This window comes from Podarcis melisellensis (genome assembly GCF_964234715.1).
Source record: "Podarcis melisellensis genome assembly, chromosome: W".
In the NCBI taxonomy this organism is placed as follows: Eukaryota; Metazoa; Chordata; class Lepidosauria; order Squamata; family Lacertidae; genus Podarcis; species Podarcis melisellensis.
In genome coordinates this window covers 15,794,502-15,866,590 of record NC_138535.1, presented here as the reverse complement: position 1 = coordinate 15,866,590, position 72,089 = coordinate 15,794,502, and the positions used below count along the sequence as shown (strand labels likewise).

Here is a 72,089-nt window from a genome sequence, read left to right as displayed (position 1 = left end):
CAAGAGTAAACATATAGCTATAAGATACGGAAATGTGAAAAATGCTTTGGAAAGAAATGTGTTAAAGGTACAGCACTGTAACACAAAATGTAATGTGGCAGATTTGTATACAAAATGTTTGGATGCTCCTAAATTTCGAGACTTAAGAGAATTATTAGGTCTCAAGCCTTTGACTTAAGGAGGAGTGTTGGGATTCACAGGATACTGGATAAGACTGCAGGCTTCAGCGGGATGATGCAATACTCTGCTGGGTCAGAGTGACTCAGCAGGAGTGTGATTACTGTGATTGGCTATCACCTGCTTTAAAAGGAAAGCCTGTTTAACACTGGGTGTGGTGGTTGTGCTGTAGAGCTGTGGTGGAGGAGAGTATTCGTTTGTAAGTACTCTGTATGGACTGTTTCTTTTGTATATGCCTGTATATAACTCACATTAAAAAAAGACTGCACTGGAAAAACCTGGAACTCTTAGCGTCTCTGCTGAAAGTGCCGCGTGTAATACGCGACAGAGTCCTCTACCGGACTACCCCTTCTCATTGGGGGAAGGTGATGGCGCTCCCTTCCCCCCTCCTTTTTCCTATAATTTGCCCCATGCCAATGCCTAACCGCCACACGAGCAAGGCTCGCCGCCAATACCTTCAGGCCCGTAACCAACCCCTAATCCCTGCTATGATGTCCCCCAACCAAATGTCATTTCCCGCATCTGAAAGATGCACGCCATCCCATCTGTAGAGGGCCTCATTGCTGTACTGGATGCCTGGGTGGCCAATGACGCACCCGCCCAGATCCGCCACTCTACGCGCCACGGCCCGCTCCAAGACCTTTCTTGCTTTATTGATTCCAGCCGGGCTCACACAATCTCTCCATGTCCTCCTCTCTAGCAACGAGGACCACAAGATAGTAACGCTTGGATAAGCCGCCATAAAATCTGTCAAATCATCGAAAATGCTCCATCTCAAGTCGATAGCTTTTCGGTACGCCAAATCATTTTCACCTAACTGGATTATCAATTCATCAGGCGGCCCCTCAATATCAGCTCTCGCCATCACGGCTGGTTTAAATTCATTCCAGCGCATGCCTCTACGCGCAATCCAAGCCAGCTCAACATTCGAAGGCAGATTCAAATTATGCCCCATTCCGGAACTCATAGCACGGTTTCTGGCCCAGTAAACAATGCTGTGGCCCACCAACCAGATGCGTACCTTCTTGGGTTCTGAAAGGGAAGTAGACGGAAATACGAAGGTCAGGGCAATTGCTGCGAATTATAGGTTTTTTCTAACATACGTTCTATATGCATTAGATTTCCACCTCCCAAGATCCTTAATCCTCTCTGTGGAGAGCCCAATATGCACTGCTGTGGTAGCGGCCCCGATGCGAAAGGAGTGGGCTGCAAATTCCGCCGCGGGAAAACCGCAAGCTGTTAGTGCAGCGCGCAGTACACGCGTGAACTGGTGTCTCGCCAAGGGCGACCCATCTTCGTGTATTAGCAATGGGCCCGGGGCGCTGGGCCTCAAATAAAGGAAACGCCGTGTATCTCTCACGGGACAGGGTCCGGTACCTTGCACTGCCGCTAACCGTAGGAGTGCGCCCTTACCAAGCTGGTCTGTCTTGGAGCTCCGCACCTGAATGATTAGCTCAGACTCGGACAGGGACAGATCACTTATCAGCAAACCCCTCTGGGGTAGAGCCGCTCCGCGCTCGTATACTACTTCCCCAATGCGTAGGGCGCCAAAGAATGAAATGGAATAGGCAGTCGAAAACAGGCGCGCCTCGTATTTTGACCAGCAAATTGCCTGTAATTTCTTGTGAATCTGGGTCAAAATGTCAATAGTTATGGGCCTCCTCTTATCCACACTAGGGGGTTGCTGCCGACGCCAACCCTCAAGGGTCTTACGGACGATAAAAGCTGCACATGGGTCTGTAGCAAAAAAGGCTTTGCAAAAATATGAAATCCCTGCGGACTGAATGTTGAGCGTTTTTGGAGCCCTGCCCAGTCTCCTCAGGTGAGCCAAGTAGCAGAGAACCTCCCTCGTTGAGGGAATGGAAAACGGCCCTGGGTTGGGCCTGCTACTGCGAAATTTTAAGAAATCGGCCCAGGCCTTCTTATATGATCTCATAGTAGAAGGGGCCACGGCACCAAATAATCCCTCCATCACTTCCTGCTCCCAAGATTCCAGAGATGCTCCGGGAACGGCATCGATGATTGCTCCGCGTCTGGCGCTAACGAGCGGAAGCGCTCCATCTGAAAGCAAGATAAAGCATCCGCGATATCATTGTTAATGCCAGGTACGAATTTGGCCGAAAAGCATATATTGTGCTCTAGACACAGGAGGACAAATGATCGCAGGAGATTACCGACTCTGGTGGAACGAGCAGATTGCCTAATTAGGACGGCTACCACGGCTTGATTATCCGTGTTGAAACAAACCCTATGATTACGGAACTGCTCTGACCAAAGATGAACCGCTACCACTATGGGAAAAAATTCCAAGAAAGTGAGATCCTGGGTGATGGGTTGGCCCTGCCACTCTGCAGGCCACCTTTGGGCACACCACTGTCCCCGGAAGTAAACCCCGAAGCCCAGGGTGTCAGCAGCGTCCGACTGCACCTGGAAGTCGGCCTTCAAAGACATAGAATCCTGCCATAAAGAAACGCCGTTATACCTGCTGAGGAATTGGAGCCACATGCCCATATCCGCCTTTACCTCTTTGGAAAGGCGAACTCTGTGTTGGGGCGCCCTAAGTGCCGCGGCTAATCTAGCTAAACGAATACAAAAGGGGCGACCCGGCGCGACAACTCTACAGGCAAAGTTAAGGTGGCCCAGCAGGGATTGAATTTGCCTAAGGGTGATCTTCTTAAGGGGCAGCAGCTGCTGGATAACTGCTCTAAGGGCGGATAGCTTCTCTTCGGGCAGACGAGATGTTTGCGCCACCGTGTCTAATTCAATGCCTAAATATACCAGGGAAGTGGAAGGGCCCTCCGTTTTTTCTGCAGCCAGGGGTACCCCCAGCTCCTCTGACAGGGCTGTGAAAGCCCCCAGGAGAGCGGAGCAGCCCTGCCTGCTATTGGCCACTAGGATGAAATCATCGAGGTAACGCTCAGCTGCTGGGGCGAGGGGAAAAGAGGGCGGTCCCTGGGCGTGCAGGCACGCCCAGGGATTCCCCAATTCTCACGGGGGCGAGGGAAGCCCCCGCGAATGTGGGAGGGTCCTGCCCGCAACACCCTCTCCTCTGCGAGCTCGGAAAGGGCTTTATTGGATAAAAGTTATTAATTTCACGATTTGGCAGTATAAGTAATTTTGCTGGAGGATAAGAGTTGATTTTGAAAGCTGAAGTGCAACCCCCCGGGACCCGGGACCCGGGAGTTTGACAGCTGTCAAACTAGCTGTCAAAGCTGAAAAAAAGAGAACTTTGTTTCTGTTGTCTTTGCTGGCTATATTTGTTACAACTTGGTTTTAAACTGTTGAAAACAAAGAAGAACTGAAACAAGTTAACTTGACTTTTGGATTGGAGCTGGAAGGAATACTAAGTAACCAGAATCCCTCTAGAGGGGGTTCAGGGACACTACAAGAATGGCTGCAGGTGGAAAAATACAGGCTGAACTGGACAGAATGTTTTTTCTCTTGGGAAAGTTACAAGGTCAAAGTGAAGTTTTGGCTACAAATGTTACAATTTTGAACTTAACAGTAAATAAACTCACTGAATTTGATAAGGACTTGACTCAAGAAGCCCATGCAGCTGAACAAGAAAAGAAATCTGAGATTTTTGAGAGAGTGGAGAAAGAGATACGTGTTGTTCCGGAGGAGAGGGAAGGAGGAGCTGGAATGCCACAGATGATAAAGGAGAGCCAGAGGCCTGCTAAGATGGATACAAAGGAAAACAAGATTTGAACGATGAGAATCTCGTTTGAATTGGAGAATGAAGAATGAAGAATGGAGAGATCTCCTCATGGAGAGATCTGAAGACCTATGGATTACAAATCTGATTAAGGTGGAAGCTGGAGCTTTTGGGACATTTGGGACATTTGGACTTAAAAGGAGTAAGAAACAAGATTTGGGCCCCACTTTTAAATATGGTGGTCTGGCTGGAAGAAACATGGACCCTATTGGGCCAGAGCTTCTCTGAGACTTGGTGTTCAATACAAAGGACTATCAAAAAAACCGGCAGAGAGGAATTGAGAGAGAATTAAGAGCCTCGGACGTGAGGTCTCCAGGCTGATAGTTGATAGACTGATGGACATTTGTTGGTGATCGAAACTGGGAAAAGGGGGGGGGGGATTTTGGGAATCCAAAGGGTGTACAATTACATTTTGTTTCTTTTTATTCTGTTTCGTTATCAGTATAAAAACTGGGAAATTCGTGGAAGGGAACTTGGGCCGACTTTAGAAAAGGGTTTAAAGAATGAGCATTGACGTACAAATTGAGGTTTATAAGTTAAAATTGGTTAATTAAAATGAATTAAATATAATAAGGCAAAATTTGGGGACAAGAACTTGCTAAGCTAACAATTGGAACTGGAATACAAGAAGGGGAGGTGTGGGGAAGTCAGGGAAAGATGTTATTGAAAATAAGGAATGTAAATGCTATGTGTTTTAAATTTTTCTTTTGTTTTTTTTCCTTGTTTTTTGAAAATTTCAATAAATATCTTTAAAAAAAAGAGAGAGATTTTGCTTACAATTATTGGAGGTTAAATTCCCCTGCAGTTTGTTCTTTTCTTTAGGCAACCATGTCCTATATTATTTATTCATATGGGTGGATGAAGAAAACAATGGGCTAAGAGAGATGGTCAAGAAGGACTAGGAGCGAAGACCATTGTTCCCTTCCACATTAAAATAACATTAAACATTATTAAAATGGAATCCGCAGCTGCACACAACGTTCATGAATGGTAACGTTGGCCAGCGGGTAGGTTGATAAAGAACATTTGCAAAATCTGTCATAAAATTATTTTCTGGGAAATTTTGGCTCAGCCCTACATTTTTAAAATTTCTGTTGGTGTGTCCTGTTGGTGTGTCTCTCCTGGGGAGCCGGGATCAAGTCACTTTGAGACAGCACCGAAGGTTGTTGGTTGAGGAGCATAGGAGCCATTTTGTTAATGATCACTGCACCAAGAGTACACTGTAGCAAAATGTACAGTGGTACCTCGGGTTACAGACGCTTCAGGTTACAGACTCCGCTAACCCAGAAATCGTACCTCGGGTTAAGAACTTTGCTTCAGGATGAGAACAAAAATCATGCGGCAGTGGGGGGGGCAGTGGGAGGCCCCTTTAGCTAAAGTGGTACCTCAGGTTAAGAACAGTTTCAGGTTAAGAACGGACCTCCGTAATCTTACATCCCTATCCATGGCATTCTCTATACTGGTACCCTCACTATGGAATGTCCTTTGGGCCAATTTAAAGTCCTTTGGGCTTTAACAAAGGGAGTGCAAATGTTCCTTGCCCCCACCCTCCAAGAAAAAAAAACAACCACAGACATTTGTAGCTTAGACAACTTGTGTGCTTTTTTTGTTGGTTTGTTTTCATTGAATTTTTTTTATGGATAACAATGGTTCAATTCAAAGAGTGCTTTCTACAGGTCAGTTACATTCAGTGTGAGGTGCTGCTGTCACAGACATTGTGAAGTTGGGCAGAGAGAGATGTGGGAGAAAGAAGGGGAAATAATGATCTTTAATTATTTTGCATAGTGTATGTGCAGAGTTTTGTGGCACTGACATGTGGATTGTTGGGTGTAGTGAAGGGTTAACCTTCTGTGCCTCGAGCCTGAGAGGAGGCGCTTACAAGGGAAGTAAGCCAGGACCTGAGGAAAGCAGCTTGGAATGCTGTGAGCTGAGTGGAAAGAGAAAGCAGCTTTGTTACGCAGCTGCAAACAGAGGGAGAAGATGCAGTTTAAATCGGATGGAAGTTCTTCTTTGTAAATATGCTACTTTTGAGCAAATAAAGTGATCTTAGGACAGAAGAAACGTGTGGGACTATTTTACTGCCCTTTACAACACACGACCGCTGTGCAACTTTGCTATCTGCTAATTGCTTTACGACCTGCAGAGACTGGCAGGGGAGCGTGGCTGGACGCCAAACAATAAAGCAATAAATCTACCTAACATGTTTTTTAAAACATATTTTTATTAAAGATTTCTTGCTTTACAAAAGTATGTGCAAGATCTCTTTTTTCAAGTTATATTTTCTACAGATCAGTTTCATTTGTTGAGACATTAGTGTTACATTAGGAAGAAAAGGGGGAAGAGGGAGAGGGGGAATGGTGGGTGGGGTGGGGTTGGGTGGCAATGCTTCTGTTCTACTTGGTGTATGTGTGGGGTTTTGTGTCAGCGTCGCTTGTGTGGGTTCTGTTTGCTATTCACTTGTATTCCTTTGGTGGTGAGAGAGGTTGGGGTTGGCCTAGGGTGTGGTTGTTTATTAGTGATTGGCTGTGGTGAACTTTGTTTCCATGTGTGAGTGGGGTGGGTGTTGTGAATCAGGTTAGCCAGATCAGGGGCGAAGGAAGGCTCTCCGGCATCCGGGGCGGGGTGTCGAGGGGCGAGGCGAACCACCCACAGGGGCGGGGCAAACTTCTCAGTGGTGCATGTGCAGTGTCGCAACGTACGGCACCAATATTTTGAGAGGCTTCAGGCACCATTATTTTTTTTCCCCCAACCCAGATATTTTACTCTTGGTGTGGTGGTACAACCATTGGCCCCACCCATGGCTATGTAGCTTTGGACTCCCAGAACAAAAATAGCTTGGCACCTGTGGCTTGGGTTGCAGTCAGTAAACTCGCTTGATGAATGAGCCAGCTCTGCTTCCTCCAAGTCTCCTCACCTGCTATTGTAGGGAGCTGAGAAATTGTGCTTTTATCATGTTGTCTGAAGGAAATGGGGAACATGTATCAAAGAAGCGGCTCTGTATTTTTCAGTTCTGCTTTCTATTCCTCCTTAGAAAAATCATGAGCAGAATGGCAAAAAGGCACATATTATTATTCTTTTCATCCGAACTGAACTGATGGAGTGAGAATTTTGAAGCTGGAAAGTTTAGCATTAAATACACTCTACCTAAAGGGGATATTTTAACAGCTTGGAAATGTTGGAAATTCAAGCCCTTCTCAGGAGAAGCTGGCAGCAGTCCCAGGCACCCGGCTTGATTCCCTGTTGACCTCCCTGGCTGCATTCCCCAGCAGACGCAGGCAAGGTCTCGATCGGCGATTCTTCTCAAACGTGAGAAGAACACACCCCTCTTTCCTGTCTCCACCAGGCAGGGGAAAGAGATAGACAGAAACGTATTTACATGCTTTTATTTCTGTGTTTGCAGCGTTACAAAAAACATGACTGCTCTCTCCATACTCCAGGAGTGTTGTGACTAAAACTTCCTGTACATCCTGTACAGCTCATATTACACTCTGAGGTAATTCCGGTGCTGCGCACTGTGAAATGACTGCCCCTCTGTTCCCACAGCAGTCCCAACATTCCCATCATGTTTACACTTCAAGCTAGGACTTTGCAGCAGCATTGCTTCATTATCGTAACATACTTCCCCCATAAGAATCAATGTGCGCTGCGAACATAGCTTGATCCAGAGAAGAAAACAAACAGTTGTTATACATATAACACTCCCTTGTCGTTTCAGTTCCACCCTTGGAACTACCCGCCACTGGTTTCCTCAGTGTACCTCTCTGGTTGTCTGCATTACCTTGGCTAGGGAATGTAGTGTTACGCTTAGCAACTCCCTGTTATGTCATTGTCTCTGACTTAGACACAGCTTCAACCTGTCTTGAGTTGTCAACAATAGTAACACATGCAGCAGCTGAGTTAGCAAACTCTTTTGAATACCTCTTGGGTGGTACACCCTTTGTAACTCTCTCAGACCTGCGTATGAGGTGCTGATCCTCTCTGCTCACTGGTGCAGTCTCAGGACTCTTTGGAGAACCAGTTCCAATAGTAAACAGCGGTTTGTCCTCCACCTGTGAAGGTCTAGCCATTGTGTGAGATTTCCTCTCAATGACTGTGTCAACTGAGCTCCTTGAGCTATCACTGTCACTCTCAGTACCACTGTAGTCAGTAAAATCATCATCATCATCTGAATTGTCCTCAGTGGGAAATGTGTGAACAATTTCTCTCTCCTGTTCAGGAGCACTCTCTAGAAATTTTGTGAGAATCACCTGACCAGATTCAGACAAAATTACTCTGTAGAGACCCTTTTCATAACCCACAAAAATGCCTTTGGCATTCTTTACTCCACCTGGAGCTTCAGTCCTGACTTGGGACCCAAAAACCTTAAAATGGGCTACAGAAGGTTTTCTGTGAAATAGCTTTTCAAAAGGAGAACATCCCAAACCTTTTGAAACCTTTCTCTTTTTTAAAAAAATAATATTTATTGAAATTTCCAGAAAAATACAAAATATAAAAGGAAAAAAAAGAAAAAAAAGAAAAGGAAAGGAAAAGGAAAAGAAAACATTTGCATTTAGGCCTTACTTTCATTAACATCTTCCCAGGACTTCCCCACCCCACTCCCTCTTGTATTCCATTTCCATCAGATTAATTCCACAAGTTCTTACCCCAAATTTTAAGCTTATTATCGTTATTATCATTGACCCAATGTTCAATTTAATTCATCTTATATAACCACTAGGACTTTGCAGCAGCATTGCTTCATTATCGTAACAGGAAATGAGTAAGGAGATTCAGGGGCTCAACTACCTTCCCTAAGAGGAAAGTCTGAAGTGTGAAGGGATTCTTCATTTGGGGCAGCGAAGAGATGAGACAGGCCATCTCAGAAACTGAAAAAACACAACTTAGGAACTACCGCCCCATCTCCCTTTTAAATGTGGATTACAAAATATTTGCTGATGTTTTAGCAGGCAGACTTAAAAGAGTTTTAAATGAAGTAATCCATAAAGACCAGGCCGGCTTTCTCCCAGGTAGACACATGTTTGCAAACACAAGGAACATTATTGACATTTTGGAACTTTTGCAAACAGATATAAACACTAAAGCAGTGCTGATTTTTATAGACGCGGAGAAGGCCTTTGACAACATCTCTTGGAAATTCATGAAGGGATTTTTTTTTTTTTTTAAATAAATATTTATTAAGATTTTTAAAGAAAAAAAAAGTACATTAATAATAAACAGTATTGTTTTGCTTTAACAAAGTTTCATGTCATCTTTGAACTTCCTCACGCCTCCCGCTCCCATTTACATCATTAATAAATTTTTGTCAAGCAAATTATCATCTTATTTCCAACTTGTGTACCAATAAAATACATTAAAATAATTCTCCTTCAACTTTGTTTCTCTTAATCTCTCTTATCATCATTTCCTGATCTATTTTAGTGATGGCCAATTATTTATAACCAAGCATCTTTTTTAACATTCCATTAAATCACAATATTTTTGTAAATAAGTCTTAAATTTCTTCCAGTCCTCTTCCATCCTTTCTTCTCCCAGGTCTCGGATTCTGCCAGTCATCTCCGCCAGTTGCATATAGTCCATCAGTTGCATCTGCCATTCTTCCAGTGTGGGTAGATCTTGAGTTTTCCAATTCTTGGCAAGCAGTATCCTTGCTGCTGTTGTCGCATACATGAAAAATGTTCTATCTTTCTTTAACACCTTCTGGTCGACAATGCCCAGGAGGAAGGCCTCTGGTTTCTTAGTGAAGGTATACTTAAATACCTTTTTCAACTCATTATATATCATTTCCCAGAAGGCCTTCACCTTAGGGCAGGTCCACCAGAGGTGGTAGAATGTTCCTTCATTTCATCTTAATAACAGCAATTCGGCCTAACAAAGAAAGCTTCAGCTTTGCCCAGCTTTCCAAGTCTCTCTTAATTTCAGACCAACATTTTTCATAATTATCTTTGAATAGACTCAGATTTTTGGCTGTTATATTAACCCCTAGGTATTTTACCCTTTTCACCAGTGATAATTCTGTTTCTCTCTGAAACCGTTCTGACTCTATTTCTGTCATATTTTTCCCTAGCACCTTCGTTTTTTGTTTATTTAGCTTAAATCCTGCAACCTGACCAAAGTCGTGTATCAGTTGTAAAACTCTTTTCGTACTAGATTCTGGCTCCTGCAATGTCAAAACTAGGTCATCTGCGAAAGCTTTCAGTTTATATTGTTTCGCTCCGACCTGAATCCCCTTCACCAACCGGTCACCTCTAATCATATTCAAGAGCACCTCCAGAACTGAGATAAATAACAGAGGGGAAATCGGGCAGCCTTGTCGTGTTCCTTTTTCAATTTTAAATTCTTCCGTTACCACATTGTTAACTATCAATTTAGCTTTTTGTTCTGAATATATCGCATCAATCCCATTTTCAAAACCCCGCCCCACTCCCATTTCTTTTAAGTTTCCCTTCATAAATTTCCAAGAGATGTTATCAAAGGCCTTCTCCGCGTCTATAAATATCAGCACTGCTTTAGTGTTTATGTCTGTTTGCAAAAGTTCCAAAATGTCAATAATGTTCCTTGTGTTTGCAAACATATGTCTACCTGGGAGAAAGCCAGCCTGGTCCTTGTGAATTACTTCATTCAGAACTTTTTTAAGTCTTCCTGCCAAAACATCAGCAAATATTTTATAATCCACATTTAAAAGGGAGATGGGGCGATAGTTCTTAAGTTGTGTCTTTTCAGTTTCTGATTTTGGTATCAACGTGATAAAAGCTTCCTTCCACGATTCCGGCGCCTTCTTTCCCTCCAAAATTTCATTGCTGACCTCCATTAAGGGTTGAATCAAATAGTCACTCATTGTCTTATAATACTTGGAGGTAAGACCATCTGGTCCTGGAGATTTGCCCAGCTTCATATTCTGAATGGCATGTTCAATTTCTTGTCGTGTTATTTGACTGTTCAGGAGTAGTCTATTTTCTTGTGTGAGTTTTTTAAGACTATTTTTTTCCAAAAATTGTTCAATCTCAGCCTCATTTTGCGGCCCTTGAGTGTATAATTTCTTGAAATATTTCTGAAAGGATTTCCTGATTTCCACAGGGTTCTGAATGTTTTTTCCTTCAATTTCTAAATTTGTTACTGTGTTCAGCTTTTGTCTCTTCTTCAACTGCCAGGCCAGCAGTTTCCCACATTTATTAGCCGATTCAAACGTTTTTTGTTTCATTGACTTAATCTTCCATTCTATTTCCTGATTAATCAGTCTAGAATATTGTGCCTGGTGGAGTTTAATTTCTCTCAGAGTCGGCTGCGACTTCGGGTTTCCTCTTAGCTTCTTTTCTAGCTCTTTTATTTTTTCCAAGATCTTATCTTTCTTTTCATTTTGTTTCCTTTTCTTAATAGCATTCTGTTGTATTAAGAACCCTCTCATCACGGCTTTACTCGCGTCCCAAATTGTTCTTTTTTCCACCGTTGTGTTCAAATTTATTTCGAAATAGTCCTTCAAAACTTTTTGGGCCTTCTTAATAATCTCCTGATCTCTAAATAAATTGTCATTCATCTTCCATCGAAAGGAGCCGGTTGGTAATAGTGTCAGATCCATTCTCAAAGCGTTATGGTCGGAGCAGGTCTTTGGGCAGATTTCCACTTTTCTGACCTTAGGTGCCAGACATCTAGTAATCCATATTTGGTCAATTCTTGTCCAGGTCAGATGGGCTTCAGAGAAGAATGTTCCTTCCTTTTCCAAGGGGTTCCTCGTTCTCCAGATGTCAATCCAGTCCATGTTGTCTGTCATTTCAAAAAAGGTCTTTGGTAGTCTGCCATCTTTGGTAACTTTTTGACTTTGCGACTTATCCATGTTGGTTGATACAATTCCGTTCATATCTCCCATCATAATGATGTTGTCAAAGTCCAGATATTCCAGCATGCTCTCATGCAACTTCTTGTAAAATTCCGATTTCCCTTCATTTGGTGCATAAATTCCTAATAACAAAATTTTTTCTCCTTGGTGCTGTATTTCAACTGCCAAAATTCTGCCTTGTTCATCTTTAAATAATAATTTGGGTGAAAGGCTCTCCTTTGCATATATCACTACCCCTCTCTTCTTTACTCTATCCGAAGATATAAATTCCTGGCCGAGTCTTTTATTTACAAGAATTTTTCTGTGGAGCCTAGTCACATGTGTTTCTTGCAAGCAAATAATGTCCAATTGTTCCTTTTTTAATATGTGGAAAATTTTCTTCCTTTTCTCGGGAATGTTGCAGCCATTTATGTTCCAGCTCAGAAGTTGCAGAGACATCCTGTATAAATCTGGTTATTTTTCAGGGGGTGGTACTTTGTCAACCAAGGGTGCCGGTTCCTTTGGTGCTCCAGGCTCCGGCAATGATCCAAGTCCTTTGTGAAGGTCTTCTCCGTATTGGTTCAGAAATTTATCTCTGTCTTCCAATGTTCTGATTTTGATCTTCCTTCCTCTAAAAGTAAATGATAGTCCTTGAGGGAAGTCCCACCTAAAGATGATTGAGTTGCTCCTCAGTAGTTTTGCTAGTTCCGAGTATTCAGATCTCAAGTCCAACAGCTGTCTAGGAATATCCTTATAAATTTCAATTCTTTTACCCAGAATGTCCAATGGGTTTTTGTAATGTAGGCCCAGAATCTTGTCCCTTTCCTCCTTTGATCTCAGTGTTATCAAGCAGTCTCTGGGTTTGTCTTTTCTTATCAATCTTCCCAGCCTGAAAGCTGATATAATTTTAAAGTCTTTTTCCTCAAGTTTCCACTGCACAGAAATTATTTTGGTCAGGAACTCAGCCAGTTTGTCTTCCTCTACTTCAGATACAGATCTTATCCTTAAATTAGTCTCCCTATTCTTCAATTCAATCATCGAAAGATAGGTCTGATGTTCACCCACTTGTTTGTTGAGTGGTCTTACTTCTTTTTCCAACTGTCCAAGTCTTTGGCTCGTGTCTTCAACCAATTTCCTGTTTTCCCCTGAAGCCTCCTCCAATTTTGCAATCAATTGAGTGTTCTGTGCCACCTGCCCAGTTATTCTATTTAGGCATTCTGTGTTCTGATCTATTTTCGCAGTTTGCTCATCGGCCTTCTTGTCCAAAGATTCCACTCTCTTGTCCAGAGATTCCAATTTTTCATAGATTTTTTCTAAAATAGAAGAAGCTGATCCTGAGGCCATATCCTCCAGTTGTAAATCCTCTGTCTCTCCTCCCCCTGCCTGTGGCAAGGAGGCAGCTTCTTCTTCAGAGAGTAAAATAGGCACAGACGATCTACGTTGCTGTAAAGTTGAGGCTAAAGTTGTTTGTCTCGTTCTTGGTCTTTGTTCTTTTTCCTTAGTCTCCTTAATCTCCTTTTTCTTTGCGCCACTCATTCCAAACTTATCTAATAGTCAAGGTCAAACTGACTGTTCCCATGAGAAAGAGACAACCCAGGTGCAGCACTCAGCCAGCAGGCCAAGAAATAGAAAGTAAAATAAAGTCACTGCCGTTCAGTCCAAAAACCTCTAGGGGGAGCCTAAAATGTCTTCTCAGAAGGATTACTCAAAAATAAAAGTTAAAGTCCAAAAACCTTCCAATTAAGTTTTTAGCAGAGTTGGTAATATATAATCACAATGTCTCAAAACAGTGCTTGCTGGTGCTTCAATTGATGTTAAAAAGTAGCAAAGTTCATACCTCTCAGATTTTCCCAGTTATTGTATCAAACTGCTTGGGTCTGCAAACTGATTGTTACTGTTATCAGGCAGTTCCAGCCCTGGTTTCTCTCTTTAAAATTATAACTTTAGCAGAAAGAGGTTTCAAAGTCCATGCTAGCATGTGAGTCCAGTGCTTAAGCTCCTTTTCTGTCTTTAAATACAGCTCAATGAATGCCCAGATCCAATCATAGAAAACAAGGTTACTCACAGCCTTCACTCCTCCAGCTCTTTGCGTTCAAGTTCAATGGCGGCGGAAGACGGACTTCCTTTTTCTTTTTCGTCCTCCGCTTTCAGCCAAATACAACTACTTTGGTCTCGAATTGGTCTCCAATCGATTAAAAGTCTCTTTTACTCACGGGTTGCTTAGTTTAAGAGCCAAATCCAGGAAGAAAGGTCGGCGCTCACCGGCAACGGCTTCGCGGCTTCTCTCCGCCGATCGCGGAACGACCCTCAGCACCGCTGCCTCCTTGACGGTCCGGAGCCCCTTACGGGGTTCCTTCCACGTTTCGGGGACAGCTTCTGGCGCCCGCCGGGTCCCGGGGCTGCAGGCTTCTGCCGCCTGCAGTTTTCCGGTGTGGGTCTCCGCTTCGCATGAAGGGAAATTTAAAAGAAATGGGAGCGGGGCGGGGTTTTGAAAATGGGATTGATGCAATATATTCAGAACAAAAAGCTAAATTGATAGTTAACAATGTGGTAACGGAAGAATTTAAAATCGAAAAAGGAACACGACAAGGCTGCCCGATTTCCCCTCTGTTATTTATTTCAGTTTTGGAGGTGCTCTTGAACTTGATCAGAGGTGACCGGTTGGTGCAGGGGATTCAGGTCGGAGCGAAACAATATAAACTTAAAGCTTTTGCAGATGACTTAGTTTTGACACTGCAGGAGCCAGAATCTAGTACGAAAAGAGTATTACAACTGATACATGATTTTGGTCAGGTGGCGGGATTTAAGCTAAATAAACAAAAAACGAAGGTGTTAGGGAAAAATATGACAGATACAGAGTCAGAACGGTTTCAGAGAGAAACAGAATTATCATTGGTGAAAAAGGTAAAGTACCTAGGGGTCAACATAACAGCCAAAAATCTGAGTCTATTTAAGGATAATTATGAAAAATGTTGGTCTGAAATTAAGAGAGACTTGGATAGTTGGGCAAAACTGAAGCTTTCTTTGTTAGGCCGAATTGCTGTTATTAAGATGAATGTATTGCCAAAGATGTTGTTTTTGTTTCAAACATTGCAAATTGTGGACAAAACGGAGTGTTTCCGGAGGTGGCAGAGAGATATTACCAAATTTGTCTGGCAGGGCAAAAAGCCCAGAATCAAGTTTAAGATATTAACAGATGCGAAGGAAAGAGGGGGCTTTGCCCTGCCAGACTTAAGGTTGTACTATGAAGCCGCAGCTTTCTGCTGGCTAAAAGATTGGCTACTTCTTGAGGACACTGATGTGTTAGACCTGGAAGGTTATAACAATGCTTTTGGTTGGCATGCATACTTGTGGTATGATAAGGTTAAGATCAATAAGGCCTTTAAGAACCATATTGTCAGAAAAGCAGTGTTTAATGTCTGGACAAAATATAAAGACTTACTGGAAAATAAAACTCCAAGGTGGCTCTCACCTTTGGAAGCCAAGGCCTGGAAAAGACCCAATATGGAAGCCTATTGGCCAAAATATTGGGAACTGTTAGAAAAAGACGGAGATAATTGGAAATTGCAGAGTATGGAGAAAATGAAGGATAAAGTGCGAGACTGGTTACACTACGCTCAGATTAAAGAAACTTTTAAAAGCGACAAGAAGTTAGGGTTCCAGGTGGAGAAATCGAAGTTGGAAACAGAATTGTTAGAACCTAAGACTAAGGTACTTTCAAGAATGTATAACTTGCTGTTGAAATGGAATACACAAGACGAAATGGTTAAGTCGGCTATGATAAAATGGGCACAGGACATTGGGCATAACATTATGTTTGAGGACTGGGAAAGGTTGTGGACCACTGGGCTGAACTTTACTGCATGTAATGCTTTGAAAGAAAATGTAATGAAAATGATATACAGATGGTACATGACCCCAGTTAAACTTGCCAAAATATACCATTTGTCTGATAACAAATGTTGGAAATGTAAAGAAAATGAAGGAACATTTTTCCACCTCTGGTGGACTTGCCCTAAAGTGAGGCCTTCTGGGAAATGATATATAATGAGTTGAAAAAGGTATTTAAGTATACCTTCACCAAGAAACCAGAGGCCTTTCTTCTGGGCATTGCCGACCAGAAGGTGTTAAAGAAAGACAGAACATTTTTTATGTATGCAACAACAGCAGCAAGGATACTACTTGCTAAGAACTGGAAAACTCAAGATCTACCCACACTGGAAGAATGGCAGATGCAACTGATGGACTATATGCAATTGGCGGAGATGATTGGCAGAATCCGAGACCTGGGAGAAGAAAGGATTGAAGAAGATTGGAAGAAATTCAAGATTTATCTACAGAAACATTGTGATCTAGTGGAATGTTAAGAAGGATGCTTGGTTATAAATAATTGGCCATCACTAAAATAGACCAGAATTTGATGATAAGAGAGATTAGGAGAAACAAAATTTGTAGGAGAATTATTTTATTGTATTTAAATAAGTGGTTATAAATTTGGAAATAAGATGATAATTTGCTTGACAAAAATTTATTAATGATGTAAGTGGGAGCGGGAGACGTGAGGAAGTCTAAGGATGTTATGAAATTTTGTAAAACAAAGCAACACTGTTTATTATTACTGTATTTCTTTTCTAAAAACTCCAATAAATATTTATTAAAAAAAAAAGAGAGATGAGACAGGCCATGGGAGGAACTGATGGGAATTTATAAAAAATATATCATGTTATGGAGAGGTAGAAAGTTATATATTGTTCTCTTCATACAGTACTAGAACTCAGGTTAACCTAAATGGGTTGGTCAATAGGAGACTCAAAACACACAAAATTTAATAATTTATAGTTATCTTACGGAATTCATTGCCACTGAAAGTTGTGATAGCCACTTACTGTTAAAGAAAGGAGGAGTATAGGCTGATCAACTGCTATTACCCACCACCATCACTGTCATCATCCTACTGTATACTGTCCTTCCTCCCACAGGAGGGAACTACTAAAACATGCTAAAATACAAGCATCAGTGCAGTAAGAAACTACATAAGTGAAAGAAATTTCACTTTACACATACAGACCTGTGCTACAACTGAACTGCTAAAACTTAATGGGAATAATTGTTGCTTTCACACTTGCTTGTGGACTTCCTGCAGCATCAGATTGCCCAGTATTGGTGAAAAGCCCTCTGAACTAAATAAACCCTTGGTACGATCCAGTAGGGCTCTCTGTATGTTTTTGTGAAAAGGAAATTACATGGTAACCATACCTCCATGTGTACAGTGAAAAAGAGGAGACTGAGAGGAGATATGATAGCTGTCTTCAAATATCTCAAGGGTTGTCACATGGAAGAGGAAACAAGTTTATTTTCTCCTGCTCTGGAGGGGAGGACTCAAACCAATGGCTTCAAATACAAGAAATGAGATTCCAGCTAATATTAGGGAAAACTGTCTGATGTTAGGAGCTGTTTGACAGTGGAATGATCCCCTATCGAAAATGAAATGCTCTCCTTCCTTGGAGGTTTTAAAGCAGAGGTCAGATGGCCATCTGTCATGGATGCTTTAGCTGAGGTTCCTGCATTGCAGGGGGTTGGACTAAATAACAACAACAACAACAATAAAATTATTTATATCCCACCCTCCCCAGCCAAAGCCGGGCTCAGAGCTACTAGCAACACTAAAAATAACACATAAAATCACAATCAATTAATTGAAATACATTCTAAAATCAATTCAGAGTCAAATTAATGGCAACCATTGGGCTAGAGTTCTATGGGTATTACAGAAGGAGGGGGTCAGACTGTGCCTTGGCCAAAGGCCTAGTGGAACCCCCAGGGTTCCCTTCCAACTCTACAATTCTATGATTCTATGTTGAGAAATCTAGTACATATAAGGTGCATGGACTCTAGCCAGGGACCCTGGTTCCTTACTTGCCAGAAGAGAGATACCAGTAGGCGCTCTGTTGCAACATCAAATTCTGTAGTTGTCAGGTGGCACAAGGGCGCCAGTAGGGCAAGGTTAGCGTAGGCAATACTGAACTGTACCTCCATTGGCCTCTTTGTGGTTTGTGTAAATAATTCCGTGGCAATATGGCTAACAGGGGTAACTCACAGGCCCCCTCCGGTGTTCAGGGCAGTTCTCAAGTACCTTCTATACCTTGCAATCCTCAGGCTTTTTTATATATATAAATATTTTTATTAGTTTTCCAACACAATTATACATTTTTCTCTATGTTTTAACAAATTAATCTTTTTTGACTTCCGCTTCTCTGGTAATCATATTTACTCTTCAATACGCATTCCCTTCATTGTATTGCCATTTGTCTTCCGTCCCCTTTCTATTTCTTTTTGACAATACATCTCAAACTTTCACAGTGCTTCTTGAAACCCCACTAGCGTTGTTTGCACATCACATACATTTTTCAGATAATCTACAAACTTTCCCCAATCTTCGATGAACTTTTGGTTTCAAACATATCTTATTTTCCCAGTAAATCTGTCCAGTTCCGCATAGTCCGTTAATTTCAGTCTCCATTCTTGTATCGTCGGTACTTCCTCTTGTTTCCATTTCTGGGCCAATAAAATTCTTGCTGCTGTAACTGCATACTGGAAAAGTTTACAGTCTTTCCTTCTTATTTCATTTCCTGTAATCCCTAAAAGAAAAGCTTCTGGTTTCTTAACAAAAGTATATTTTAACATCTTTTTCAATTCATTATATATTGCTTCCCAAAAGCTCCTCACTTTCTTACATTCCCACCACATATGGTAAAACATTCCCTCTTTTTCTTTACATTTCCAACACTTATTGCATGTTTTATACATTTTTGTAAGTTTTACCAGTGTGATGTGATGTACCATCTATAAAACATTTTCATAACATTTTCCTTCAGCGCCGTGCATGCAGTAAATTTTAAATTTTCTTTCCACAATTTTTCCCAGTCTTCAAATTGAATATTATAACCAAAATCTTTGGCCCATTGTATCATTACCGATTTGACGTCTTCATCTTTCGTGTACCATTCCAACAATATCTTATACATTTTTGACAAAATTTTATATTCATTATTTATTATGTCTGTTTGGAACTTAGAATCTTTTCCTTCATAACCACTTTCCTTTATATCTTTTTTAAACATTTCGTTTACCTGGAAATAATGCAACCAATCATATACATGATCTTTAATTTGTTCATATGCTTTTGATTTCCATTTTCCTCCTTCTTTAGTTACCATTTCCCCATACGTAGCCCATTTACCTCTCATATTAATTTTCTTTGCACACATGACCTCCAACGGGGATAACCAATGTGGGACTCTCGGTTCCAGAAGACTCTTATACCTGTCTCATACTTGTATTAGCGAATTCCTGAAAATGTGGTTCGCAAAGCCTTTATGAACTTTCTTCTTGTCACACCATAAGTAAGCGTGCCAACCAAATCTGTTATCGAACCCTTCAAGGTCTAGTAATTCCATATTTTCTAGTTTAATCCAATCCTTTAACCAACATAGGCATGCTGCTTCGTAATATAATTTCATATCTGGCAGGGCGAAGCCTCCTCTTTCTTTCACATCTGTTAATAATTTAAATTTTATTCTTGCAATCCTCGGGCTTTTGCTCAGTTCTTTTCTGCTTTTGAAACCTTCTATCTACAATGCAGGCCAACGGTCGCAGGTACCTCCGTGGCAATTTCATGCACGCAGGACTGCATTCCGGACACCCCACTTGTGAACAGGGCCGCCCAGGTTCATCAGCATCAGGTTCCGGTGTGGCACAGCCTAGTAGCAGCTCGGGCAACCACCCCCTCACACGTTCTCAGTCTTCATGCACCCAGAAATCTACCCCCAGTTCTGGGGGTGGCAGAGCAAAATCGGCTAGGTCTAATCGTTCTATTCCACAGCAGCAGGTTCTGGATGTCCCTAGCATATTTCAGGACACACCGTCTCAGCCCACACCCATGGAGGGCGGATCTGGTTCATCATCCAAGGAGGAGGCGCAGGCACAGGAGGAAATGCCTGCAACCACTGAGCCGGCCCTGGTCGTCAGCGAGACATGGGGGGGGGGGGAGAAAAGCAAAGAAGATGCACATTTTGAAGAAGAGTAAGAAAAGTAAGCCTTCTGACACTGAGGACGAGTCAGGTACGTCATCTTCAGACTCTGACAGTGACATCCCACTGGAAGAGTACTGGGGCCTGGGCGAGGATATGTCTGGGGTCCCTCTTCGGGTTCACGAGAGGAGGGCTAATTCACATCGTAAAACATTTAATGGGTCCTTGGAATGGAAGGGAGGTGCCTTGGTGGAGGATGTTAAGACGTCCACTAATGTTTCCACAGACTTCATTTTGGACAATCACCTGTCCAAGAGGAAAAGGACCGAGATTCTAAATGGGGATTATGTAGATATGTTCACCCTGCTTCCACCAACGAAAGTGTCAGGGAAGGGGGAAAAGAAGTACACGTACGGGAAACGAAGGTACCGGACGCCACGGGCAGAGCGCAATTTTGAGAATTGGCTGGACGGTTTTCATGGGAGTAATTTCTGCTTGTTACCCCAAACGCAGTATGCATCTGGCAGCCTACCTGGCCCACGTAAGAAGGGCCTATGCCCTGGCCGGGGAGGCGGCCGCTTTAACCTATGATGAAGATTTTCGCAGAAACGCTTCTTTGCTACCCACTACCCACTGGGACCTTAGAGACCAGAACTATTGGATGGAGCATGTGGGTCCTTGTGTCGAAAAGAAACCTCAGGACCCATTTAAGTCTGGGAAGGTCAAGCTAAAATGACGTAGGCAGTGTTGGGAGTATAACCGCGGAACTTGTGTGTGTCCAGGTTGTAAGTACTTGCATGAATGTGAAAAGTGCCTGGGCAATCATCCGGCCACATATTGCTTTAAAGGTTAGCAGCCCTTTCAGGGTGGCAGGGGGCACTTTCACCAGGGAAACCGAGGTGCCCCCGGTCCCTCCCAAAGGACAGCCAGAAACAGCTACTAATACATCCCTTTGTCTGGACTTCTCTCCAATTAAACTGCAACCTCTAAAAATTCTCCTAGATTTATACCCTAATAAACAAGCCACCAGGTTTCTATTGGAGGGGTTTTCCCTTGGCTTTAGAAACCCAGTATCATTCACACCTAACCCTGGGAACCCCCCTAATCAGAAATCGGTAAAAGACATGCCTGCTATCACTAAAAAGAAAATACAAAAAGAAATAAGGGCTGGGAGGGTAGCTGGCCCATTTGCAGTTCCTCCCATGGACGGCTTACACATCTCATCTTTGGGCATTGTTCCAAAGAAGGCCCCTGGGGAATACCGCATGATACACAATCTTTCTTACCCTAGAGGGGGCTCAGTTAATGATGCTATTCCGCAGGAACTGTGTTCAGTGAAGTACGCTTCCTTTGACCAAGCGGTAAAGCTCGTATGTAGATTCAGGAGAGTGACATTGAGTCTGCTTTTCGCCTCCTTCCGGTTCATCCAGACGACTACCGTTGGCTAGATTTTTAATTTGAAGGGGCGTATTTCATAGATAAAGCCATACCCATGGGTTGCTCAGTAGCATGCGCAGCTTTTGAGACCTTCAACACATTTTTGGACTGGGCTCTTTGCTTTAAAACCGGTTCTGAGGGGGTGGGACATTATTTGGATGACTTTATTCTCATGGCAAGTAATGTGCCAGACTGTTTAGCACTGCTACAAGCCTTTACATCCCTGGCAGAGGAGCTCGGTGTTCCTTTGGCAAATGACAAAAGTGAGGGCCCAGTCACTACCATGACTTATTTGGGCATAGAGCTGGACACAATCGCTCAGACTTCTCGCCTCCCTAAGGAAAAGTTAACTGCCCTTAAGGAGTTTATTTTATAGCTGCTGCCCCTCAAGAAGGTCACATTAAGGCAAATTCAATCGCTCCTGGGTCATCTCAACTTCGCCTGCCAGGTTGTGGCCCCAGGCCGCCCTTTTTGTGGGCGGTTGGCAAGGTTGTCAGCAGGTCTGCAGGCCCCCCAACACAGGGTGCGACTTCCAAAGGAGGTCAAGTCGGATTTAGAGGTTTGGCTCAAATTTTTGGAGGCGTACAACGGTATCTCACTATGGCAGGACAGCCTGTCGCTGCAGTCCGATTTTCAGGTGCAGTCCGATGCGGCGGGTTCCTTAGGGTTTGGAATCTATTTTAGAGGTCAGTGGTGTGCGCAGCCATGGCCCTCGAACTGGCAAGGTATGCCTATAACCCGGGACCTTACCTTCTTAGAATTCTTTCCTATTCTGGTTGCGGTACATTTGTGGGTGGAGCAGTTTAAAGATCACAGGGTATGCTTTTGGACTGACAAGCAGTCGGTTGTGTCAGTCCTGTCTAGGCAGTCTTCGCGTTCCCTGGGAGTTTCAGTCTTGCTGCGGTCCTTTGTCCTCTTATGCCTGAAGCTAAATATTTCTCGGATAAGTTTGTACCAGGTATTAATAACGACATTGCGAATGCTCTGTTTCGTTTCCAGGTGGATCGCTTCCACTCGTTGACACTGGATGCGCAGCAATTGCCACAACCGTTTCCGGAGCACCTTTGGAGCCTTGAGAGCGAGAAGTTCTAAAGGGAGTATTAGCATCTGTGGCACCATCAACTCTTAGATCATATAAGAAGGCGTGGTCTGACTTTTCAGCATTCCGGAGTAAAATGGGGAAGGATAGACTCAATACCCCCCCTGCAAGGGCAGAAGTTTTAAAATGCCTAGTGCATTTGTGGGGGTTGGGTCGTGCTGCAAAGACGCTTAACATACAGTCTGCAGCAATATCCTTCATTTGTAAGGCCATGTACTCGATTGACCCTTGTGCTGACTTCCTGGTGCGAAAGGCGCTTGAAGGCTGGCATAGGCTTCAACCCCCCAGCACCGATAGTAGAAGGCCCATAACATTTGATATCCTATGTCAAATTCATACAAAACTAAGGACAATTTGTTGCTGAAAGTATGGAGCACGCCTATTCTCGGCGGCTTACTCCTTCACCTTCTTTGGCACCCTGCGCATAGGCGAGGTCGTTTGCGATGACCAGCATGACCAGCCACACCCGGTCACGAGGGGGATCCTATTAAAGGACATAGTGTTATCTCCCTTAGATCTGGTTCTTCATATTCGGAGCTCTAAAACCAACCAATTAAGAAAAGGGGCTTTAATTCGGCTTTTAGCTATGCAAAAGAAGGGTCCATGCCCAGTAAAGAATGCGAGATGATACTTATATGTGAGACCTAACATCCCCGGCCCATTTTTCATACATTCAGATGGCTCCCACCTCACTAAATATCAATTTACACACGTGATGCGTAAGGCAATTGCGGCTTGCAGTCTCCCTCCAATGGAATTTGCTGCCCATTCATTTCGAATTGGGGCAGCCACTACTGCAGTGCACTTAGGCGTACCAGCAGAAAGGATAAAGAACATGGGTAGATGGAAATCCGATGCTTTTAAGGGTTACATTCGGAAGACTTTTTGACTGGTTTGCATCACCCCTGACCCCCCCCATCCTCTTTTCTTTTTAGGTGGCACGATTGTGCGTGTTTGGATCATAGGCCATAGTATCGTCCATTGGGCCAGAAACAGAGCTGTCAGACGTGGACGAGGGGGCGGTTTAGACCTACCAAAAAATGTTGAAATATCATGGATCACCCGCCATGGAATGCGTTGGGTGGAATTTCTGCCTGCAGTCAAAGCTAGAGCCGCCACAGAAGGCCCTCCGGAGGCACTGGTCATCCAGTTAAGTGAAAAAAATCTTGCTTACCGGAAGGGAGTGGACTTAATGTGGAATATTTTTTATGATTTGGAGGATTTGTGAATCTCTTTCCCGAATCTAATTGTAATTTAGTCATCACTGCTAGAAAGGTGCACTTGGAGAGATTGCCGATGTCCTGTAGCTGTAAACAAAGCCAGGAAGATCCTGGAGCGCTCGGTGGCTCGTAGAGTGGCAGCACTGGGGGGGGGGGGGGCGGGTCATAGACCACCCCGACATCCAGTTTAGCAAGGTGGCCCTCTACCATGAGGATGGCGTGCATCTTTCCAATGCGGGAAACGATGTTTGGCTTGCAGATATATTTGCTGGGATTAGGAACTGGTTGCAGGTTTGAGGGTATTGGCGGCAAGCTTTGCTCGAGTGGTGGTTAGGCATTGGTAGGGGTATTATTATGTAGATGTATTGGGGGGGAGCACCATGACCTCCCCCAAATATTGAAGGGTAGTCCAGTAAAGGATTCTGGGAGGCGCTGCCTCGTCCGAGGCCTATGGAGGTCAGGGCCTAAAGCACGCCCCCGAGCGGTGACCCCGGGGGAGTCCCTAGTTGATGTGCATCAGCAGGGTTCCCCCTGCTGGTGTTAACCCTTCCCGGTCTTCATGCAAGCAGGCTGAAGCCGGATAGTCTGATAGGACCAATGCCTAAGCCAATACCGCTCATCACCTGTAACCAATAAAGTTGTGGCCAATTTTAGCCCATTAACCTAAAATATGGTGTCATGTGTTGTTATTTCCACTGGTGGGAGGCAGGAACTCGCCACACAACGTTATGCCCTTCAGTTGTAGGGTACAAAAGGCTCTTTGTTGACTTTAGCAACAAAAACTGCATTAATAGACTATGCTTTACTGCTCGGGGGAAAGCGGAGGGGAATTGTTAGGTTTATGAGTCAGGCACCTTTATAATAATCATAATATAATTATACATATTCCTGATATTCCTCTTGGTCAAAGTCCCCTTTCCCTCCCCATCCCACCCCCACAAAAAAGCTTCAATATCTTCCATACTGAATGCTTTCATAAATGCATTACACTTTCTTTGACACAGCCCAATTAAATCTCTCCCCCCCCCCCAAGCTGGCTATCCTTTTTCCATAACTAGGGCTATCATGCCATTTCAGATATTTAAATATACCCCACATGGAACAACCACATGCTTATTAAGCGCAGGTGGCGCTGTGGTCTAAACCACTAAGCCTCTTGGGTTTGTCAATCAGAAGATTGGCGGTTCAAATCCCTGTGATGGGATGAGCTCCCATTGCTCTGTCCCAGCTCCTGCCAACCATTAATTCTAATAAGTTGCTCAATTTTAGCATTATTTTCTTTACCCTTTATGTACAGTTGTTTATAATATTTCTGAAAACATCTTCTTATGTCCACAGGTTTCTCCACAGACTTTCCTTGTGATACAATGCTTGTGATAGTGCTTTGTTTTTGCCTCTTTTGTATTTGCCAAGCCAGAAGTTTCCCACATTTGTTTGCAGATTCAAAGTTCCTTTGTCTCATCATCCTTAATTTCCATTCTATTTCTAGATTAATAATCTGTGAATATTGAGTCTGTAGAGCTTTTGTGTCTGCAAATTCTTTGGGTTTCCTCTGAGGATCTTCTCTTTATCTTTCAGTTGGTCCAAAAATTTATCCTTTTTCTCATTCTGTATCTTTCTCCTAATTGAATTTTGTTGAATGAGGAATCCTCTCATTACTGCTTTACTGGCGTCCCAAATAACCCTTGTTTCCAATCCCTGGTTCATATTATTTTCAAAATAGTCCTTTAGGCCTTTTTGGGCTTTATTTACAATTTGGTCACTCCTCAACAAATCATCATTCATTCTCCATCTGAAGGTTCCCTGTAGAAATATTTTCATTTCCATAAAAACTGTGTTATGGTCTGAGCAAGTTTTAGGACAAATTTCCGTTTTTGATACTTTAGGAACCAAGTCTCTGGATATCCATAGATAATCAATTCTCAAGAATGATTGATTTGCATCTGAATAGAATGTGAAGGCTTTTTCAGTTGGATTTCAAACTCTCCATATATCTGACAGATCAAATTTATCAGTTATTTCGAAAAAGTCTTAGGTAATCTGCAAGCATTCAATATTTTTTGTCTCTGAGTTCTATCCATTAACGTAGATGCCACTCCATTCAAATCTCCCATTAAAATTAATTTATAATCCAAATGTTCCAAAAGACTTGTTTCCAGATTCTAAAAAAAATTTCTGCTTTGCCATCATTAGGTGCGTAGATTCCCAATAACAAATATTTTTCGCTTTGTGCTGTAATTTCCACTGCAATGTATCTTCCCTCCTCATCTTTAAAGATCAATTTTGGATTCCATTTTTTTTAAACATAGAAAACCACACCTCTTTTTTTCACTTTGTCTGAAGAGATAAATTGACCAAGTTTCTTATTTGATAAAAATTTTCTATGTAATCTTGTAATATGTGTTTCCTGTAAACAAATTACATCCAAATTCTGCTTTGCCAAAACATAGTAAATCTGCCTCCTTTTCTGTGGAGAATTTAAGCCATTTACATTTCAAGAATAAATTCTCAAAGCTATGATGATAAATTAAGGGGTAGCTGCTCCCACCCCTGGCAACTGTGGGCTTTCCAATCCAAGTTCCACTGAGTACTTTTGCAGAAATCTGTCTTTCTCTCCAACAGTCTTGATTCTTTGCTTTCTTCCTCCATATTTAAAGGAGAGACCCTCTGGGAATTCCCACCTAAAGAAAATATTTTTCCTCCTCAAAATGTTTGCCAAATCTGTGAAGTTGGATCTCAGGCTCAGGAAGTGTCTAGGAATCTCTTTAAAAGGACGATGGCTTTGTCCTGAATTTTAGTAATGCAGTCCCAAAATGGTATCTCTTTGTTCTTTGGTCTTAAAGACAACTATACAATCATAGGTGATTTTTAAATCCTTTTTGGGGCCAAATCTATAGGCCTTTTCTATCCACAAGTCTACTTCTTCTTTTTTCAAGTCCCACCACGCCACAAATTGATCTGTCAACCACTCCTTGAGTCGCTCTTCTTCCTGTTGAGCGACACCTCTCAATCTTAGATGAGATTCCCGTTCCTTCATCTGAAGAAATGCAATCAAATTTGAATTTTCATATTGTAATCTTTCCAAATCAGTAACTCTGTCTCAAGCTGTGTCAGCCTTGTCTCATGTGTTGTAACCTCAGTCTTCACCTCTTTCAGTTCCGCACTCAAATCTTCAAGCTTTTTATTTAGTTTTTCTATACCCTCTGAGTCACGATTCGTATTGTCTTTAATTTCAGACAACAGTTGCATTACAGAGTCCTCAAAAGCTGCACTTTTAGAGCCTCGTCTTACAGGTCCCTTGTCTGTTTGATCAGCACTCATAGTTGCTCAGGCATTTCAAGGTCAGTCCCACAATAAACGGGAAAGAAGAGAAAAACAGATTCCCGCAATCCCACAGGAGTCAGTTTCAGGCAGCCAGCAGCCTCCCAGCTCCTTATTACTAAAAGGCAGGCTGTAAGAAAAAAAAATTCAATCCCTTTTTGTATTTAAGAGGCAATCCTGGAGGTAACAGATACTTTTTGCTACTTAAAAACAAGTCCAGACAGCAGCAGGATACAATATATCAGAGTCAATGGAAAGGAAAGTTGAATGTTTCCTCTTCCATTGTGACGTCACAATGGAGTCTAGCCTTTCCCTGCTGGCAGGTCCGCTTCAGAATGAAGGAGCTTCTTAGTCTTAATGCACAGTCTTGCATGGTTTATAAAGCTTAAAATAATTTCCCCCCTCTTCCAAGGAGGGGGGCTTTAAACTTAACTTGCAAACTTTCAAACAGTCTTCTCTCTCTTAGGGCTTCAGTCCTCGGTTACCGACTCTCCTTTAGTTCAGCAAAGGGATTGACCTCCGTTTTTAAATCCCTTTCTCTCCCAATATTGGTCAAATTTAAGTTTCGTCCTTTACTCACAGTTCCGAATTTTTATCCCTTTTTTTTTTTTTTTTAGGAATTGGCCGCTCATGATCGCCAGACTCAGAGCTTCACGCTGTGAAGGAAGCAATCATTTCCAGTGTGCTGCGTCTCCAACCCCACTCGCTCTCGGGGCTATTTACGAGCTTACCAGGGAGTGGGGAAGTCGCCAAAAGGAACCCACCGGATCACCAGGTCTTCAGAACGCTTGATCTAAGGTTTTTTCCCGGAGGACCACATCGCTCTTGCGGTCTCCCCTTGCTTCACTGAGCTGGGGCTCTTTCAGCCGAAAGAGCTCCCGTCTGCCATTACCGGGTGACCAACCGGAAGTGGATCCATGGGTTTGTGGTGTGGTGCAGGCTGTCTGTGTGATTTGACAGTGAGTTAGGGGTGCCCCATTGCAAGAACCCCGAGGATCCATGAGGATCCATACTTCAAAACCACGCTTTTGGACCCTGGTGTTGCCAGGAAGTCGTGGATCCATGTTTCTTTTGGCACAGGCTGTGTCCATAGAATTCACGTTTAAGTTGACATTAAGTTTGGGGTGATCCAATGCAAAAACCCTGAGGATCCCTGCTTCAAAACGTTTTTCCGCCACGGTGTTGCCAGGACGCTGTGGACCCGTGGTTTTTGTGTTGCAGGCTGTCCCCATGGACATGACGTATGATTTGACATTGATTTAGGGTTGGCCCAATGCAAAAACCCTGAGGAACCATGAGGATCCATGGTATGGAACCACGTTTTTCAGCCACGGTGTCGCCAGGAATCCGTGATTTTTGTGGTGCGAACTGTGCCCATGGACATGACATCTGATTTGGCGGTGTGTTAGGGGTTCACCAATGCAAAAACGCTGATGATCCATGATGATTCGTGCATCGGAACGTTTTGGGGCCCTGGTGTCACCAGGAAGCCGTGGACCTGAGATATTTGTGGTGCGAACAATGCCCATGTACATGACGTGTGATTTGACGGTGAGTTAGGGGTGCCCCATTGCAAGAACCCCAAGGATCCGTTCTTCAAGACCATGTTTTTGGGCAATGGTGTCAAGTTGTGGATCCGTGTTTCTTTTGGCATAGGCTGTGCCCAAAGATTTGACGTTTAACTTGACCGCAAGTTTGGGGTTATCCAATGCAAAAACCCTGAGGATACATGCTCCAAAACCATGTTTTTCAGCCACGGTGTTTCTAGGAAGCCGTGGATCCGTGTATTTTGTGGAGCACTCTGCGGCCATGGACATGTCGTGTGATTTGACAGTGAGTTTTTGGTGGACCAATGCACAAACCCTGAGAATGCATGAAGATCCGTTGTTTTTGGGCCATGGTGTCCCCAGGAATCCATGTTTTTTGGGTTGCAGGCTGTCTCCATGGACATGACGTATGATTTGACAGTGATTTAGGGGTGGTCCAATGCAAAAACCCTGAGGATCCATGATGTGTGATTTGAGGTTTGGGTGTTTCCGGAGGTGGGAAATTGCTGACTCCCACACGGCCGGACTCCAGCCATGCTGGAAATTCAGGGCTGATATGGGGGTAATTAGCCCTGGCAGCCTCCCCAGGGTGGGGGAGGACTGTCTTATAGACCCACGGATTGTCTGAGATTGCCAACTTGCATCAAGGTACAAGCGGCAGTACACTGGGTTGCAGAGTACGGGACGGCTGGCACTCTCCGATGCCATTCTCATAGCCAGGAACATTGTTTGAACAACAAACAAACGTTGTTTGGACAATAAACAGACATGGACTGAAGAAGCTTAAGAAAAAACCTGCAGACGTGTACAGTCACTGGGGGTTTAAGCTTGGACTTGGAAGCAGGAGCTATGTGCTGGCTGATTTTGCAACGATTTGAGATACCAACTTGGAACAATACACAGTGCAGCCATTTGCAGAAATTTTCATATTATGAGGGAGAGAGAAGGCCAAGGGTGTTTAGCAGCCCACCCCCAGGCCCAGAGGGTGGATAGTGCGGTCCCCAAAGTCTGATCGATTGCCAAATGACTGATATTTGTGGAATACAGTTTATCTACTTTGCAATATTGCAATCAGTTTTGCCTAACAATTTAACCTGGAAAGTACTGGTTCAATAAAGCTCAAAAGGAAGGTTTGGACAATTAATGATTGTGTGCTGGTCCCGTGGGTTACCCAAGAGGCGAGGTCAAAGTCCGGTCTGTGGTCAAAGGTGCAACATGGAGGCAGTCCGTAGTAGCCGATGCTGGGTGCAGGGTAGGAAGTCGGGTGAAGTCAGGAACAGGCTTGCAAGCAGGGAGCCAGGGCGGGTTAGGGTTCAGGCAGGAACTAGCAACCAACAATGTTGCTCCTGCAACTTGGGACTGCCCAGCTTTTATCTGCCCCAAGGCACAGAGGGACCCTGATCCTCTGGTGACTCGCCTCTCCTGGCCTGCAGGCAAGCACTCCTCCTGCGGGAACTTAGTTCCCTCCGCCTCTCTGCCCTGAGCCTCTGCAGCTCAGGAGAGATTGGAGTTACACTCTCTGACATGGCTGAGAGTCGAGCACCTGCAGGCAATGGGTCCTCCATCACCTCAGGAGCCAGAGCAGACTCAGTTGATGCCTGCACCTGCTTATGCCTCAGCCCCAGCTCAGCTGGTTCTAGAGGCGGGGAATCCTGTGCAGGCTGGGATCCCTCAGGTTCAGCATCTGAGTCTGAATCCCAGGCCATCACAGATTGGGAGTTGCTGCGCTATTAAACTTCAGATAACAGACTTGGACAACACCCCGGATTGGAATGGAGTCAGAGGAAGCTGCGCTGATAAAAAGGCAGTTGGAAAAATATATACTAATAAAGCTGTATTTGACGGTTTGACATGATTGAGAATGGCCTCAGGGACGCAGAATTATAAAGCGTTAAAATCGAGATGTGGAAGATATGGAAATGAGACGCAGGACTGAGATGTGGAAATAAGCTTCAGAGATCCAGATGGTGGGGAGCTCCAAAAAATTAATTATAATTTGGACTATAATTTGGTCTTTTTATTTTCGTTATTTTAATTGGAGTATTATGATTGGATATATTAATTGGATGTTTCTTATTGGAAAATCAATAAAAAATATTTTTAAAAAGTCTGGACGCTATACTCATAGTGATGCAGCCTAGAGCTGCATTAGGTTTTTTTTTGCTGCTGCATCACTCTCTTGACTCATGCGAGGCTTGTGGTCTATTAAAACCCACAGCTCCTTTTCACATGTACAACTTGCAAGCCCGGTGATCTGCTTCTTATATTTGTGCAACTGGTTCTTCCTGCCTAAGCAGTGCCAGATCATCAAATGGGCAGAATAGACACTCGTCGATGAGCCCCATGCCTTTTAGGAGCCCCGTAACAATGGATCAAAATAATATTGATTAGATCTTGAAAGAAAATTACAATCAAGCTTTCTTAGTTCAGTGTTATGCCAACAAGAGGGGGACCCCCGAGATTTCGACTGCCTAGGGGCCTCCACAGGATTTAATCCAACACCATACCTAAGTGTAGAACCTTACATTTGCCCCTACTGAAATCCTCAGAAGCCAATTTCCTCACATAGCAGGGTTCACCGCTGTGTCCAACCAGTGGGTCTTGGGGAGGGATCAGTTGCATTTGGGATCCCTCAGCCTAGAGGCAACAGAACTAAGAAAGCAGTCTCTGCCAGAGGCCCCCGAAAGCTACTAGTCGAGGAAATAATGTGACCAGTTATAAAGCAGATGCTTTTGTCTCAAATTCTCATATCTCCACCTTCCATGAAATCAATAGACAGAAATAGGCAAACCACTGTTCTCTCAGCTGCATTACTGCCCACCTCCTTTCTGCAATTTGGAGAAAGCAGCAGCAACAGCAGCAGCTTACTCTATAGGGCTATTGCAGTTTCATAACTGCTGTTATGAAAAGCATTTTTTTTTTAATGCCAAGACACCTTAGCCACTCTAGTGGCAGATTCTGACAGCAGCTTTAACCTAGTTGACAAAGCCTTGGCTGCTTCTATGTAGTCTGGGGCTTGTTGTCTTAGTGTAGCAGGCCTGTTGTCGCTCCCATACTAGCAGAGTAACACAACCACTGTACACCAGGACCATGCTTATTATCATCAAGTTTCTTTTCTTCTTGCAAATATTAAAGTTTGCTGGAAAGAACCAGGGGTTCAGATTTAAAGCAATGGCCACATCCTTGCAGCAGGGCATTGGAAAATACAGTGGCACCTCGGGTTAAGTACTTACTTTGTTCTGGAGGTCTGTTCTTAACCTGAAGCACCACTTTAAGCTAATGGGGCCTCCTGCTGCTGCCACACCGCCGGAGCACAATTTCTGTTCTCATCCTGACCTGAAGCAAAGGTACTATTTCTGAGGTACTACGGTATTTCTGGGTTAGCGGAGACTGTAACCTGAAGCATATGTAACCTGAGGTACCACTGTATATAGGATCACTTCCAAATGGTACCTCTCCTACAATGCCTGAAATAAAGGCTTTCGTCAGTGGGCAGGTGAACAACAACTTTCATGGTCTTACCTTTCCTACAGATCCTGGAAGAAGGCGGAGAAGCAATTTACACAGAACAACCCCATCTTTCAGAGATGTTTTCAAGAACTGCACAGGGTCACCAATAATCATTTTGGGAGAATTTTAAGCCCCCATAGAAATCAACCATGTTACGATTTGCTCTTCTGGATTCATGGTTGAAGATGTAATGTCTTCAGCTTTGCAGACCTTGCATGCAACGATGCCTAACCCACATCTGTGACTGTATCTTTCTGCTTCTTCTGGAGTGAGCAGAACAGCAGTGGAGGTTACTTACCGCCCTGCACTTAAAGCCACAAACGGGTTGATGGGGGGGGGGGGTTACCAGAAAGACTTTCCTCTGACTGGTGGAACAGGTTTGTATGCATTTGCATGATGGTTTCTGGTCTTCTGCGATCATTTCTGAAGAAGTAGGAAGGGGGAGAGCTTTTGTGGCGGATGTTTCGCTGTAAGTATAGAGATGCCCTTATCCTGCATCTCTCAAATGTTTACTTTGCACACCGCATAACATAAAACAGAGACCTTGACTACTCTTGCAGCAAAATGAGCCAGTAGAAGGGATCATGGGAGATGCCCTTTTTGAGTATTCCCCTGTGCAAAAATAATAATAAACTCACCAGCAAGCAAGTTAAGCCCAGGCTGAACCTTACTGCACTAGCTTTTTACATGCAGGACTCTTTCTTTAAATGCAGGAATCAATTAAAAATGTGGTCCCCCTCCTGCAGTCCTGAGGAGATAAAGGTAAGTCTACCTCAGTCCCTGGGGGACGCGGGTGGCGCTGTGGGTAAAAGCCTCAGCGCCTAGGGCTTGCCGATCGAAAGGTCGGCGGTTCGAATCCCCGCGGCGGGGTGCGCTCCCGTTGCCAACCTGCCTGCCAACCTAGCAGTTCGAAAGCACCCTCGGGTGCAAGTAGATAAATAGGGACCGCTTTCTAGCGGGAAGGTAAACGGCGTTTCCGTGTGCAGCTCTGGCTCACCAGAGCAGCGATGTCATGCTGGCCACGTGACCCGGAAGTGTCTTCAGACAGCGCTGGCCCCTGGCCTCTTGAGTGAGATGGGCGCACAACCCCAGAGTCTGGCAAGACTGGCTCGTACGGGCAGGGGTACCTTTACCTTTACCTTACCTCAGTCCCTGTCACTTCATTCTCACTTTGTTCTGCTCAGCAGCTAGACCTGCACAGGAAATGTTAAAGTGTTAGCTATAACTTTCAAGACAGCAGCCATCTTTTAAGAAACTATATTTAAGGCAGCTGTAATTTTAAGTTTGAAATAAATAATGTATGTTTTTAGGCATCAGCTCACAAAACACACAAAACTAAGATTCCTTACCCAGTGTGTAAAGAATGCATCCGCCAGTGTACATTCACACAATGCAAAAATATGTGTATCCAACCCCAATTTAAAGGGGAACTCAGACCCAGCCCAAATATGCTGGGCAAGGTTAAAAAATGAACAGATAATTGACATTTAGATCCACTCTGTTACCCTAAACCAGGGGCGGGAACCTCAGACTCAGGAACTGAGTGTTTACCTCTACGGATGTTGGTGATCTGACACTAAGTAAAAGCGAAACGAAAGAAGTGCCATGGTCAGATCACTTCCTGGTGCAACTGGACTTCTCCGCAACCCTTCCCCTCCGCAGGGAGGTGGGACCGATTCGGATGGTCCGCCCCCGCCACTTAATGGATCCAATTGGCTTCCAGAGAGTGGTAGGGGATGCTTTATCCCAAGTTGATGGCCTTTCAGCTGATTCCCTGGTGGCACGCTGGAATGCGGAGTTAACCAGGGCTATTGACTGTCTGGCTCCGAAGCGCCCTCTCCGATTGCATGGAGCCCGAACAGCCCCGTGGTTTTCCCCGGAGCTGAGGGTGATGAAACAATCGTTGAGACGGCTAGAGCGCCGGTGGCGGAAAACTCACTCTGAATCAGACCGGACACGGGTTAGAGCTCAACGTCGAGCCTACCAAGTGGCAATGGCGACGGCGAAGAGGGCCTTCTTCGCTGCCTCCATTGCATCTGCAGAAAACAGCAGCAGGAGACTTTTTCAGGTGGTTCGCAATCTATCGGAACCACCTGTACCACCGGGGCCTGGTAGGGACCCCAAGATCTCCTGCAATGCTTTTGCAAAAATTTTTGCAGATAAAATCGCTCAGATTCAGAAGGAGGTAGACTCCACCGTGAGAGCAGGGCCAGGGCGGGAGAGTGCTAGAGTTCTGTCTGGTCCTGTTACATGGGATCAATTCCAATCTGTTACCTCCGAGGATGTGGACAGGCTGCTTGGACGAGTGAAACCGACCACCTGTCTCCTTGATCCTTGCCCATCCTGGCTGATAAAAGCGAGCCGGGAAGGGCTGGGCGATGGGCTTCGTGGGGTGGTGAATGCTTCCCTCTGTGAGGGAGCCTTCCTAGACCCGCTGAAAGAGGCAGTCATTAAACCGCTTCTTAAAAAAACATCTTTAGACCCGGCCAATTTGGCCAACTATCGCCCAGTCTCAAATCTGCCATTCTTGGGCAAGGTGATTGAGCGGGTGGTTGCTGAACAACTCCAAGCACGCCTGGAGGAAACGGACCATTTGGATCCCTTCCAATCGGGATTCAGGCCTCACCATGGGACTGAAACTGGCTTGGTCGCGCTGGTTGATGATCTCCGGCGGGCTAGGGACAAAGGTGAGAGCTGCTTCCTAGTTCTGCTGGATCTCTCAGCAGCCTTTGACACCATCGACCATAACATCCCTCTGGACCGTCTAGAGGGGCTGGGAGCTGGGGGCACTGTCATACAGTGGTTCCGCTCCTTCCTCCTGGGCCGTGTCCAGAAAGTGGTGGTGGGGGGTGAGTGTTCAGACCCCTGGGCGCCTCAGCGCCTAGGGCTTGCCGATCGAAAGGTCGAAAGGGTTCTGTCCTCTCCCCCATGCTTTTTAATATCTATATGAAGCCGCTGGGAGAGATCATCAGGGGGTTTGGACTGGGTGTTCATCAGTATGCAGATGACACCCAGCTCTACCTCTCCTTTAAATCAGAAACAGTGAAGGCGGTGAAGGTCCTGTGTGAGTGCCTGGAGGCGGTTGGAGGTTGGATGGCGGCTAACAGACTGAGTTTGAATCCTGACAAGACAGAAGTACTGTTCTTTGGGGGACAGGAGGGGGGCAGGTGTGGAGGATTCCCTGGTCCTGAATGGGGTAACTGTGCCCCTGAAGGACCAGGTGTGCAGCCTGGGAGTCATTTTGGACTCACAGCTGTCCATGGAGGCGCAGGTTAACTCTGTGTCCAGGGCAGCTGTCTACCAGCTCCACCTGGTACGCAGGCTAAGACCCTACCTCCCCGCGGACTGTCTCGCCAGAGTGGTGCATGCTCTAGTTATCTCACGCTTGGACTACTGCAACGTGCTCTACGTGGGGCTACCTTTGAAGGTGACCCGGAAACTGCAATTAATCCAGAATGCGGCAGCTAGACTGCTGACTGGGAGTGGCCGCCGGGACCACATAACACCGGTTCTGAGAGATCTGCATTGGCTCCCAGTACGTTTCCGAGCACGATTCAAAGTGTTGGTGCTGACCTTTAAAGCCCTAAACGGCCTCGGTCCTGTATACCTGAAGGAGCGTCTCCACCCCCATCGTTCAGCCCGGACACTGAGATCCAGCGCCGAGGGCCTTCTGGCGGTTCCCTCATTGCGAGAAGTGAGGCTACAGGGAACCAGACAGAGGGCTTTCTCGGTAGTGGCGCCCGCCCTGTGGAACGCCCTCCCATCAGATGTCAAAGAGATAAAGAATTACCTGACGTCCAGAAGACGGGGTATAAATAATAAATTATTATTATTATTATTATTATGAATGCGGCCCTTCACCCTTCAGACCTATGAACCCCCTGAGACTCTCCCCAGGCCTGTTCTCCAGCGTTTTTACTAGAATGCATGGCTGAACAAAGCCGTGCCTCTTGTAGGCCTGGATGGAGATGTGTAGAAATGTCTAGACTTATGCATGACAGACCCTTTACAAGCTAGAATGTTACAAGCATTTAACTTGCAGGATTTGAGCCATTTTTACAAACTTTGTTTTTAAAATTTTCATTAAACAAAACATAACATACATGGTTGAAGCCTCCTAGCTGAAATCCTGCAAAGTTAAAAGCAAGCAAGGCAGAGAGCTTAAAAGCGCTTTGTTTGCATTGGGAAAACCCAATGCATAGAGTTTTTAAGCTCTCTGCCTTGCTGGGGATGGGGGTGTTGAAGCCCTCTTGGCATGCCAGCTCTGGAAACCCTGGGATGCTCAAGTGTGTGGGAGTTCCACAGGCTAGAGAGTGTTTTTGCATATACATGGAACCCCTGGAACCAAACTCCTGCACAAGTTGTCATCATATAGTATTGTACTGCCAGAGTAGCACATTACATGCTAACGTTTGATACACAGTATTTGTAAGAGGGCACAAACAATCTGTATCCAGGTGTTTCTGACATTTAGGCCTCTTCCTCTTCTCTTCTATGAACATCCAATGCTCACAACAACGACTGACACTGGCATTTAAGATCTGACTTCCCTCTGAAATGTCTTCATGAAACACTGTAGACATATTTAAGTTGCTCAGCAGCTGCATTCTCCATGGGCATCCATTCCTCAAATGTCAGCCACAATTAATCTTGTACCTAAGATAAAGAGAGTAACATTAGCAGTGCCTCAAAAGGAAGTTATCAGAAAACTATGATTTGCTCAGGGACAGTCATGAATGGGTGTGCTTTGATGCAGATAACAAACTCAAAATACAGGCTGTATAAACTACGATTGTCTACTTGGAAAAAGTGTTATTTTACAGTCACAAGCGGGCACATGATCCTTAAGGGATAGAAGAGGCTTCCTCTAAAACAGCACAGCCAAACCCAAAAATATTAGACACTCAAGGATCCTTATTAGGTGCAATGTGGCTGCTGAAAGCCTTATTCTGCTCACTGCTAATGAGCTCAGCTCCGCATTGGGAGAAAGCCGGCCGGTGAGGAGCCCGCCCCCCCCCCCCAGTGGCAGGCTCAATGAGCGGCAGGCTCAGCTCCGCACCGGGCGGCTTTCTCCCGGCTTGGAGCTGCCCAGCGTATTAGGCGACTGGGCTTCTAAGACAAATCCCCAAATTGCAGCTGCTAATTGGGGGGGGTCGTCTAATACGCCCATAGGGACATGGGTGGCGCTGTGGGTTAAACCACAGAGCCTAGGACTTGCTGATCAGGTCAGCAGTTCGAATCCCCGCAACGGGCTGAGCTCCCGTTGCTCGGTCCCAGCTCTTGCCAACCTAGCAGTTCGAAAGCACGTCAAAGTGCAAGTAGATAAATAGGTACCACTCCGGAGGGAAGGTAAACGGCGTTTCTGTGCACTGCTCTGGTTCGCCAGAACCGGATTAGTCATGCTGGCCACATCACCCAGAAGCTGTACGCCGGCTCCCTCGGCCAATAAAGCGAGATGAGCGCTGCAACCCCAGTCGGCCACGACTGGACCTAATGGTCCCTTTACCTAATACACCCAGTCGCCTAATATGCTGGAATCTTTGGCATATCTTTGCCACGGATGTCTTTTGTTTTTAATTTCATCTTGCTATTTTTCTGCTGTTTTTATTTTATTTCATACATCACCTTGGGACGTATGTGGAAGGTGAAAAATAGTAATACTCCCAAGACTACTGAACAGCATGTCTGAAATCCTGGTCAAAGCTATTAACCAGTTTTCATCAGAGATTAAAGTCTACAGATTTCTATGCCACCATTAAGGGCATTCCAGGTATCAGGGCAACAAGTGAACTGAACCCTGACAGCATATTTAACTGGTATTGAATCACCATCCCTAGTGGAGCCTCTTCAAAGCTTGCACTCATATCAGTGACATCTGCATATTCTTTTCCTGAAATGCCATTCACAGCTTGCCTTTAAAAATAATCTAGTTTTCGGGGGGCCGCTAGGGGCGCCTTGAAAGATGGCCAACAATACCATCTCTCCGGCTTGCACGAGGTAATTAGAGGCTGATTAGGGGGAGTATATCAGTCTCCCTCATTTCCCCAGGGGATGGGAAAATGCTGCCTCGCCCGCGGTTTGCCCATAAATCACCCCCGAGTTCGAAAGAAGGAGGGGGTGGGGGCACTGGGCGGAAAGCCCTTGTGCGAGTCCTGGAACTCCCGGACGCTACTTTCAGGAGCGAAACTGGCTGCGTTGCTTAAGAAGAAAAACATTTGGAGAAGTAAACACACATGCTTCAAGCGAGGTCAGGAGTGTGTTATCTGCTAAATAAATCTACCACTGAAATGATGAAGCGATGGAATGAAGTGAGGACTATATCAAAGGAACACAACTATGTTGGTATGTGAAACTGAACGGAAAGGGGGGGAACTTTCTGCTTTTTAATATGATTTACCTAACAACCCCCCCCCCTCTTTAGAAGAACTGCCACAATGACTGACAGCAAGTGAGATGGAAAAATAAACTGTGTGGAAACAAAAAATGCTAATAAAAGGTTTTACTCTGTGGGAGATCTGGAAAGAATGGAGGCTTTCTTGCGTGTAGTTACAAAAGCGATCTGCCATTAAGGGGCAGACCTTGCTGCAAGATTTCCAGTCAGTTCTGTTATCAGGTTGGATCGTAAATTTGAAAGGGCAACAAACCTCCTGGAAAGGCTGATTTATTGTGCATAAGGTCTGCGAAAATTAAAGAGCGGACGCTGAGACTGTATTTCATCAGAATTGTCTAAAATGGCGACTGCCGATTGAACGGACTCTTGGATGGATTTATGTGAGATGAATTACGGGAAAGGATTTCAAAGTTCACACAGAAATATAAACAAGGGTGTTTCTTTTACCTCGCTTGTGGAGACAACTCGGAGGTTATTAAAATTAAAAGGATAATGACAAGGAGATGAGAAGATGGGACTGTGAACATCAAAGCAGCAGAAATACAAGAAGATTGGACTCCTACCGAACTCGAAGCATGGTGTGATGGGATAATGAGCTGCTTGTGCGTAAAGCTTAGTCCCTCAGAGTTTGGCAAAATCAGCAAACCTCTGTCTCTAACGGAACCCCTTAAGCATGGCTCCGTCAGTCGCTGGCAGAATCAGACAGTGGGCGTTTACGGAATCTACTCCAGCATAAAAGCTCCTTGACGGAAACGCGTCGTCTGGACTCTCGGCGCGACAGTTTCCGGCGAGGAGTGGGAGTACCTATGGGAGGACCTGAAACTTCTCCGCTGTTTTCGCTGGAAGACTCCCTGAGCCATTCCTCCGTCTCTCTCTCTCTTTCTGATCTCCCACTCTCCCCCTGCTGGTGCCTTCCTCCGCTGCTGAGTCTCTCCTGACTTCTGAGAGCCCCTCCATCTCCTGCCTCTCCGATGGCAGTTCCCTGACACATGGGTACCCCCTACAAAAAAAATAAAATTTGGCTTAGCATTTGGACTTTGTGATTTGAATTGATATAATTGGGAATATGATTGGATATGATTGGTTTGATAAATGGAATTTTAATAAAAATTATTTAAAAATAAAAATAATAAAAATCTAGTTTATTCTCTCCTTTTCCCTCAGAAATTTGCAAAGGCTAGATTCCAAAACAGGGTGGTTATTTATTTACCCAAACTGAGCAGCCAAGAACTCACCACAAACTTCACTGAAGGTATCAACAATTTAAGTTGTACACTCTATCTGCCCATCTTTAACTTCCAAAAAGTATGCAGTGTTCCTAACATTGCGTCCATCCACAGCTTACCTGTTGTACTATTAGAGTAGAAATCCATGTTGTCCACCAGCACTGCCATGCACCAGGTCACATATTAAAGACCGCTGTCATCCTGCAACAATTAAAACAGGCATGAAAGATTATTCTAGCACAAACTGCCCAAGCCCCTAACCACCCCCAGAAACATAGCAAGAATGCCTGTGTTTGCCAATTAACCTGCTTCAAGCTCTGATGCTTTAAGTTTGAGAGGTGGAAGGTTCACTGGATTGGAATGAACTGGAATGGCTTATGGATTCTCATTTCCTTTCCAATGGTGCTTTTCGTGGTAAATCCACAACCTGACTGGCATGTTTTAAGGATTATAGCAGAACTTTATTTGGAGGTCTTCAAGTCTTACTACATTTCAAGAGCATCTTTTGGACTTCCTGGCTGCACCTGGATCATGACAACTTGCCACAGGTTCTGCTATTTGTATCAAAACTGTCCACCTGACTTGGTACAAAGAAGTTAGGCATCCAACTAAACATCAGGTTTGTATTAACGGCTTGTCTGTAATTCCCCAAGCTGGTATATATTTTGGCTATTTAAGCCAATTTCTGATTTGCTAGCATTTTAATTTCCTAGTATAGTATAGTACAAGCAGTTGTTTTTTTAAGTTCTTCCTCGAAACATAGTGGGCAAAAAATAACCCCTCCCAACCCTTTAAAGAAATGTTTGTCTACAGTGAGTTGCTTTCTTAGTGTTGCTTTCAAAAGCTTTGTGCCATATACATTTTCATCTAAGATAAGGTTATGTTGAATTTGTAAGGCTTCGCCTAAGGCTATCCAGCAGTTTTTCTATTGGGTGCTACTTTAAAATTTAAAAGAGCTTCCATTACCATGATGTACGGCAAAGATGTTCCTTTAAAAATGAGACACTACAGGATTGCAAAAATTTGAAACAGTAACAGCAAGTACTGTTTTGCAGCTTCTTTGATGGAACTGGCCAAACCTCTTACACATCTGTAGCTTGCTTACTACAGGTTAATAGGTTATTTTGGGGGGTGAGGTTCTTGCAAATTCCCAAATGAAGTATTTAGAAAGGCACAATGTACATTCAGCATTATCTGTATGTCGTTTGGATTTAATGACTGAATGGCACCCTGAATTTTTACACAAGACTAAATTAATTTTCTATTTTGGAGCATTGTGTGCATTTCAGCATGGAGAGGATGTTTTAACATTTTAGTCTGGCACACATCCCACCACCCTCCAAAAGCTAAAATGGGTTTGCTAGAAAGAAGGCACATGTTTGCATGTGTAGAACGATCCATGGCCATTTTAGATGGCTGCACGTTGTACAGGAAGCCTTAGGGTTGCCGGTTTCATGGATGAGGTGAGAGCGTTGCATTTCAGGGTTAACCTTTACTTTAAGTTACAACACTAGTACACAGGCTAAAAATGTCATACATTAACACCTGCATTCTGAGACAAATCTTAACAATTTTGAAATGAAATTAAAACAAGTTTACTTTCTCCTCACAAAAAAAAAAAAAGAAAAAGTAATGGAGGGGAACTTAACAAGAAACAATAAAAAAGATAAAGACAAATGTTTCAGTAGTCCTCTGGAGTGGGGATAGAACTTCCACATCTCATTTGTTGGAGGAAAAAACTGATTTGGTCCAGCACTTTTAAAGGTTTCAGTATCTGCTTCGGCCTCCGCCTCTATCAGAGCGGCTCCCTCCACGGCCGCCACCTCTGGGTGCTCCGCGGCTGGAGCTGCTGTAAGAATCACGTGGAGGAGCATAACCCCTTTCCATAGAAGGGGGGAGGCCTCGGTCTTGTCTTCCCACACGATCCCGGCCACTTGAGTAGACATCACTTCTGCTGCTTGAGTAACTTTCTCGACTTCCACCATACCCATCTCGGGTGTTCCCATAATCGTCATAGCGACTGCTTCCACCATAAGATGGAGGGGGCCCTCGTGCAGGTGGAGCACTACGTGAGTTACCTGCAGGTTCAATGGTCAGGTAATAGGACAACACGATAAATCATATCACCACAACTTTACATCTAAGTTTAAAAGAATTTGTATCAATGGTGTCTGTTACTCTTTTGTATTAACTAAAAGTTTTAATATACATTTGGCAGGGGAGTATCGGATAGTGAATGAAATAAAGACTGTTTGAAGACGATATTTCTCAAGGCAGCTCTTTTTGGGATTATTCCAGAACAGCTTGCTATTTTTACAACAGAAATTCCACCATTTTTTTTCTCCAGTGATAGATGCAATTCAGAACAGTTGAACTTTTGCTTCGTTAGTTTATGGGAAATGTAATTCAATCATTTTGTTAAAAATGAAGTAACGGTGTATTTTCACTGCAGTGGACAAGCCCAGAATGCCAATTCCCCACTTAAGTAGATGCAGTCTATTAAGTCAAGAGTGAGGCCTATTGAGTTCCTGAAGACCTTCAAAATAAGCACTTACCATAACTCTCATAGGAATTTCTGTATGAGCCCCCACTTGGGTGATCAGAGTAGTCCCGGTCACGCCCTCCACAGCCATCACGATTACTGTAAGAAGAATAACTGCTGGGGTTTAGTACAGGCCATTGCTATAATAATAATAATAATAATAATAATAATAATAATAATAATAATAATAATAATTTATTTATACCCCGCCCATCTGGCTGGGTTTCCCCAGCCACTCTGGGCGGCTTCCAACAGAACACTAAAATACAATAACCTATTAAACATTAAAAGCTTTCCTAAACAGGCTGCCTTCAGGTGTCTTCTAAATGTCGAGTAGTTGTTTTTCTCTTTGACATCTGGTGGGAGGGCGTTCCACAGGGCGTGTGCCACTACCAAGAAGGCCCCCTGCCTGGTTCCCTGTAACCTTACTTATCGCAATGAGAGAACCGCCAGAAGGCTCTCAGCGCTGGATCTCAGTGTCTGGGCAGAAAGATTGAGGTGGAGATGCTCCTTCAGGTATACTGGACTGGAGCCATTTAGGGCTTTAAAGGTCAGCACCAACACTTTGAATTGTGCTCAGAAACGTACTGGGAGCCAGTGTAGGTCTTTGAAGACCGGTGTTATATGGTCTCGGCAGATGCTCCCAGTCAGCAGTCTAGCTGCCGCATTCTGGGTTCATTGTAGTTTCCGGGTCACCTTCAAAGGTAGCCCCACATAGAGTGCATTGCAGTAGTCCAAGCGAGAGATAACTAGAGCATGCACCACTCTGGCGAGACAGTCTGCAGGCAGGTAGGGTCTCAGCCTGTGTACCAGCTGCCCTAGAAACAGAATTAACCTGCGCCTCCATGGACAGCTGTGAATCCAAACTAACTCCCAGGCTGCGCACCTGGTCCTTCAGGGGCACAGTTACCCCATTCAGGACCAGGGAGTCCTCCACACCAGCCAGCCCCCCCAAAACAGTACTTCTGTCTTTTCAAGATTCAACCTCAATCCATTAGCCACCATCCATCCTCCAACCGCCTCCAGGCACTCACACAGGACCTTCACCGCCTTCACTAGTTCTGATTTGAAAGAGAGGTCGAGCTGGGTTTCATCTGCATATTGATGAACACCCAGCCCAAACCCTGATGCACTCTCCCAGCGGCTTCATGTAGATGTTAAAAAGCATGGGGGAGAGGACGAAACGCTGAGGCACCCCACAAGTGAGAGCCCAGGGGTCTGAACACTCATCCCCCACCACCACTTTCTGAACACGGCCCAGGAGAAAGGAGCGGTACCACTGTATAACAGTGCCCCCAGCTCCTCTAGACGGTCCAGAAGGATGTTCTGGTCGATCGTGTTGAAAGCCGCTGAGAGATCCAGCAGAACTAGGAAACAGCTCTCACCTTTGTCCCTAGCCCACCAGAGATCATCAACCAGTGCAACCAAGGCAGTTTCAGTCCCATAGTGAGGCCTGAATCCCGAATGGAAGGGATCCAAATGGTCCACTTCTTCCAGGCGTGCCTGGAGTTGTTCAGCAACCACTCTCTCAATACCTTGCCCAAGAATAGAAGATTTGAGACTGGGCGATAGTTGGCCATGTTGACAACATCTAAAGATGGTTTTTTAAGAAGCGGTTTGATAACTGCCTCTTTCAGCGGGTCTGGGAAGGCTCCCTTACAGAGAGAAGCATTCACCACCCCGCAAAGCCCATCACCCAGCTAGCTTTTATAAGCCAGGATGGGCGAGGATCAAGGAGACCGGTGGTTGGTTTCACTCGTCCAAGCAGCCTGTCCACATCCTCGGAGGTAACAGATTGGAATTGATCCCACACAACTTGACTAGATAGGACTCTAGCACTCCCCCGCCCCAGCCCTGCTCCCACTGTGGAGTCTACCTCTTCCCGAATCTGAGCGACTTTATCTGCAAAAAACTTTACAGAATCATTGCAGGAGATCATGTGGCCTGTACTGGGCCCCGATATAGCAGGTGGTTCCGCTAAATTGCGAACCACCTGAAAAAGTCTCCTGCTGCTGTTTTCTACAGATGCAATAGAGGCAGTGAAGTAAGTCTTCTCCGCTGTTGCTCCCGTTACTTGGTAGGCTCGACACTGAGCTCTAACCCGTGTCTGGTCAGCTTCAGAATGAGTTTTCCGCCACCGGGGCTCTAGCTATCTCAGTGATTGTTTCATTGCCCTCAGATCCGTTGAAAAGCATGGGGCTGTCCATGCAATCGGAGAGCGTGCTTCGGAGCCAAACAGTCGATAGCCCTGGTTAACTCCACATTCCAGCGGGCCACCAGGAAATCAGCTGAAAGACCACCAACATGGGATAAAACATCCCCTACCACTCTTTGGAAACCATTTGGATCCATTAAGTGGCAGGGGCAGACCATCCGAATTGGTCCCACCTCCCTGCAGAGGGGAAGGGTCACAGTGACTTTTGCACAGAGTAAGGTAGACCTTTCACTTATCTGGGGTGGTAGTCAGAAGATAGATCTGGATCTATTAGTAGATCAGCAAAGATTTGTGATTCCCAATTATAGCAGCAAAATGTAGAAAGCTTGTGGCAACCATTAAAGGATCTGTACGTAGAACATGAGCGCTCTTCAGTTGAACTCCTGGGCTCAAAATTCTTTAATTCCAAGTACATAATTTACACTAGACTCCTGTTAATAGATTCCTAGGTTTTAGTTCCAAATAAAGTATATTCCAAAAGCCTGAAGTCTGCCCCATCCCTGATAAACATAGATGGTGCTATAGAAAATAATGACATATAGCTTCCCATAGACCTACATTATCCACCTTCATATGGCTGGCTAGTGGCTTTAGAACTGCTTAAAGAAAGCCAACAATTGTTCATTGGTTTCTCTTCTGTAACATAAGAGGGATACACATGTTCTTGTAGCACCTTAAATATAAACAGATTTAGTATGGCATAAGCTTCCATGCACCACAGTCCACTTCACCTGACACATGAAGTACTATCCTTAGTTGCGAGTAGGTATAAGACTTCAGAAGTGTCTGATGAAAAGGACTGTAGTCCACCAAACCTTCTGGCATAATGAAACTGCTCAAGGTGCCACAAAACACTTGTTATATTATTGTGCTTATCGTTTGAATCAAGTACAAAGAAGCACACTGCAAACTGAAACATAAGCTTGACTAACTTGTTGAATGAAATATTAAAAGATTTGTTTGAGAATACATAAAAGTGAACGTTAAGTACCTGTAACCTCTTGAGGGATACTCATCACGTGAACGGGAATGACCATAGTCACGGTAGGCATAATCTCTTGGAGATGGAGTATATTCTTTTTTGTCTCTGGAACTTGCCAATTGAACAATGAGCTTGACTAGCTTGTTAATGGAATATGAGAGATTTGTTCAACAACACACAAAATCAAACATTAGCTACCTGTAGCCTCTTGAGGGGTATTCATCACGTGAACTGAAGTGACCATAATCACGGTAGGCATAATCTCTTGGCGGTGGGGCATAATCTCTTGTTTCTCTGGAGCTTGGATAGTCCCGACTTGAATAGCTATGGAAATGAAAACTAAAGTATTTTTTCCGATAGTGAAGTGCAGGAGCTCCTCATAACAGCTCACAGCCATACGCTCAAGCAGAGTCCTAATGCAGCAGCAGACACCCTACCACAAAGTGGAGGAGACATAGTGTAACATCTAATTAGACTTGGCTGACAAGTCACAGAATACTGAACTTCAAAAGGACCCTGAGATCAGTGCAATTAAAGCGCTGAAGATGATTCAAGAGTTCGGACAAGTTGCAGGTTTCAAAATGAATAAGAATAAAACCAAAGTTTTAGGGGAAAAAATTAACAATACATGAAAAACTTAATTTAGAGGAAACCACAGGGCTGAAGTTTGTGAAAAAGGTGAAATATCTGGGTGTAAATATGACTGCAAAAAAACTGAATTTGTACAAAGACAACTATGAAAAGTTATGGAAAGATATCAAAAGGGATTTGTATATCTGGACAAGGTTGAAACTATCTTTGTTGGGCCAAATTTCTTGGGTAAAGATGAATGTATTGCCTAAGCTGTTATTCTTGTTTCAAGTACTTCCTATCATTGATAAGTTGAATTGTTTTAAGGAATGGCAAAATGTATTATCTAAATTTATCTGGCAGGGGGGAAAACCCAGAATTAAATTTAAATTATTAACAGATGTGAAAGAGAGAGGGGTTTCTCCCTGCCAGATTTAAGGATTTACTTTGAAGCTGCAGCCTTTTGCTGACTGAAATAATGGTTTTTATTGGAAGATACAGATGTTTTAGATTTGGAAGGTTTTGATAATGTATTTGGTTGGCATGCATATTTATGGTACGACAAGATAAAAGCTCACAAAGGATTTAAAAATCATATAGTTAGAAAATCTTTGTACAATGTTTGGATGAGATATAAGGATTTGTTTAGAAAGGAAAACACCCAGGTGGATATCACCATTGGAAGCTAAGACCCATAAAAGGTTGAATATGAAAGACACGTGGTTGAAGTATAATATTTTGATGGAAGTAGGGGACCAATTTAGATTAAAATCTTATGATCAGTTGAAAGATAAAGTAGATGATTGGTTCCAGTACATCCAGATAAATGAAGAGTTTAAAATGGATAAGAAAATCGGTTTTCAAACAGAGAAATTGAATCTGGAAACGGAATTACTAGATACAAAAACAAAAAACCTAAGTAAGATGTATAATTTATTGCTGGAATGGCATATGAAAGATGAACAAGTGAAATCTGTAATGACTGAATGGGCCAGGGATGTGGGGCACAGTATCATGATGGTGGATTGGGAGAAATTGTGGGAAAAGGAGAAATTGTGGGAAAAGGGAATCAAATTTACAGCTTGTAACGTATTAAGAGAAAATTTGATGAAAATGATGTACAGATTGTATTTAACACCAGTGAAGTTAGCAAAAATGTATCATACTCATGATAATAAATGCTGGAAATGTAAAGAAAAAGAAGGAACCTTTTACCACATGTGGTGGACGTGCCCCAAGGTAAAAGACTTCTGGGAAAGGATTTACAAGAAGATGATGGACTATATGGAACTTGCCAAACTGACTGGGAGACTCCGAGACCAGAGAGAGGAGACAGTGGAAGAAGATTGGAAAAAGTTTAATGAATATTTGAAAAAATATGTTAATATTTAAATCTTAGAATAGCTTTGGAAGTGGATATAGGCTGTAGAGTTAGAAATAGAAGCTAGTGTATTTTAAAATAGTATTATTTGTAAATGAAATGTGAATATTTTTATGGTTAAAGTAAGTGTGATGATTAAAAAAAATAGTTAGAAATTATGATATATGTAAACTGCTAAAGATGAGTTAAAATGAAAATCAGATGGGGGGACTTGGGGAAGCCCACCTAACAATGTTTAGAAAAAATAAGGATAAGACAAGAATGTTTGTATTGTTTGTTTTTCTGTTTGTGTTGTTTACTTGTGTTATAAAATGATTTTTTTTAAAAAAAAAGACAAGTCACAGAATACTGAACTTCAAAAGGTGGTGTAGCCACTAGCATCTTAAACTTGGGTTGCAGAAACCTGAGTTAACTTCTCTGATTAGCATTTAGCTTTAAATAAGAAATACAACCAATTCTACAATTAATTGCTACAATTTAAATGACTAGCATTAAGTACAAATTCAATTAAAAGAAAGAAAATATCCAGCCACTTTGATTCTCCTCATTCTTCCTTTATGCAGATAACAAATTGTTCATAAACAGTAAACACCGGAAGCCTCATTATCTCATTGATTTGCCAGAACAAATCAATTGTCTGGTTGTCCTGACAGATGGGACACGCCCAGTCCAAAAAATGTCCCAGATGTGCTCCCCCTACACCCTTTCCATTAAATCACTGCTTCTGCAATCAAAATGTAGTAGGTTCAATAATTAAGTTCCTTGATCTGAAAAATATCCAACAGGGTTTGATTTTACCTGTCTTTAGTACTGTAACCATCATCTCTTGGAGACAGGTAGACATCTCTTCGTGATGGCAGTGGTTCTCTCCGTGGCGGTCCTCCATAACCGTCTCTACCACGTGAGAGGGGTGCTTAAGTAATCAAGCAAAAAATGAAATATTTTTGAAATAAAGCCTTCTGAAAACAAGGTATTAGTAGAGAAAGTTGTTCCCACCATGAGCTAAGACCACACCATACTGAATAAAACTTTTCTGTGGTGGTTTAAGTTCAATACAACCTCTATCAGCAAGATGAAGAGATAGCAAAGTCCTACATTATACTGAAAGAAAGGTTGCTTTCAGTTCTTCCAAACAGAGGCCTAGTCAAACTAAGCATACATCAACAAGGGCTGACTAGTGAGTATTTAGCCCATATTCTACAACTCAATAATCCTTTTCCAATGTGTTGCATAGGACTCACATGTGGAGATATGCTGAAAACCGAAGTCATCCAGCATAACTAAGGAGTGTCAATTCATACCTCTTAATCCAGCAAGGGGTATCTGCCCTAACACAGAGACACTAGCGGGGACTTGCTCCCAACATAGCACTGCTGGAGGGTACTGGAAGCAGCACAACTAACTTGCTATTTCTGAGTGCCAGTAAAACTCAGCACAGTTGTAAAAGCCTTTCTCCAACCACCACAGATTTGTGGATCCATGCAATGGACAATAAAAAAATACTTTATTACATTTACATGCTGTTTGGCATCAAAGTGATTTAAAAAATTACCTCTGCCTCCCATTCCACTACTGCTACGAACAGGTCCAGAAGGAGCAGGTCTTTTAGGTGGTGGGCCACCGCTACGTGGGGGTGGACCCCTTTTCATCGGTAGAGGGCCTCTAGAAGAACCTAAAAGAGCAGCAATGTTCCAGCTAGATAGCAGAAACAGGATTCCTCAGACAGTTCTGCCTCACTAGGAGCACAATGTACCACTGTGGCAGTACCCATGATACACACAGAATATTCTACACTGTCCCTTCCCAGAGAGAGAATGTCATTTGGAACAGAACTGATTCTCAGCAGCTCTTTCCGATAATTTGAATAACTATGATTTTACCGTTCTGTTTTCATGAATTTGTTGTTTATTTATTTGCTGCTGTGTTTGTTATTACAGGGATTGCAATACTTGTTTTTAAATGTTACTGACACCGATTAAATAACTTCTGCCTAAACTTGCAAAATTTCAGTTAAAGCAAATTGCCAATTTGCTTAACATGAGATTAATCCCTGGACCAATTTCCAAAATACACCTCAATGTTTTAAGCAAGCCTACAAGTTTGCTAGCTTCATCTCTATACTTGAGTACATCAAACACAAGAACAGCATTCATCCTGTGAAATAGCAGGACGACAATCTTTTCCCAAACTTCCAAAAGGGGTAAGATAACCACCAGAAATTCATCATTTGTATTGTGTCTAGAGCTGGGCGATATATTGGTAAATTGTCTGAAACCAGTATTTTTAGGGGCTTCTTGCCCGTCAGCCAAGAAGTTTAATGCAATATGGGGCCTTACTTAACTGCAGGGCATATGTATCTAGGCTGTTTATTCCTCCCCTAAGGTGGAGAGAAGCGGCAGCTAAGATATATCATGATGTTTGGAATGTAGCAGTATAATGCAATATTTAGCTGCTGATATATAAAATGTTGAAAACCAGACACTGCACAGTCCTAATTGTGTCTTGATTTTGAGAGTAGGCTGTAAACCAGCATTCTCTATGCAGTGTCTTGTATGCTGCCCAATTACACATGGGAAAACACACATACCCAAATAACTCCCTCTTGAAGGGGGACCCCGTGTTCCACTTCCACCTCTTCCGCCTCTAAAACCTCTTGGAGGACCTCTGCTCCTTGGAGGGGGAGGGGGCCCACGTCTACTGGTTTCAAAGGATGGCTTGGTAGCTTGTTCAACTTTAATTGATCTTCCGTCTAAAGACTGAACAAAGGAATCTAACTTAACATTAATTGCAAATGCTTCTTTTTGTAGGACAGAGTGCCTCAGTTCTTATCCCTGCTATGGTTTCTAGCAAATACGTTTGGTTTTGTATTATGCAGATAAAAAACATAATTTTAAAAATATATTGCTTTAACCCCACTTTGTAAACCACTCTAGGATTTAACCAACCAAGGTGAACTTAAAAATTGAACACCCATATTCTACGGCTACATGCTTTCAGTATGCCAATCTTATTTGTTTACATACAATTCTTCTAGATCTTTAGTTTCCAAGTGCATTCAAACCAATTTTCAGAAGCAAAGGTTTTGCCATGATGTGCCTATTCGTTTCTGTTTTGCCACTGAGCAGCTGCTTAGAGTCACAAGGCTGTACCTATGTACAGAAATTGGGTTTGTACTGAGATTGTACCAGTGGTGTTCACAGAAAGGGGGAGGATAAGTTTCTGTTTTGCCACTGAGCAGCTGCTTAGAGTCACAAGGCTCTGTTTACATTCCAGAGACAGTCCAGACTGTTGGAAGTCTCACGGGAGACTAGAGGCGGATGTGACGTTGGTGGTTTCCTGTTTCCTTTGTTCCTTTGTTTCAGTTGCTCTCTGCTTTCATGGAGAGAGGATGTATATTTCTTTGCTGTCTGCGTAGTAAGAAATAAAGCATAGCATGTAGCCATAAAACTCATCACTTCTGCTGCTTTGATACTCTGCTTAATGTGGGAACGTGCCTTGGAGCCTTATTAAAGGCTCAGGTCGTTAAACACGTCGGGAGGCGATTCCAAAGGACTCAGGGGAAGAAAATGAGCTTTATCAGCTTGGCCGAGCAGAGATCCCGACAGTGCATGTTATTAAAAAGTAACAGTCACTACAGGTATTTTCTAGAAATAATTGATTGAGCCATCACAATCAGGAAGCAATGCTGTATTATTTAGGCAGTTCTTGAGACATCCAGTTTCATTCTTAATTTAAGAGTAGCCCATAGAATGCCCATACTAGCATTCTTGAAGAAAATAAGCCATAAGGCTTTATTTGTCTTAAAGCTAACCCTTAAAATCCTTAAACAAATTCCCTTAGCATCCCTAAATGCTATTACCCAAGCATTCACTCCATTATAACACATCACTGAACTTGTCTCATTAACTGAATAAAAGCAACTCTGTCAACCAATCAATCCAATCACCCTCAGCTTGACACTCTGCAATTAACACATTAGTTCCTACCTTTCCATTCATATCTCTGGCAGCATCCTTGGCATCTGCTGGACTCTCGAAGGTAACAAAAGCAAACCCTCTTGATTTGTTGGTTTCACGGTCTTTCATAAGGAGAACTGAAGAAAGACAAAAGTGTTATTCCACTTTCATCTTAGAATGGTGCATCCCAAGTTGTACACAAGCCTGCTCAGAACTTCTTAGAGGACATATAAGCTCTATCACTTCAACTGTTCAAAGCTGTAAAATTCATCAAAGCAGACCTTTAACTTAATATTATGCCCTAAAAAGGCTGTGTGCTTACCCTCTACTATATGGCCATATTTGCCAAAGACAGATTCAAGAGCCTTCTCATTAGTCTCTGTGTTCAGCCCACCAATGAACAGCTTGCCAGGACGATCTGCTTCAACCATTTTGACACAGCAGTTTGGGATCTGGAACAACACACATTCAACTTGAAATGGGAGAAGCTTGGGTCCTTGGGAAATATTTGACAAAACAACAGGATAAATCCTCAGACAGCAATATGCAGATATTGGAAAATCTGATTAGGGCTTGATGGTCCTTATCAGCTTGTCCATGCCCTTATAGTTGCTAAACAGAAATGGCAGCATCCTTTTTGTGGTGACCAAGGCCTTGCTTAAAAAGGTAAAGGGACCTCTGACCATTAGGTCCAGTCGTGGCTGACTCTGGGGTTGCACGCTCATCTCGCTTTATTGGCCAAGGGAGCCGGCATACAGCTTCTGGGTCATGGGGCCTGCATGATTAAGCCAGTTCTGGCGAACCACAGCAGCACATGGAAACGCCGTTTACCTTCCCGCCGGAGCGGTACCTATTTATCTACTTGCACTTTGGCGTGCTTTCGAACTGCTAGGTTGGCAGGAGCAGGGACCGAGCAACGGGAGCTCCCCCCGTCGTGGGGATTCGAACCGCCAACCTTCTGATCGGCAAGTCCTAGGCTCTGTGGTTTAACCCACCGCGCCCCTAAGGCCTTGCTTAAAAGCATCTAATTGAGAACAAATATTGACACTACAAACACATTGCCCCAAAATACAGAACAATGGCCCTTTAATTACTACCTGCAAGCAAAAGCTCTAATGCAAGAAACTGTTACAATTTTTTACAAAAGAAAAGCAAACCTACTTTAAGATAAGGAAACATTCACAGGGAAATAAAATACAACAGCTCCCCTATGATTTTTCAAAAACTGAAAAAGGTTGAAAATGCACCACAGTGGTTACTACAAAGGGAGCCGTCTCCCACATTGATGTTTATTTATTTATTTTGCTTTTTGTGAACTTTACTGAAATTGATTAATAGCAAAACATTATTTTGTATGTTATGTCCAAATATACAAATAAAAATCCGTTCAAACTTATACAATTCCTTTCACCATACATTATTATTCATATACATAAGACTTCCCATCACCCTCAATGTATTTACAGTTTCTTTTTTCTGTTGTACTAATAGTTGTTACTTTGTTCTTTCTATGTTATCTTATACTTCCTTACATCTTTTTGTATCCATTTGCATTATCTTTGCTATTTTACACAGAAATATCCCACAGGGATATTTAAGTCCGCCCCCCACCTGAATTTTTCCCCCCATTAAAAGGAAGGCGGGGAAACTACTTAGCCCTTTCATTGAGACAAGGAATACATTCAGAATTCTACCGAACAGTTCACTAAACAAAAATATAAACAAGCAACTTCTGAATATATTAGATCACCACTATGTTTTATGCTTTGCAATGTTTCTATACTCCACCATCACAACATTATTGGCTAAAGGCTCAGTGAGGAACTTTCAGGATTTAAAAAAACTGTGTTCAACAAGGTCCATCAACAGTCCAATCCTACCCACACATACTTTGAAGTAGCAAGCTGACCCAAATTCGTAGCAGGGAGGGAGAGCTTAAATCAATTTATGGTGCTTAAGCACACTAAATGACAAGGAGTCACTGCTCTTAACTCTGTTATATGAACTACAACTTGAGGAACTTACACACAGTAAGCTGATTGGTACATCCAGCTCAGTATTGTCTGCTCTCCAGGGTCTTTGCCAGTCCTGCCTAGAGATGCTGGGGACAGGACCTGAGACCTGCTGCCTGCCAAGCAGATGCTCCACCACTGAGCTACAACCTTTCCCCTAAACATGAACCTGAGGCGTTTGCTTTCCCCTCCTCCATCCTACACCTTTTAAAATTTATTTTTAGACTCTTAAGCCCAAGGACAGCGGCTGCCATCATAAATATTTATGCTTTTATAATAGTGATTTTATAAGCCGCTCTCAGAGCCTTTCTTGGCTACAATAGAGAGGGGAGAGGGAAACTCATAAATTAAAGAAAAGCGAGCAACTGAATATACCCAAAATGACAAAAGGCCACATTCAGGTAACCCTGCGGCCGCGCATGCGCGACACTGAGACCGCCAAGAATAGGGGAGGGGGTGAAAGCGCATTCCATTAAGACGCAAGAAAAGAACGAGTCGCGCCTGCGCAGTCGCGGTTTCCAGCGCCCACACGGCGCCCTCGCGCGTGATGCGCACTTCGGAGAAAGGGGAGGGGGCCACAAAGGAGGGGCTGAAGGTGATCGGAAAATGGCGGCTTTGGCGACCCTCCCTCCCTCCCTGCCAGCCCAGCCCCCCTTCTCCTCCCCCCTCCGGCTCACTTTTCCCTCAGGGCTGGCCCAAGGCGGCAACTGACCCCCGCCCGCCCCTCCCTCACGGTTTAAAATGGTGCCTCCGTATGAATGAGAGGAACGGCCGTTGACAGGGTGTGTGCGTATGAGGAATTAAAAAGGAATAAGCGGCAGATCGCAGAAGGCGAATCTCTCCCCACGCTCACTGCCGCCGATGTAGAACAATTGGTGTGGATAGTAAAGGGCAGGTGATTCGAAAGGCATGCGCGCGTGCGCTTCTCTCTCCCCCCCCCACCCGCGCGAACTTACCTCCAAAACGCTAGATCATCAGCAACAACGCACTGAGAAGGAGGAAAGGCGCCGAGGGCCTTTATATAGCTGATGTCAGCACATTCGTCTCGAGGCCAGAAAGCCCGGATGTAGGAGTAAAAAGGAATGGGACGGGGCAAGGGGGGAACAGGGACACACCGGGCAAGATAGGCGTGGCCTTTTCAGATAGGAGGGCAGCTTTCTCTGGAGAACTGTTGGGTGTGTGCATGCATATGAAAGAAAGAAAAGGCTCAATCAGCACAAGCACAAGATATGTAAAAAAATCAAATGGGGGGGGGGGGTTCTATATAACAGTGCAAAATGGTCCCCGACTGTACTGTATTGTTGCATGCCGCCCCAATCTCTGAGTGGGGATTCCTGGAGTTTTACACAGGGTCTGTGATTTCTTCTGAAAATGAGGCACTGTGTTGTCTTTCTGATATATGGGTAATTTGCACATACACTATATACAACCTTGATGGCTCATCTTCCAGGTCATTACCTCATCAGGAAACTGGCCTGTCTTATGTTTTAACTTTTCCTGGATCCAGGGATTCAGGAGACTTGCTTAAATTCTAGCACTTATTGGACCCAGGAATATTACATACTATTGTATTGTAATAGGAATTTTATGGTCTTAGATCTATGGTAATGTTCATAAGTGTACCAACCAAGCACATACATAGATCAGCACAGGAAGGCCAACCTGGAGCCATTTTGATTCCTAAACTGACCAAATCTTTTCTCTGCAAGGTCAAACTGGAAAAGCCTCCCCATTGTCTCTTTCCTCACAAATCCTGTCTTAAGGGTATGTCTGTGTTTGAATAAGGTGTGAGCCTGTGACCTGGCCAGGAACTAAGTATTTATCATTACAAAAGACTGGCCAGGCTACCCAGGAAATCCAATCAAGTAACCTGCTAGACAGGAGATAAACAAGGACAAGAGATAAACAACATTTAAATTTCTGTTTAGACCGCCTTCTGTGATGTATGTATGATGTTTCTGGGGGTGGTCTTTATCTACAGGATAGGAATTTCAAACGTCTTTATAAGGCTTTGCACACCATTTTTCTGGGTCCTCCTCTTTTCCTGTGTGTGAGGGGAGCACCCTGTTGCAACAGATCAATAAAGATCAAGCTTACTAGCTGCTTTGCTTCTCAATATTCTCTGGTTGGCCTCTGTTATTCTCTCCTACCAATAGGGAACCTATGTAAGGACTCTATATGGGCTCTTGGATACCCCATAAGGGAAAAGGGCAATTTGTTGTTTACAACAGTATATCATAATATTTGTGCACACACAGAGACATGCACGTACAATCTCAACACGGATACATGTGTACATACATACCCTCCAACATTTCTCCAATTAAAATAAAATACGGACATCCTATTCCATAATAATAATAATAATAATAATAATAATAATAATAATAATGCAGTACATTCTAGGAAAAAATCAGAAAGTGGGACAGCTTCTGTAAATCTGGGACTTTCCCTGGAAAATAGGGACACTTGGAGGGTCTGTACATATATAATTGCTGGCAACCCAAATTCTCTTCTAAATGCCATCCTGGCAGGGAATACCTGGTACAGCGCTGCAGATCTCTGCTCAGCATTTTTAAGCATTCCCTTAGCACCTGAGAGTCAGTTTCTTTTCGCTTTTACCTGGAAGGTGTAATAAACAAAAATCTTCCTTATTCCCTTATGGGGGACACAAGAGCCCTTATGGAGTCCTTTGTAGGTTCCCCATCGCTCAGAGAAAATAACTGTGCTGGTCCCGGGGGGGAAGTTTACCGATGGCATAGTCAAAGTCCGTTCCTGGGTCACTAGTCTGGAAGCAGTTCACAAAGAGCGAGGTGGGGTCCGAAGCAGGAAGCCAGGCGGGGACAGGAACACTGGAAGGACAGGTCTGGGTCTGGGCAGGTGTGATGGCCTGGGATTCCGATTCAGAGACTGAACCAGAGGAATCCCAGCCTGCACAGGAGTCCCCGCCTCCAGGGCCGGCTGAACTGGGGCAAGGCCTAGATTCTGAGGAGCTTGCACCTGTGTCAGATCCTCAGGAGCAGGCACCAGGTGAAACCATTCTGGCCCCAGAGGTGCTTGAGGACTCAGTGTCTACAGGTGAGCCTCCCCCGGGGCCCAGTAACCCTTCGGCCTCTCCTGAACTGCAGAGGCTTAGGGCAGAGAGGCGAAGGGAACTGGTTTCTCCCAGGAGGAGTGCTCGCCTTAAGGCCAGGAGAGGCGGGGCTCCTGGGGGCCGGGACCGCCCCTGGCCTTAGAGAAGATAAAGGTCAGTCAGCCCGGTCCCAGGTTGCGGGAGCAATGTCATTGTGGAGTACCTGCTCTTACCCGGACCTAGACCTGAACTTCCAGTGTTCCTGTTTCCTGCCCGGCTTCCTGCTTCTGACCCTCCAGCGTTCCTGTTCCCGCCCGGCTCCCTGTTTCAGACCTTCCAGTGTTCCTGTTTCCTGCCCGGCTTCCTGCTTCGGACCTTCCAGCGTTCCTGTTCCCCGCCCGGCTTTCTGCTTCTGATCTTCGAGTGTTCCTGACCCCGCCCGGCTCCCTGTTTCGGACCTCGCCTCTCATCTTGTGAACTTCTACCAGGCTAGTGCCTCAGGACTGAACTTTGGCTACGGTAACAGTACCAGCACAGTTTGCTCCCGCAAACTCCCGGGACCAGCACAGTTTGCTCCCGCAAACTCCCGGGACCAGCACAGTTTGCTCCCACCACACCCGCACTCCCTCTTTGTTGGGGTGCGTTCGGGAAGAGCCAGAAGCCATGGCCGACCAAGCGGCTACGCTGTTGGCAATCGCCCAGGAGAACCAGGCCTTGACTCACACCGTGCAGCAGCTCAGCAATGCGGTTACGGCACTTCAGCAGCGGTTGGACGCCCTACCGGCTCCTGGGGCCGATGCCTCGGCTCCTGGCAAGTACCCAGTGGCTTTGCCAGAGAAATTTGATGGGGACCCGGCCAGCTTCCCCATGTTCCTTGCCCAGGCCAAGTTGTATATTCAGGGGCGAGCCCGGAACTTCCCTGACGACCGCACCAAGGTGCACTTCTTGATTAGTTTGTTAAAGGACCAGGCGGCCAAGTGGGCGTTGCCGTTGCTCAGGCAAGACTCCCCCTTGCTGACAGACTATATGGGGTTTTGCAATCATTTGGAGGCCGCGTTCGGCAACCACCCAGAAGGGGAGTCAAGCCAACCGGGCAATCAGGCGGTTGAAACAGGGCAAGTCCACGGTGAACACCGTGACAAGTCTAGAAATGGATGGAAAGATTATCCACAAACCTAATGAGATAAGTAATTGTTTCCAAAGTTTTTTTAAGAAATTGTATGCACAAGGGCCAGTTAATGAACAAGAAATAGAAGAATTTATCAAAAAATATGGACTACCAAAAATTTCAGAACAAAGTAAAATGATCCTGAATGAGAAAATAACAGAACAAGAAATAGAGGGTGCCATTCAGAACATGCAACTGGGAAAATCACCAGGAACAGATGGTTTGACTGCTAGATATTACAAAGCGTTGAAGGAATGGTTAACAGAACCACTGAAGGAAGTTTGTAATGAAATTTTGGAGGGGAAAAAGGCACCTGAATCGTGGAAAGAGGCTTTTATCTCACTTATACCGAAATCAGAGACTGAAAAGAACCAGGTCAGAAACTACCGCCCTATATCTTTACTCAATGTGGATTATAAAATTTTTGCAGACATTTTGGCAAAAAGATTGAAGAGAGTGTTGTTAGGGGAGATTCATAAGGACCAAACTGGCTTTCTCCCAGGGAGACATATGTCAGACAATGTGAGGAACATTATAGACATTTTGGAACTGTTAGAAGTGGACATTAACAGGAAGGCTGTTTTAATCTTTGTGGACGCGGAGAAAGCCTTTGACAATATTTGTTGGAGCTTTATGAAGAAGAATCTCCAAGGGATGGGGGTAGGCCAAGGTTTTGAAAACGGTATAGGTGCAATATATTCTAAACAAAAAGCAAAGTTAATTGTAAACAATGTGGTAACGGAAGAAATATCTATAGAAAAAGGTACACGACAGGGATGCCCAATATCCCCATTGCTCTTTATATCAGTCCTGGAGGTTTTGTTAAACATGATTAGAAGGGACCAGTTGGTTAAAGGAGTTCAGGTCGGAGCTAGACGCTACAAACTAAGGGCATTTGCAGATGATCTAGTATTGACCTTGCAACAGCCAGACACTAGTACTAAAAGAGTATTAGAATTAATTGAGATATTTGGTCAAGTAGCAGGATTTAAACTGAACAAACAGAAAACGAAAGTGCTGGAAAAAAATTTAACAATGGAGGAAAGAGAGAGATTTCAGACTGAAACAGGTTTGGAAATAACGAAAAAAGTGAAATACCTGGGGGTAAACTTAACATCTAAGAATGTGAACCTATTTAAGGATAATTATGAAAAATGCTGGTCAGAAGTAAAGAAAGATCTAGAAATATGGTCAAGGTTGAAACTTTCCTTGTTAGGCCGAATTGCTACTATTAAGATGAATGTATTGCCTAGAATGTTATTTTTATTTCAGACGTTGCAGATTTTGGACAAGATGGACTGTTTCAAGAAGTGGCAGAAAGACATATCAAAATTTGTCTGGCAGGGCAAAAAGCCCAGAATAAAATTTAAGATCTTAACTGATGCAAAAGATAGAGGGGGGTTTGCCCTGCCGGACTTAAGACTCTACTATGAATCGGCAGCTTTCTGCTATTTGAAACACTGGCTACTTCTTGAGAACACAGACATTTTGGATTTGGAAGGGTATGATAATAGCTTCGGTTGGCACGCATACTTATGGTACGACAAGGCAAAGGTGTATAAAGGTTTTAAAAACCATATTGTTAGGAAAGCACTATACAATGTTTGGATCAGATATAAAGATCTGTTGGAAAGTAAAACTCCCAGGTGGTTGTCACCAATGGAAGCTAAGGAGGTGAAAAAACTTAACATGGACTCTAAATGGCCAAAATATTGTGAAATTTTAGAACATGATGGTGAAAGGGTTAAACTCCAGAGTTATGAGAAATTAAAGTCCAAAGTCCAAGATTGGTTGCACTATCATCAGATAAATGAGACATTTAAACAGGACAGGAAAATAGGATTTCAGAAGGAGAGGTCAAAATTAGAAACAGAATTGTTAGAACCCAATACTAAGAACTTGTCAAGAATGTATAATTTGCTGTTGAAATGGAACACACAGGATGAAACGGTGAAATCAGCCATGATTAAATGGCCACAAGACATCGGTCATGACATTATGTTTGCTGACTGGGAACAGTTATGGACCACCGGTGTTAAATTTAGGGCATGTAATGCCTTAAAAGAAAACATAATGAAAATGATCTATAGGTGGTACATGACCCCAGTCAAGCTTGCAAAAATTTATCATTTGCCCAATAATAAATGTTGGAAATGTAATGAGACTGAAGGTACCTTTTATCACCTTTGGTGGACCTGCCCGAAGATTAAAGCCTTTTGGGAAATGATCTATAATGAAATTAAGAAAGTCCTTAAGTGGACCTTTCCTAAGAAACCTGAGGCTTTTCTCCTGGGCATGGTCGGCCAATTGGTGCCAAAGAAGGACAGGACCTTTTTTATGTACGCCACCACAGCAGCAAGAATTCTTCTGGCAAAGTATTGGAAGATGCAAGAACTACCTACTCTGGAAGAATGGCAGACAAAGGTGACTGACTTTATGGGACTGGCAGAGATGACCGGCAGAATCCGCGACCAGGGGAAGGAGACAGTGGAAGAGGATTGGAAGAAATTTAAAATATATCTTAAAAATTGTTGTAAAATTGAGGAGTGTTAAGATGTCAAGGGGTAAGAAGCAGAGAATTACAGCTGTAACTAACAAGTTAAAGAAAACTCAATGAAAGGGAATTAAATAGATAATTGACTAAAGGAGTTGCTAAAGAATTGTAAAATAAGGATGCAGCGAAAGGGAGGTATGGGGAAGTCGGGAGAAAGAAGGTGCATGAAAATAAGATTATGGAATTATACATGTTTAAATGTTTTGTATGTCTTTGTTTTGTGTTTTGTTTGTTTTTTATTATGTGTTTGAAAAATGAATAAAAAATTATTTAAAAAAAAAATGAAACAGGGCAAGTCCACTGTGGCCGCATACACCACGGAATTCCGGCTGCTGGCACAGGACTTGACCTGGAATGACTCTGCTCTTTGGGACCAGTATCTCGAGGGGCTTTCAGACGAGATACTGGACCAGCTGGCCACAATGGAACGCCCCACCACGCTAGACACCCTCATTCAACGGAGTCTACAGATAGACGATCGGCTAGAGGACCGTCGTCAGGCCCGGGGCCGCCGGCACTTCCAGTTCTCGGCACCAGTTTCTACCAGCAGCTTCACGGCCACAGCCGAGTCATCGGAGGGGCCTATGCAGCTTGGGGCAGCGAGGCCACGCCTCTCCCCCGCGGAGAAGACGCGGCGTCGGGAGGGGGATCTATGTCTCTATTGTGGCGGAAGTGGACACTACGTCCGGTCCTGTCCTGAGAAGCGCCAGCCACAGGGGAAACCGCCAACCCCAGTAGCTGATGGCCCTGGCTACCTGGGGTCCCAAACAGCACAGAATGGGGCCGCACCAATTGAATTGCAACACCTTATGGTTCCGGTACGTCTATACCCTCCAGGTGGGCCCTGGATTCTTACCCATGCTCTGGTGGATTTGGGGGCAACCCGCTCCTATATGGACGCTGCTTTTGCTGCCCATCATCGGGTGCCACTTCAGAACAAGCCAGAACCGGTACAGGTGGAGCCAATCGACGGACGGCTCCTGCGTTTGGGTGCCGTTACTCAGGAGACCCAGCCCTTGGTCCTGTGTCTCCAGCAGCACCGGGAGATGCGAACTTTGGACATTGCCTCCATGCCCCGGTTCCCCCTGGTGCTCGGGATGGACTGGCTGGACGCTCACAATGTGCAGATTGACTGGGTCAAACGGACTGTGCACTTCTCAGACCCAAGTTCTCATGCTCAGACCAAGATGCTAGCAGCTGCGCCCACTGAGGAGGCTGCTGCAACGCTCCCCGCTGAGTACCGGGATTATCACGACGTGTTCGAGGAACGGGGGGCAGACCAGCTGCCGCCACATCAGTCTTTTGACTGCGGCATAGACCTCCAGCCCAGAGCGCCCCTACCGGTGAGTCGCTTATACTCTCTAACAGAGCCAGAGCGCGAGGCTTTGCAGGACTTATTGCGCAAGAACCTGGAGCGTGGTTTCATTAGGCCTTCTACCTCGCCCACCGCTGCGCCAGTGCTCTTTGTTAAGAAGAAATGTGGGGAGCTCTGCCTTTGCCATGATTACCGGGCCCTGAACAAAATTACCATCCCAGACCGGTACCGCTTGCCCCTTATTTCGGAGTTGCTGGAGCGGGTGCAAGGGGCGCAGGTGTTCACCAAGCTAGACCTCCGGGGGGCCTACAATTTGATTCGGATCCGAGCCAGGGATGAGTGGAAGACAGCATTCGGGACCCGGTACGGGCAGTTCGAATACCTGGTTATGCCCTTCGGTTTGTGCAACGCGCCTGCTGTGTTCCAACGGTACATTAACCACGTGTTCCAGGACTTGCTAGACAAGTACGTGGTGGTGTACTTGGATGACATTCTGGTTTACTCCTGTGACCCGGCTCGCCACGAGGGTCATGTCCGGACCGTGCTGCAGCGCTTGCGCGAGCACCGTCTGTATGCAAAGCTCAGCAAGTGCGAGTTCCGTCAGTGGACTTCCTTGGTCACCGACTCTCTCCAGATGGGGTGCAGATGGATCCTGGGAAGGTGGCAGCGGTTCGAGAATGGGCGGCACCTCGGAACCGCAAGGACCTACAGCGTTTTCTGGGGTTTGCCAACTATTACCGGACCTTCATTGCGGATTATGCTCATCGCACCACCCCGTTGACCCGGCTACTGCGCCCCAAGACGCCGTTTTCCTGGGACAAGGAGGCAGAGGAGGCATTTCAGGGGTTGAAGGCCTGTTTCCAGAGAGCGCCAATCTTGCAACATCCGGATTCCTCTCGACCCTTTGTGGTAGAGACTGACGCCTCTAGTACGGCTCTTGGTGCCGTCTTGTCTCAGCAGTACGGACCTGAAGCGCCACTCTTACCCTGTGCCTTCTATTCCCGCCAGCTCCTTCCAGCGGAGCGTAACTATACCGTGTGGGAGCGGGAACTACTGGCCATCAAGGTGGCCTTTGAGGTTTGGCGCCACCATCTTGAGGGGGCACGACACCCAGTGGAGGTGAGAACCGACCACCGGAACCTGGAGTACCTCCAGACCACCCGCAAGCTGAACCAAAGGCAGATCTGGTGGGCGTTGTTCTTTTCCCGGTTCCAGTTCTGGATCCGCTACATCCCTAGCTCCCAAAATCAGAAGGCGGGTGCCCTGTCCCGGAAACCCCAAGACAACGCAGACACGGTACAGCAGGCAGTACCCACCACGATCCTACCACCAGCTGCATTCCTGGCCACCCAGGAGGCTGAGCCACTGCAGGCTCGGGTACGGGAACAGCAGCGGGTCGACGCTTGGGCCCAGGAACGACTCCGGGAACTGGCCGAAGGCTCATGCCCTCAGTATCCAGGGCTGGTCTTGCATCAGGGTCTTCTGCTGCACCACGGTCGCCTATACATCCCGCCAGGGCCACTGCGGCCTGAGGTTCTCCGGATGACCCATGATGCCCCAGCCGCGGGACACTTTGGGCGGTATCGGACCACCCATCTGGTAAGCCGTGAGTTTTGGTGGCCCCGCCTGAAGGCTGACGTGGCTCGCTACATCGCTGGTTGTGATGTCTGCCGGCGCGCCAAGGGCCCTACCGGGCGCCCCCCTGGCCTTCTTCAGCCGTTGCCGGTTCCACCACGTCCTTGGCACACGGTTTCTCTGGACTTTGTAGTGGAGCTACCCCCGTCTCATGGCTGCACCTGCCTTCTAGTTTTCTCCGACCATTTCACGAAGATGGTGCACTGTGCCCCCTGCCCATCCGTACCCTCAGCTAAGGAAACCGCTCAGCTGTACCTTCAGCATGTCTTCCGCCTGCATGGCCTACCTGAGCGTGTGGTGTCCAACCGGGGCGTTCAGTTCACGTCCCGGTTTTGGCGAGCTTTGCACCAGGCCCTCGGAACAGAGGTCTGTCTCTCATCAGCCTACCATCCACAGACCGATGGCAAGACGGAACGGGCGAATGCGGTGCTGGAGCAGTACCTCCGGTGTTATTGCAGCTACCAGCAGGATGACTGGGTCGACCACCTAGCATTGGCGGAGTTCGCTTACAACAACGCGGTGAATGCGTCCACCCAGCAGACCCCATTCCAGGCCACTTACGGTTTTCATCCACGGCTGTTTCCGGATGTGCTGCTGGCATCCGCGGTCCCTGCGGTGACAGAGTGGCTTCAGGAGCTCCAGTCCCAGCAACAGCTATTGATGGAGCAACTGCGCCAGGCCAAGGAGGCGTACAAGGTCCAGGCTGACCGCCACCACCAGGTGGGGCCGGAACTCCACGTCGGTGACCTGGTATGGCTCTCCACTCGCCACCTCCACCCTTCTCGACCTTCGCGGAAGCTGGACGCCCGTTTCACCGGCCCGTTTCCTATCGTGAACCCGGTGTCGCCTGTGGCATTCCGTCTCCGGTTGCCCGCAACCCTGAAGGTTCACCCGGTATTCCACAGGTCCCTTCTGAGTCTGGTGGCCCCACCCGACGAGTTCCACCCGAACCGTCCCCGACCGCAGCCAGTTTTGGTCCAGGGGGAGCCTGAGTACGAGGTGGAACGCATTCTGGACTCCCGATACCGCAGGGGAAAGCTGCAGTATCTCATAGACTGGAAGGTGTATGGACCGGAGGACCGTTCCTGGGAACCAGCGGCCAACATCCACGCGCCTGCCTGCCTCCGAGAGTTCCATGCGGCGTACCCCAGCAAGCCAGGTCCGGACCCTCGATTGGGGGGGGGCCTGGGAGGGGGGATGGTGTGATGGCCTGGGATTCCGATTCAGAGACTGAACCAGAGGAATCCCAGCCTGCACAGGAGTCCCCGCCTCCAGGGCCGGCTGAACTGGGGCAAGGCCTAGATTCTGAGGAGCCTGCACCTGTGTCAGATCCTCAGGAGCAGGCACCAGGTGAAACCATTCTGGCCCCAGAGGTGCTTGAGGACTCAGTGTCTACAGGTGAGCCTCCCCTGGGGCCCAGTAACCCTTCGGCCTCTCCTGAACTGCAGAGGCTTAGGGCAGAGAGGCGAAGGGAACCGGTTTCTCCCAGGAGGAGTGCTCGCCTTAAGGCCAGGAGAGGTGGGTCTCCTGGGGGCCGGGACCGCCCCTGGCCTCAGAGAAAATAAAGGTCAGTCAGCCCGGTCCCAGGTTGCGGGAGCAACGTCGTTGTGGAGTACCTGCTCTTACCCGGACCTAGACCTGAACTTCCAGTGTTCCTGTTTCCTGCCCGGCTTCCTGCTTCGGACCTTCCAGCGTTCCTGTTCCCCGCCCGGCTTTCTGCTTCTGATCTTCGAGTGTTCCTGACCCCGCCCGGCTCCCTGTTTCGGACCTCGCCTCTCACCTTGTGAACTTCTACCAGGCTAGTGCCTCAGGACTGAACTTTGGCTACGGTAACAGTACCTTTCCCCCCCGGGACCAGCACAGCAGGAGCAGGTATTCAACGACTGTGCTCCCACAACCTGGGACCGGGCTGACTGGCCTTTATCTTCTCTGAGGCCAGGGGCGGTCCCGGCCCCCAGGAGACCCGCCTCTCCTGGCCTTAAGGCGAGCACTCCTCCTGGGAGAAACCAGTTCCCTCCGCCTCTCTGCCGTGAGCCTCTGCAGCTCAGGAGAGGCTGGGGAGTTACTGGACCCAGGGGGAGACTCACCTTCCTCTGGCAGGGCTGGGAGAGGCGCACCTGTAGGCACTGTCTCCTCAATCACCTCCGGAGCTAGAGTGGAATCACCTGGTGCCTGCTCCTGAGGATCCGGCACAGGTGCAGGCGCTTCAGATCCAAGGCCCCGCCCCAGCTCAGCCGGCCCTGGAGGCGGGGACTCCTGTGCAGGCTGGGTGTGATGGCCTGGGAATCCGATTCAGAGGCTGAACCGGAGGAATCCCAGTCTGCACAGGAGTCCCCGCCTCCAGGGCCGGCTGAGCTGGGGCAAGGCCTTGGATCTGAAGTGCCTGCACATGTGCCGGATCCTCAGGAGCAGGCACCAGGTGATTCCACTCTAGCTCCAGAGGTGATTGAGGACACAGTGCCTACAGGTGCGCCTCTCCCAGCCCTGCCAGAGGAAGGTGAGTCTCCCCCTGGGCCCAGTAACCCTTCAGCCTCTCCTGAACTGCAGAGGCAAAGGGCAGAGAGGCGAAGGGAACTGGTTTCTCCCAGGAGGAGTGCTCGCCTTAAGGCCAGGAGAGGTGGGTCTCCTGGGGGCCGGGACCGCCCCTGGCCTCAGAGAAGATAAAGGCCAGTCAGCCCGGTCCCAGGTTGCGGGAGTAACGTCTTTGAATACCTGCTCCTGCTCAGACCCAGACCTGACCCTCCAGTGTTCCTGTCCCCGCCCGGCTTCCTGCTTCGGACCCCGCCTCGCTCTTTGTGAACTGCTTCCAGACTAGTGACCCAGGACCGGACTTTGACTACGCCAACGGTAACCTTCCCCCCGGGGACCAGCACACTGGGGTTCCTCCGGTTCAGCATCTGAATCGGATTCCCAGGCCATTACAAAAACTGAGGCCAACCAGAGAATATTGAGAAGCAAAGCAGCTAGTAAGCCTGATCTTTATTGATTCTATTGCAACAGGGTGCTCCCCTCACACACAGGAAAGAAGGAGGACCCCAAACAAAGGTGTGCCCACCCTTATATAGACATTTTAAATTGCCCGCCCTGGAGTCCAAGACCACCCCCAGAAACACCATACATACATCACAGAAGGGGTGTAGCTCAAGACTACCCACCCCCAGATACATCATACCTACAACAGAAATCTCAGTGCATTGTTTATCTCCTGTCTGTCAGATAACCTGTTAATGGTCACTTGATTGGATACCCTGGGGAGCCTGGGCACCCTGGGGAGCCTGGGCAGTCTTTTGTAATGACAAATACTTAGTTCCTGAGCCAGGTCACAGGCTCACCCTATTCATACACAGACATACCCTTAAGACAGGATTTGTGAACGAAAAGACAATGGGGAGGCTTTTCCATTTTCCTTTGACCTTGCAGAGAAATATGTGAGGTCAATTTGGGAGGGACAAAATGGTTTCAGGACTTTTTCTGTGGGGTCTCAGACATGTGGTTTATATATGCAGTTACGAACATTTGTCTTATATGTATATGTATATGTGTATGTATATATGTGTGTATATATATAATATATATATATATATATATATATATAAATGTGTATATATGTATATATATATATGTGTGTGTATATATATATATATGACTTAATTTTTTTTTCCCAATGGCAAGCCAACTCACATGGACAAGGCTGCCCCAGGGGTACGCAGTCACTCGCTATATTCTCCTCAATTCTGCATCAGGATCTACAGGACCTACTTCTGCCTGCAGGGTCTGTGATGTTACAGTACGTTGGTGACCTTTTAATATGTTCTACCAGCAAGGACGCGGGTGGCGCTGTGGGTAAAACCTCAGCGCCTAGGACTTGCCGATCGCATGGTCGGCGGTTCAAATCCCCGCGGCGGGGTGCGCTCCCGTCGCTCGGTCCCAGCGCCTGCCAACCTAGCAGTTCGAAAGCACCCCCGGGTGCAAGTAGATAAATAGGGACTGCTTACCAGCGGGAAGGTAAACGGCATTCCGTGTGCTGCGCTGGCTTGCCAGATGCAGCTTGTCACGCTGGCCATGGGACCCGGAAGTGTCTGCGGACAGCGCTGGCTCCCAGCCTATAGAGTGAGATGAGCGCACAACCCTAGAGTCTGTCAAGACTGGTCCATACGGGCAAGGGTACCTTTACCTTTACCTGCAAGGAAGCATGCAAAACAGACACTAAACACCTCATCACAGCACTAGCTTACAAAGGACATAAAGTATCCCCTAAAACAGTGTTTCCCAACCTTGTGCCTCCAGATGTTTTTGGCCTACAACTCCCATCATCCCTAGCTAGCAAGACCAGTGGTCAGGGATGATGGGAATTGTAGTTCAAAAACAGCTGGAGGCACAAGGTTGGGAAACACTGCCCTAAAAAGATACAATACTGTAAGCAAGAAATCAAATATTTGGGACACATTCTCTGGGTCGGCACCCAGAGCTTGGCCACAGATAGAAGCCAGAACTAAAAACCCCTTGCCAAAAACCAAGTGCCAAAAACCAAGTGCCAACTGTGAGGCTTCCTAGGCATGGCAGGATTCTGCAGGGCTTGGATAGCCAGGTACAGCAAAATAACAAAGCCACTATCAGCCATGACCCAACGACCATCCCGATGAGTTAGTCTGGAACGGTGATGCATACTCAAGCTTTGAACGCCTCAAAAGAGAATTAAGGTCTGTTTATTCATGAACAAATGGGGGGTGGCCTCCAGAGTTTTAACCCAAACTTTCTGTGACCAACAGAGACCAGTAGCCTACTATAGCCTACAGTTAGTGAAATATACTCAGAGTCGAGAGTGGATTTCATGCTTTTTATTCAGCTCATAGTGGTGAGGAGGGAATGAAAGTCCCCTCAAAGTATCTGCTTTATATACATTAGTTACACAATGGGCTGCACACGATTGGCTAATTCCGGAATTCTCCTGTAGGCCAATCAGGTTGTGGATTCACTTCTATCTGGAGCTGGATTGGGTGGCTCCTGCAGACCAATCATACTGTTACATTGTTCTAGGACCAATCAGACTGCTGCGTTTTGGATCCTATTGTTCTAGGACCAATCAGACTGCTGCAGTTTGGATCCTATTCAACTCAGTACATAACACCTAGATAACACAGCAAAGGGTGCAGTAGGATGTCTGAGAGCCATTGCTGCTGTTGCCATCCTACTCCAAAAGTCGCAAGAGACAGTACTATGTCATGAAGTCACCATCCATGTCCCACATGTAGTCTCTACTCTCTTAACCCTGAAAGGCTGCCACCACTTTTCAAATCCACGCTTAAATCGCTATTGTTAGGGTAAAATCTGGGTGCGAGGCTACTCTGCCATCCAGCTCGTTGGACTGAGTCCGCGGGTCCCTGCGGAGGAAAATGAGCTCAGCCGGAAACAGGAGCAAGCAGCAGAAGATCCAAGTTTATTGCGCAACAGGTTCAAGACGAGATTGAACCCCGAGAAAGGGGTGACATGAGCTTTTGAAACTTCCCTCCATGTCCCATAATACAGTGCAAAATACATCATAGTTACATCATGAATACATTAAAGAGAGGTTGGGTTACACCAGATTAACATACAGAGGAGGGAAGGGGGAATATGCAGAGCTGGAGATAGGCGCAGATAAGCACTTCCTGAGTACCGGTGATGAGAAGACAATAGTCCAAGTATGTAAAGTCTGCCACCTGGCATTGCCCGGAAGAAAGGCTGGGCAGAGCGATTTGACTGGATTAGGGTCTTCCTGAGTACGTGACACCTCGCTCGAGGGATCATGGAGGCAGGGGAGGTGTCATGGAGTCCTGAAGAGACTGAGCCGATCGACACCAAAAGCAAGAAAATCGGAGTTGTGGTTGATTTTATACGAATTTTAAGGATTTCTAGACCGTTTTTAGTCCATTTTATATTGGTGATTGAAGTCGGAAACAAAATAGATACATTGTAGCAAGATTTGACACTTTTATGAGTTCACAAGTTTCGGTTCCATTGTTCTCCCAGCGGGGAACCGTCAGCAGCTTGTCAAGAGGTTAAATGAGGCGTGCAGGAGCTCGCTGAGCTAGCTCTGCAAAGCAAATGCATGGTTCTGATTGGGTAGAACGCAGCCATTGAAAGGAATGGGGGATACAGCTTCATATGGTCTACCCACAGTAAAGATAGAGCGGGAAAGAGGCATAAGAATTTGGGCTTATTTCGCCCGTGTAGGAAAGGGAAAGGCACTTTATTTATGGGGTTTGGGGTAGAGTGTGGTGCTTGTGTAACGGTGTGGGGGCTGAGGGGTCGTTGTAGGGCTGGGTGCCCTTGAGGTCATCGCCTCGGACCCTCTGGTGACCGGCGGAAGGGTGAAGGAAGGCATGGTCCCCCTTTCCGTATCACTATGAAGCACTCCTCCTCACCCCTTCCAACATAACCATAAAACGAGTTAACTGCTTGAACCCATCTACACTTACAATCCAGTATCTTTTATTAGGCATAGCAAACCACACATTATCAAACAGACACCGTATACAAATTGTGCAAAATACGAGCTCAACATAACAAGGTTTGTCCCAGACAGATCTTTAACTCCAGAGAAAATAAATTTGCATAAATAATACAATACAGACCTACCGACTCCCCGATCAGTTAAGAACCACTGATACTCTTTATAATGACCCAGTCTTTCTACATGGACAGCACTCAGAAATTCAGCCACTATTAAAGTAATTTGATCATTCCTGTCTAAAAGCAGGTCCTGAACCGTTGGTAGCATAGAAATCAGCCTATTGAGTTGTAAGGCCTCTAATAATTGTCTTCTGGCATAAATGCTAAAATCACAAGAAAAGAAAATATGCTCCAAAGTATCAGGTTCCTGTTTACTACATTTACAGAGACGCTCTGATTCTGGGAGAGCTAAATATCTTCCTCTTACTATCATTGAGGGAAACATTAAATCTGGCTAACATAAACAGCCTGCACAATTCATGATTCTTCAGATTTGTCATGTATCCCTTTTGAAAATCTCTACACAAAGGGAGATTTAAATAGAGAGGAGAGCAAGTGCTGTGCTTTGCAACCTCAAGAGTGGAGAGAACACTTTTTTCTGTAAGATTCTTCCTGATAATTTCCCAAATATCTTTGGGGTCAGAATTTTCAAAGTCAGTTAGATTAAGCCCTATCAAATTCAATTTTCTCCTACAAATCAATGATAAATTGTAAATTACATTATCACTTAAGAGGTCGTAAAGGAGAGAATTAGGAGATAAGGCTCTATAATGCAGGAAGATCCAATATTTCAAGGTTCTCAACCATACTCTTACAGATAAAGGACGTATTTCCAACTCACAACATATTGATTGATATTTTACAGAGTTTGCAAGTCCTAATAATGACCTCAGAAGGGATGCATGAAATTTATCCAACCTCTTGAGGTCACCTGAAATCCACACTGGGGTGCCATATAAAAGTTGGGCACAAAGTTTCATATCAATCACTTGCAATACAGCTGGAATATATCTATTTCCTACGGGTGGGAAAAAATAAGATTTAATATGGTGAGCTGTCACTTTAGTCTTAGCTATAACAGCACAGATATGTGTGTTCCAATTCATGTTATTTTAAAATACCTATTCCCAGATAATTAAAATGCTTAACTTCTTGTATTAGATGTCCATTGATTATCCAATTTTGGGGGTTTCCTCTCTTTGTAAATTGCATAATTTTTGTCTTATCATAGTTAATTTTGAGGTTATTAAGAGAGCAAAAATTTGAGAAACTCTTAAATATTTTTTTTAAAACCCAAAGAGGAAAGTGAGATAATTACCGCATCATCTGCATAAAGTAATTAAAAAACTGGGATATTGTTTAAATAAGGGATATGAGTGGTTGCATTTTGAATAAATAATGGGTGGTCAGATAAAAAGAGATTAAATAGGGTAGGGGCCAAGATACAGCCTTGCCTAACTCCTTGGTTATTCAGAATTGGACCTGCAAGTCTACCATCTTTTGAAACTTTAACATATATTTGGTTACTAGAGTGTAAACTTTTAATCAATGTAAGCAGATATAGGTCAATACCGAGGTGTTCCAATTTGGTCCGCAGTTTATTACGATTGAGCAAATCAAAGGCACTTTTTAAATTACAAATGCCACAAAGAGTCTTTGTTTGTTTCTCAAGACATATTTGTCCACAAGATGACTTAACACTAGACACTGGTCAAGAGTTGAAGAGCCTGCCTTGAAACCAGCTTGTTCCTTACCAGGTAGACCTTTTGTAAGCATCCATTCTTCCAGTTTAATAAGCAGGGATTTGGCATAGATTTTGCTTCTGCATGGTAACAAACTAATAGGCCTGTAATTCTCTTGGCAATTCCTATCACCTTTTTTAAAAATCGGCACCACTATTGAATTATTCCACGATTTAGGTACAAGGCCTAAGTGATAGATAGAATTAAAGAGCGGGACAAGATTAGTGGCCCACCATTCCACATTTAATCTCAACAGGTCTATTGAGATTTTCTCTATACCTGGAGATTTTCCTTGCTTAAACAAAAGAATTATCCTTTTCATTTTTTTTAAAATAAAAAAAATTATTAGAAGTTTTTTGATACAATAAGCAAAGAAAAACAGCATAAGCAAGAAAAACAAAGCAAAAGAAAGAAAAACAAACAGAAAAATTAACATCTTATAGTAACCAACTTTTCTTCATTTTTGGACTTCCTCACGTCTCTCGCTCTTACCTTCCAAATTTATAGAACTTTAATCAGCAATTTATCTCCTTATTTCCATACATATTGTACACATTTCCAATGTTTTATCCCTAACTTTGAATATTTCCGTTTAAGTTTTGGATACCTAATTTTACCATAATATTTATTCAAAATTTATTTTTCTCATATAGTTCACTCATTCTCATAGTCTTTTCACCAAGCTTTATGGTGCCCTGTTAAATTCAGATCTCTCATCCTTCTTAGCACTCATATAGTTTACAGTGTTTTTGTAGGTAGTCCTTAAATTTCTTCCAATCCTCTTCCACTGATTCCTCTCCCAGGTCTCGGATTCTGCCAGTCATTTCTGCTAGCTCCATGTAGTCCATCAGTTGCCCTCGATTACCTGTTGGTCTCCAGGGATCTACTTAAGTGTATTTCCACCTTTAAGATCGAGAATATACAATCTAGTGATCATCTTCCCCTTGTAGCCAAGCTCTCCCTGTACTG

General features: G+C 44.9%; 1 protein-coding gene across 2 annotated transcripts; it reads right to left on the bottom strand.

Annotated features, from left to right (window-relative positions):
* Positions 1-36,227: 36,227 nt before the first annotated feature.
* LOC309361144 (RNA-binding motif protein, X chromosome-like) lies at positions 36,228-51,564 on the bottom strand. Of its 2 annotated transcripts, none has more exons than XM_081896105.1 (9): positions 51,452-51,564; positions 51,160-51,266; positions 49,761-49,929; positions 48,726-48,845; positions 47,972-48,086; positions 45,421-45,546; positions 42,039-42,139; positions 39,603-41,561; positions 36,228-36,522 (listed from the first exon to the last, which is right to left on the bottom strand). In XM_081896105.1, the coding sequence occupies exons 1-8, from the start codon at positions 51,558-51,560 to the stop codon at positions 41,251-41,253; spliced, it is 1,158 nt and encodes a 385-aa protein (XP_081752231.1). In that variant the 5' UTR covers positions 51,561-51,564; the 3' UTR covers positions 36,228-36,522; positions 39,603-41,250. The 2 variants fall into 2 exon arrangements, with proteins under 2 accessions (XP_081752231.1, XP_081752232.1); XM_081896106.1 differs by having other exon boundaries at positions 42,039-42,124.
* Positions 51,565-72,089: the final 20,525 nt, after the last annotated feature.

Excerpts from the sequence above, each read along its gene's own strand:
- LOC309361144 (XM_081896105.1), bottom strand. The coding sequence starts at position 51,560 with ATGGTTGAAGCAGATCGTCCTGGCAAGCTGTTCATTGGTGGGCTGAAC. Across the intron at positions 49,930-51,159 it reads CCAGAGATATGAATGGAAAG|TCTTTAGACGGAAGATCAAT; the intron begins GTAGGAACTAAT and ends TCCTTTGTTCAG. Across the intron at positions 48,846-49,760 it reads TTCAAGAGGGAGTTATTTGG|GTTCTTCTAGAGGCCCTCTA; the intron begins GTATGTGTGTTT and ends CTGCTCTTTTAG.